Source organism: Lagenorhynchus albirostris, chromosome 10, assembly GCF_949774975.1.
Source record: "Lagenorhynchus albirostris chromosome 10, mLagAlb1.1, whole genome shotgun sequence".
NCBI lineage: Eukaryota > Metazoa > Chordata > Mammalia > Artiodactyla > Delphinidae > Lagenorhynchus > Lagenorhynchus albirostris.
In genome coordinates, this window is record NC_083104.1 from 15,854,764 (window position 1) to 15,926,852 (window position 72,089).

Genomic DNA, 72,089 nt, shown 5'->3' on the forward strand with positions numbered 1-72,089 from the left:
TTCACTTGCTCCTATTTGTTAAAGCTGGGTCGCCAGAGGGTTTGCACAATTGGAATTCACTTTCTCCTTACTTGCCCTCAGCGAATTCCTTATATTTGCAAGAAAATATTTCATAATTTCAATGCACTCTTACCCCATAATAGTCTCATCTCTGCCCAGGAAATGAGAAGTATTTTGAGACCCAGAAGCTGCCAACCTGAGTTGTGTTGGAAACATTAAATGCCTCTTCTTTCTACTCTTACCAACCTCTAGCTTTTCTCTAACTATTGATTGGGGAAGCAACAGTTTGCAAAGCTTTTTAATCTTTTCTTTCTGTGTGATGGCTTTACCAATGTCTTCAAAACAGTTTTCAACAAATATTTTACTTCAATAAAATGTCTTAAAAATGTGACAATTTTTCTGAATTTATGGCACTACTCTGGCTTTGATTATTTTGTTTGTTGTTGTTTTTTGTGGTGTTCTAACCTAAAAAGAAGAAACTAAAAATGACTGCTTTAATTTTATGTACTCTAAAAATTTCATCAAACATAAACGTTTATTAACCTAGAATATAAAAATTCTTAAATGGAAGACTTTTAAAAGAAATTTTCTAAAGACATTTGCTAGGTATTTCAAAATCATGGAATCATGTAAATAATAATAACCATAACAAAACTAACAATGCCTGAGGCATTACTACATGCCAGATATTGTGTTAATTTTTTTATTTTAAAATTTTTTTTCGGGGCTTCCCTGGTGGCGCAGTGGTTGAGAGTCCGCCTGCCAATGCAGGGGACACGGGTTCGTGCCCTGGTCCGGGAGGATCCCCCATGCCGCGGAGCAGCTGGGCCTGTGAGCCATGGCCGCTGGGCCTGCGCGTCCGGAGCCTGTGCTCCGCAACGGGAGAGGCCACAGCAGTGAGAGGCCCACGTACCGAAAAAAAAAAAAATTTCAAACATCTTTACTGGAGTATAATTGCTTTACAATGGTGTGTTAGTTGCTGCTGTATAACAAAGTGAATCAGCTATACATATACATATATCCCCATATCCCCTCCCTCTTGCCTCTCCCTCCCACCCTCCCTATCCCACCCCTCTAGGTGGTCACAAAGCACCCAGCTGATCTCCCTGTGCTATATGGCTGCTTCCCGCTAGCTATCTATTTTACATTTGGTAGCATATATATTAGTCCATGCCACTCTCTCACTGTGTTAATTTTTTTTAATGAAAATATTACTTATTTCACTTAACCCTCCAAACAAGTTTTGAGTTAGGTGTTATTACTGACTGTTATACCTGTGAGCAGGCTATAATAGGCTATGTAACTTGTGTAGGGACACACAACCAGTAAATAGCAAAACTAGGATTTAAGCCCAGATCATTCTCACTTGAAGGCATATCTTTCAATAACCATAATATCCTGCATGGTTAAATTATATCTGCCCAATGAAGTGGTATTTATGTTCATTCATTTTTAAATAAAACCACAGCTTGGAAAGCCAGGAAAGTTTTATTAACATCCATGTAATTCAGTTCAGTTTATGTTGAGTGTCCGTGTGTTAAAGGAAAGCTGCTTCCGAACTATTGATCAAAGCCTATAAAACTAACAATGGAAGAAAAGAAACAGCAGATCTAATTTATTGACCACCGGTCCCTAAACACAAATTGACATTATCAAATCAATCGCCTAATTTTAATAAACCTTGTCTCCACATCCCTAATCAATAGTATAAATTTAGATTAGCTATCGCATATTTTTACAAGAACAATCTGCAACATGTAAACCTTCGTCAGCATTATATGTGGTCCCATGGGAAACATGCCTATATTGTAATAAATGCCAAATTGAAATGTTTTAAATTAACCATCCCTTGAAAACATGCAATTTAAAGATCTCCATGCAGAACTTTAAGTATTAATAAAAATGACTACTCTTAATTCAGAGACCACCACTTGTCATGCTCCATCAGCACTGCACACACTTATTCTACTTAATCATCACCACAGTCGTATGAGATAGGTATTATCTCCAATTCAAGGCTGAAGAAACTGAGCCACATAGGGGCTAATCACTTGTTCAAAAACCCACAGATGTTAAAGGGTGCGCAGCCATTTAAATTAAGGTATGGGGACTGTAAGTGCTTATGTTCTTTCAACTAAACAAGATTGCCTACCTTTGCAAGCACTTGGCCTCTGTTTCATAAGGCTTCCAAATCTTAGCATTCATAGGCTGAGCTATCAAAAGGCAAGGTGGCCTTATTTAGAGTAAAGTGAAAGCTACAACTTAAGGTCTGTTTTTTCTATTTAAATTGCTTTGATATTTTTACTAAGGCTTTACATTAGCCTTCATGTATTTGCTGTTTATGCAATCACTATAAAGTCCTAATGGATGTGCGGTTACCAGAAATCCAATTATAAGTTTTCTTTCAAACATTTAAATAGCAATAACTCATGGGCCTTTAAAAACTTCCTCCCTGATTAAGGAGTAGTTAAGTTCTCTGCACTGGGTAAGAGGAACATTGTTAGAATCTACCTGAAAATAGGTCATGGAAAGAAATATGAATGCTTCATCAATCCTCTGTCCCCTTCTGCTTAGGGTGTGATGTCGGGAATTTTTGTTTTGGCCGTCAGTTGTTACTAGTCTGATCAGAGACAAGTTGGTTAAATTTGCTGAACTTCAGTTTCTCCATTTGAATAAAAGATAATGATAATAATGAGATTAATATATCACTTCTTTATATATTTTATTAATAATGAACGAGGTTATGTTACTGAAAAGAGGTTTGTAAACACAAATGTGAATTAATGCTCCTAGAGATTATCACAAAATTCACCTGATCCAGTCTCTCAATTTTACATACACAGAGGCCCAGATAATTAAAAGAATTATGCAAGGACACAAAGTGACACTTCTAAACAACACGCCAGCTCTCTCATGCCAACTTTTATGGGACATTGCTCCCAAAGCAGCATATTTACAGGAGGCCTTATTGCACAACTCTAGAGGGCACCATTCATATTGTGAAATACAAGCGAGGCATGCCCTGAAGCACAGCTTGAAACTCAAAATAAATGGGGCCCTCAGAGTTGTGTTGCCAAGTGACATTGTTTAATAGCTTCATCTCAACTGGCTTTTTCTTTCCTCTTTCACACACTTATCAATAAGCTCATTGTCTGAGTATTTAGAAATTTCTGTTCATGTTAGTGATTACCCTTGCAACATCTTATTATTTTAAACTGAATAAAGGGGTCTGTGCTACATACCCTTTCCTCAAAACACATTGCCTTTGCATAGCTCTGCATTGTGGGGGGAAGCAAGGGGCTTCAAAACCATAATGAAATCTACTGTTCTTCATATTAGCCTTGGCAAAAATAATGGATTTTTGACCATATATTGTCCTTAATCTTTCCCTGTTATTTGATATTGCCTATTTATGTTCTTTGGCTCTCAGAAATATTATACGAACTTGTATCATCTTTCTTGCATTTTCTTGACATTCTGAAAAGCTGTTTGTTCCCCAACAGCTTTTCTTTACTCTTCCAACGCATCAGTGTTGGTATCTCCCAAAGTTCAGTTCTAGGCTCTCAGTTCTTTCCCATCTTAACCAATGAATATCTTCCACTGCCAAGGGGAAGTCCTTGGGAATCAGAAAGACCTATGTTTTGAATCCCAGCTCTGCTATTGATTATGTATATCTTCTCTGAACAGAACTTGGACTCTCTGAGCTCTGTTCTGTCATTATCAGACAAGACTGATTATACTATCTCATAGAACTACTCTGAGGAATAAATATTATCATGTGTAAAAAGCACCATATGTCCTCACAAATTATAGTCCTATTGCAATAATTTCTATGTCATTGCCTTTTCACTGGAGTGTAAGTTCTTCGGGGCCTGGAGATTATTCCAGTCTTGATCACTATTGTATCCTCAGTGTCTAGAGTCTGCTGTCGCCATGTAGAAAGTGTAAAGTAAATGTCGACTGAATGCAAGCTGGCACCCGCCTGGTACAGCTTCTGGGTAGTATTCTAATCAAACTTACCACGCTGGGAGCCAGAAGCAGTGCAAGCTATAGCATATCCATTAATTTCCATTTCTCAGAGAAGAAAAACTGTTAATTCAAATCAACACTTTATAAAATTATCTTCCTCCTAATCTGCCATCTTCTCATGGCTCCCATTTCTTTCTCAACAATGTACCTTAAACTTCTCTGTAAACACTCATTCTTTTTCACTGCCCCACCCCTCCTGCCTCTTTTTCTCTCATTACTCATATTGTGCAGAAGTAGAGGAACTAGCAGCGAGCAGAAGAAGAGGAGCTCCAGAAGGCCAAGGACAGGATTCTTTTTAGCTGGCAAGGGGAGTAGGGGAAGAATGGCTGTGCATGTGTTAATGGATTTTGCCTCTATGTCACCTATGTTTTGAATGAATAAATGAATGAATGCCATTGGCCAGGTCCCACCACCTCTTGTAGGCCTCTTTGCCTGTTAGTCTTCCTCACTCCCTATATCCAGCAAGTCCTGGACCATGTTCATTTTGAAATGCATTCTTTCAACTTTCCTTAATTGTAAATAACTGATTTATGATATTCACTCACATTCTGCAAGTGCTAATGAAAGAGATGGTGCTACTGCAGCAGCTAAAGAGAAATGAGCTGGTGCAACGCTAGGGGACGGATATTAGATGAGAAAATGTTCATGTTTATTCTCCAGATAGAGACAATGAACACGTTACAAAGCAATAGAAAGCGAGATCAGAATGAGGGACATCTCTGTCCCAAACTGAGCTTTGTGTGTACTCCCTAATCATTTCATGAAGTGCTACTCTTTGCCTTTTGATTTATAAGCTACTTGAGAACAGAGCTTTTATTAATTCCTTTGTTCCTTTTGCAACCATCAAGGTATACGAGCAAAGAACTAAGCATATTGCAGGTTCTCAATAAATTGAAAAAGTGCCTTCAATTCATAAAACGTCACTTTCTTCAGACCTGTGCAAAACAGAATAATCCTTAAAAAGCTGAAGGAGTAACTAGATATAATATGTGCTGAGAGGATTGCTCTTAAAATATTGCATTGTCTTGCTTAGTTAAATTGCTCTATTATTTTAGCCCACCTACATCTGAAAAGCATGCTGCTAGGAAGTCTCATGATGACACCTGTAACATTAAAGAGGGAGTGTTAGTTTTTGGTGAGGAGTAGAATTTAGAGAATTTGACTAAAGAGCCACTAGCAAATCTAATGGAAAGATGGTAGACCCGAAATCAACCTTAGCTTCAACAATTATGAGCTGTGTGATTTGAAGCAAATCTTTTAATATTTATTTTTCAATATCTACATCTGACTTCATTTTGTAGGATATTAGAAATGAATATAAAACATTAAGGCAGTACCTGGCGTGGAGTACTTGCTAAAAATTTGGTTGTGCATCCTCCATAATAATATATAATTATCCAAGTCAAGTTGCCTGTCACTGCCATTCAATCTCCTTTAAAATATGTTCTTAATATTTTGACTATTCACTTCGCATTCTGTCTATTCCTTGTCAGTTTTACCATTTACACCCTCCTAATTCATGCCGATGCTTTTCAAGTCTCGGCTTAGTCACCATTTGGATGCAACCTTTAGGTTACCTAACTGGGGCTCATAAATCAACTCCTGGATTTCAATTTCTCAGCTTGGTTTTGGGTTACCCATTAAGGCTCATTCGGGTCTTGGCACAAAGTCAGTCGAAGGCAACATGCCTGAGGTGGAGCAGCTCCCCAGACACAGTGTTTCACCAGGTGTAGGAAGAAGGCTCAGCTCCCCTGGTTATCTTGCAAAACTGCGTTTGCTTCTGGCTGAGAGCAGACTGCCCTCCCCCGCCCCTTCACTTCATAACAGTGAGAACAAAGAAGCCTGCTCCTGTGAGAGATAAACTATTCAGCAGTGTTTGAGATGATTAAAAACGAGAAAAAGATTCCTTGTGGGTTTTGGCGGGGCTTTCTCCTCCCCCTCCTGATGGAAGGCAGAGAGCTTCAGTCAACATTCTGCTACTAGGCACGGGGTTTACAGCAATTCTGAACCAGGTCTAACCGAGCAAAACAAAGAATATTTTTCATGCCTTGAATAACCTGAGGTGTGTTTTGGGGGTTGGGTAATCTCTTTCCCCGAAATGGAATGTGAAACTGGTGTTCGCCTTAACAAGTTCACAGAATGACTTCAGGGAAATCTCATGTCTAATTTGTGTACTGATTTGTGTACATGTAAATATGTGGTTTTGAAAGTGGTTTTTTGCTGCTGCTGAGCCATCGATCAAGTTGCATTTTTAAGCTCGCTTTTGGAGTATTGTTTACTTGAGTGTTTCAAAAAGAGTATTCGGGAAGAGTGTAACCTTTGGAAATGTGGCCTTTGAGACTATTTTGGAAAGGTCCATGAAACCTGTTTGCACATTTTAGGGATATTCATTTCAGTCAAAAAGTGCTTACTGAGCATATACAATATCATCCGAAATGAATTATAAGGACATTATCAATAAGACTTTATGCTTATCTTGGGCTAATACCTTTTCTATTCTCTTTTGATTGCAAAGGAGTAAAAGAGTTGTATTTGTTTTCTAGGCTGATGTAACAAATCACCACAAACTTCATGGCTCAAAACAACACAAATGTATTCTCTCACAATTCTGGAGGCCAGAAGTCCGAATTCAAGGTGTTGACAGGGCTAAACTCCCTCCAGAGGCTCTTGGGGAGAATCTATTGCAAGCTATCTCCTAGCTTCTGGGAGCTGCCATCAATCGACCCTCCACATTCCTTGGCTCGTAGTTGTATTTCTCCAGTTTCTGACTCCTTATTTACATGGCCTTCTTTTCTGGGTATATCTTCTTTTTGGTGTGTCTATCTCCAACTCCCTCTTCCTTTCTTTTATGAGTATGTGTGATTGCATTTAAATTCCACTCAGATAATCCAGGATAAGCTCCTCTTCTCGATATTTCTAACTTAATCACATAAATTACCCCATGAGGTAAGATTCACTGTTTTGCCATAGAAAGTGATAACCTTAGGTTCTGTGGATTAGGATGTGGGCATGTCACATCTTTTGCGGGGGGGTCATTTTTCAGCCTAGCAGAGTTATTATCTCTCTGGCCTCTGAAGATTAGTGTCCATCCACGTGCAAAATATCCTCTCCCCATTCCCAAAAGTCTCAACTCATTACAGCACCAGCTGAAGTCCAAAATGTCATCTAAATGTCTAAACATATCACCGCAAAGTTCCAAATCTCATCATTTAAATCATCTGAATTAGGTATGAATGCAACTCTGGGTATGATTCATCCTGGGGCAAAATTCCTTTCCCTCTGTGGACCTGTGAAACCTAGGAAAAAAGTTATCTGCCTCCAAAATACAATGGTGGGACAGGAATACGATAACAATCATAGATGTTCCCATTCTAGAAGGGAGAAAATGAAAGGAACAAAGGGATCATTGATCCCAAGAAAGTACAAAATCCAGCAGGCAAATTTCTTTGGGTTTCAAGGCCTGATAATAATTCTCTGTTGCTTGAAGCTACACCCTCTGGGCCTGCAGCTCTGCATTCTGCACCCAACCTGCTCCCAACACTCTGTCCTTAGAATCATTACTCCTTTTTCTTGATGGGTTGTAGGTGTTTGCTCCTGTAAAGTCCCAGTCTGATAATTCTTCCTTCATTTTGCCTCATCTCTATCCGTTTCTTTCCAGTCAGGCTGTGTTTCTGCTTCTGCCAATATAATATTTTCAAAAACCCTGTGCGTCTTCCATGTATGTCATGGACTGTCAAACCATTAGGCAGAATGTCTTCCACAGATCTTTCTTGGATAACACTATCTCTATTCCCAGCTTCTACTGAGATGGTTGAGGGCAGCCAGGAATCACACACCTATAATGGCTTTATCAAATTGTTGTTCAATCACATCCTTGGCTTTCTTTCAAAAACATGATTTCCTAACAGTGAATCTCCCAATGTTGGCCTTTTTTTTTTCTCAATTTGGATAGGCTATGAATTTCTGACATTATTAAATTCTGGTTCATTTCTACTTAACAGTTCCTTTCTCAACTTATTTCCTTCCTTTTGGATTTTTACCATCAGAGGCAAGAAGAAATCAGGCTGCACCTTCAACATTTTGCTCAGAAATCTCCTCAGCTAACTATCCAAGCTTGTTGCTTGGAAGTCCTGCTTTTGACACAGCTATTGGACACAATTCAGCCAAATTTTCTGTCACTATATAACAAGGCTACCCTTTCTTTCATTTTCCAATAACAAGTTCTTCATTTCCTCCTGAACCCATACCAGCAGTGCCTTTAGTATTCATGTTTCTGACAACATTCTATTTATGACAAGATATATGTAGTCTCTAAAACTATAGAAGATTTCTCTACCATACTCCTCACTTCCTTCTGAGCTCTCACAGGAATCTCCTTTAGTGTCCACAGTTCTGCCAACAGTTTGTTCAAGGAAAACTAGGCATTTGCTATCAAGCTTCTCCAAATTCTTCTAGCCTCTTATCCATTGTCCAATTTCAAAGTCATTTCCTCATTTTTAGGAATTTATTACAGCAGGTTATGAAAAAAATCTGTTTTAGTTTCTTATTGCCACTGTAACAAATTACCACACATTTAGTGGCGTAAAACAATAGAAATGTATTCTCTCCAAAATCAGTTTCACTGAGCTGAAATCAAGGTGTCAGCAGGGCTGAGCTCCTTCTGGTGGCTTTAGGGGATAATCTGTTTCTTGCCTCTTCAGCTCTGGTGGCTGCAGGGATTCCTCGGCTTGTGGACAAATCACACCAATCTCCGTCTCCATCTTCAAATCACCTTCTTTTCTTCTGTCCCTTTTTTTTTTTTTTCTATGTGTCTATGTCCAAACTCCCTCTGCCTCTCTCTTATAAGGATACATGTGATTACATTTAGACTTACCTGGATAATCTAGGGTAAATGCCTCCTTTCAAGATCCTTAATCATATCGTTTGCCCTATAAAATAATATTTACTCCTTTGCCATACGAGGTAATATTCAAAAGTTCTAGGGATTAGGGCATGGACATATCTTTTTTCGGGGGAGCATATTTGGCATATACAACAGTTAACAATCCAATGATATCTTACTATGTGTCAGACACTGTGATAAACATTTTAAACTCTTATTTCATTTAGTCCTTGAAAATATGCTTTAAAGAATGTATTATTATCTCTATTTTAAAGATGAATACATTAAAATAAGAGACAGTAAAATATTTCCAGTCTCACAGTGGATTTGTACCACTGAAGGTACAAAGACCTTATTCATACTGCTCTACCACCTCTATGTGGCTACTGTGCTTCAGTTTACATGTTAATGAAAAAAATTTTTTAAAAAGAGACATATACATAAATAGTTACAGATTTCATCATACTCCAAGCCTGCTCCCCTTTACTGTGAATCCAGTACACTTTAAGAATAACCAGTAAATGGAATGACTCAACTGCAGGTGGACATATTATGGGGTCGCAGTGATTCTTGGATTACAAATGTCCATTCATTCTCATTCTCTGCCCCACGTGAAACATTCATTGTTGCCTGATGGCTGTATTAAATTCAAGCAATGAGGAGGGTGCATACTGTGTGACTCAAAGCACTGCTTTGCTACCTGTTTCCAATCTGGTGAAAGATTTAGAGCTAGGAATCTAGACACATGAAGAAACGAGTGTGGTCAACTGTCAGCATCCACGTCCATTAAACAAAAACAACTTGGTCTCAGTCTCTCTATGAGGAACTATGGGGAGAGACAAAGGGAAGATGAGGCAGTCCTGTCCTAAAAGAAAACAGTGGAAGCTCATGTTCATTAAATGTACATGCTAGAAAAATTATGGTGCTGGAAAAGACACACTGGAAAGTAGAAGGTCAAGTATCAGCAATGACCTGAGATGGAAGAAGCTACTTTGAAAAGTCAACAAAGACAGAACCTTGCATAGAAGCATGCAGCTAGGCAGACAGAAAAGAAGAAACAGACGTAGGTGATGGCAATGCTGACAATGCTGTACATATTTTTGTGATTGGAGCAGAATCCAAGGACTGGACTGGAGAGGAAGGTAATTAGGAGATTTTCCCCAAAACTCTGAGTCATTTTTTACTTTATAAAATAACACTGATCATTTTTAGTATTATTAAGACAAACAATCTATGTTTGTGTAAATATTGCATAAATCACACATTAGTGAACACACAGACAATAACGATCACAGGTAATGACACCTTGCATAAATAACCACTGTTAATATTTTATTCTGAGTCCCTCCTGTTGTATACATTTTTCCATATCTGTATACTTTTTTTCTATATTGAGATTTTGATGCACAGTCTGCCCTGGTGACTGATTTCTTCACTTAGAAACCTGATGTAAAGATTTTTCAGGTAATTAAATATTCCTCCAAAACATGATTTTAAGAGCTGTACATCGATCACATTGGTATATTGTTATTCATTTAATAATTCCCTAATTCTGAGTATTTAACTCATATCTTATTTTACCCTTTTATAACTACTGATCTGACCAACATATATGTACCTATAACCTTTATGCACATCAGTAGGATTCATCAGTTTCAAATGAGAAGCAAGGGAGTCCTAGCAGTGATTCAACGTTAATATTCTCTCTCTCTTTTTTTTCCTCTCTCTTATGTATCTATCTGTGTGTGTTGTACACACTCTCCCAAACATATGTATATATCTACTATGTAGACATATACACATATACAAATATATATGTTTTATAGGATTATTTTATATAGAGAATGTTATATTAATATGATACAAAGGGTTATTACATATAGCATTTTGTAAGATTATTACATATATAATAACATATATATTATATATTATATACAATGGCTTATATTATATATAGGGTTTTATATTGGTTTTGAAGGATTATTATACGTATAATACTCCATATATACATATGAAATAACCCTACAAAACAGATAACAATATACCAGCAAGGCTAGAGAGGTAGTTAAAATACATACATGGCAAATCCAGGATTCAATCTCATTCCTGTCTAGCATCAAGATTTAAATTCTTTCCTCTAAGACCATACTTCTACTGCTGCTGCTACTACTAATTTACCTTAATTGAGCATTAACTATATGTTAGATAAAGTACTAAGTATTTTATATGACTCGTACAACTCTTACAACGACAACTCTGTGAGGTAAACAACTGTTATAACTATTTTAGAGTTGAAGAAACAGAAATAGAGAGAATTGAATAATTAGTGCAAGGTCACATAGCTAGTTACTATATTTGTCAAGAAGTCCCAGTGTGTGGAAGCATGATATGGAAAGACGACTTTTACTTGGAGATCTTGAGTTAGAACTCCCTGCCATTTCTCATAGTCCCACTGGCAAATATTTCAATGATGGCACTGCAGTATACTGGGTAACAATATAAGCTCTACAACCAGATGGTTCCAATTCAAATCTCAGCTGTGGCACATACTAGCTCTGTGATATTTGACAAGTTATTTAACATATCTCTGCAAATTTTCTCATCTGTAAATTTGAGATAATAATATGTTAGTTACAAAAATTATATAAGTAAATAACAAAATTTAAATGTTCTCTTATAATAAGGCTTCAGTAACTGTTAACTAATATCCATAGAGATAATAAAACTAATGACAAAAATATCAAATAAAAAATAACAGATAAATGGAGGCATTTTTCTCTTGGATTGAGCTGTAAGAAAGGAGGAGATTTTTGTTGGAAAATTCCAGTTAGGCCTTCTTCCATTAACATTTAGAAAATAGTGAAATACTATAGAAACATAATAACCATCTAACATTTGACTCTATCTAACTTTTTTTGCCGTACGCGGGCGCCTCACGGTTGCGGCCTCTCCTGTTGCGGAGCACAGGCTCCGGACGCGCAGGCTCAGCGGCCATGGCTCACGGGCCCAGCCGCTCCGCGGCACGTGGGATCTTCCCGGACAGGGGCACGAACCCGTGTGCCCTGCATCGGCAGGCGGACTCTCAACCACTGCGCCACCAGGGAAGCCCTCTATCTAACATTTGACTCTTTTATACTTCATAAAATAATTAACTTACTTTAGTCTTCTACTCTGTCTGAAATCAAGTGAGCTCTCAGCTCTGTGCTGGGTGGGCCTTAAAACAAGCTCAGGGCATGCAAAAGAACTGGAATCACTTTTCCAGCTTTTAGGAGAACAACACTAATGAGATGTAAAAAAGGCCACAGGCGTGGCCCATAGAAGGTCTGAAATGTGAATAGGGACTAGTGAGTTGAGGGGAGCACCCTTCTCACTCCTCCAAATCAACACATACAAGTCTGCAAGCTTAATGACTGTGGCTCGTCCTAAATACAATAAGACATCTGTACCACATCTGGTAAGACAGGACCTGGGGGATACAGATGAAACAATTTTATAATTAAAAGGGCCATTGACCAAATACTAAGGTAATGGAGGCCCTAAAAGCAGAAGTGAATGACTCACACAAAGTGATTCCAATCCAGGTATTCAGACTCAAAGTTCAGTGCTCTTTCACTTACCTCGTTTATGTATGTATGTGTGTGCAAGAATATATGCGTGTGTCTATGCATGAACATGCATATATATTCACATATATGTATATATACATGAAAATGTATATGGACGTTTATGCAGAAATATGTATATATATGCATGGATATCTGTATATATACATCCATATACATATTTCATTCTGTATACTCTATCAAATACTGTCAGGCTCTGTTGCATAATTTAGGTCATGAATTATTGATAATATCAGTAGAGAAAGTTTAGGTTAATTTACATCAAGATGCTTCTTGAACACATTTAGCAATTTTTCACAGCTACACATAGAGCTGCATAGATACAGATTTAGTTTTTGTATTCTATGGATTTCCTTTTATGGATGTGGTGTCAAACCACAGGGACATTTTCAAAACAGGATATGACTAGAGCAAAATCAAATGACATTGCAACTGAAGCCCGCATTTTTGGTGAGAGCTTTCCTCTGCTTCTTTGTCACCGTGTATAAGACAAGCTGTACTGTGCTGTTTCAGACAAAGGAGCTGGCAAGGGAAAGGCTATGAGACTCTGCTCTTTCTTGTCTATCTAGTCACAACCAGTGTGCAAAACCATGCTTACTTTTGTAGTGATAGGCAGTCATAACTCACTTATTTAATGAAAAATATGCTATGATCTACCTTGCCCTGAAGCAAAAAGCCATTATAACTACCCCGTGTTTTGTTTTCCTTAGTAAAACTCACTCATTTCATCTACTATTTGGATAGCATTTCATTTATCTTAACTCGTTCTTTTCCTCTAGATAGTAAACCAAGCTCAGTGGTGATAAAGATGATGAGGGTCCCCCTGCTCAAATGCCGTAATCTCCTAAAGCTTCCCTTGTGAGGAAGTGAGGTCTGCAGTTCTGGTACATTGACTGGATTTGATTTCTTTGTGTTGAAATAACTCTGTATTTCCCTGTCACACCAGGATGCAGAAAAGTGAGGAATAATTGGCATGTTCTCTCGTTTTGATCTTTATTAGTATGTGATGTTGGGAATCTACTTACTGGCAATTTCAGCCTCATTACTAGGGTGTGTGTTGTGGCATAAAGTAAGCAGCTCAGCTTGAAGATCCAGGCAATCTCACGCCATTATGTTAAATCTGCTACATGCAGTTGTGAGGTGCTAAGTATTATCGTCAGGCAGGCAAGCCCTTGTTTCACAGCAATGGTTCAGTGCTTAGCACATCACTGGCACTTAGGGCAATGGATGAGAGAATGAAAAAATTTTACCATTCCCCTGTACCACTGGAACCATTATTTCCTTAATATTTTTGTCCAGCATGACTCACCTCTTTCAATTAATGTGTTACAAAAGAAAATTTGATAACACAGGTATCTTTTGAGAGTCATTATTCATAATATGTATGTACACAAATATGGCACTATGAATATTTAGATTCACTGGCTTTTTCTTTCCATATAAAAATGACAGCACGTAGAGTAAATTTGGGAGATGCTGAAGTTTGAATATCCTCAATTAATAGTCATAATAATAATATAAAGCAGCTATCATTTAAGTACTTTGTATATACAGAGTTACCTCATTTAATTTGGTCCTCATAATAACCTTAGGAAAACATCATTGTTTTTCTCACATTAGAGACAAGGAAATTGATACTAAGCAAAATCGAGATTAATGATATGATAAAACTTATAATAAAAATAAACCAGAAGTTATCTGTTCAGCTGTTCTTTTATGCTGAGCTTTATCAATAATATTTTACTTGATTCACACAACAATCCTATAAGATGAGAATTGCTATCTTCATTAACAGATGAGGGAACTGAAGTTGCCCAGCCACACAGCTACTAAGTGGAAAAGTCAGGATTTGAGCTCCATTATCTTGCCTCCTAGTTGTGCAGCACATACCTCTATGTAGCACAATTTGCTACATAATCACACCATATAAGTCAAAAGCATACCTTATTAAAGGAAGAGCTAGGAGGGCTTTAGAAATATTCTAGTTCTGCTGGCTTACATTTCACAAGTGAGGAAACTGAACCTGAAGTTGCAATGCTCATCAGTTGGACTGTGATTTCAAATCAGTCCAAAGAACTGAGCTGTATTTCTCAAAAATTCTGTTCATTGGTGAAGGCGGCAGAGAATCAATCTGCATTAGTGAAATAACCAGGAACTTTTGTACTCATAACCACACCTTCAGAGCTGTGTGTATATAGCATGAGAGAGGTTGTATAAACAGAAGAAAATCATTCAACCAATAGCAGTAGAAGGTTAGCAGTTGACCTTTGCCTTCTTTCAGGAAGCACAGAAGAGCAAGGAACTGCTCAAGCTTGGGAGAAGAGGATCCACAAAGTACTATTTGTTTTCTTCCATTTGATTTCTATATTAAGCTAAGCACTTCCTTGAAACTGATGCCCAGAGCTGTGGTTTAGCTACTTGCCATTATCACATCTAAATCCCGCAGGCCCACTTCAAATGCAGGGGATACACCTGCGGGTTGTGAATGGGTTTCCTCAACAATGCTGCCCAATTGACTCACATTTAAAAATACTTTGATCGACCCATCCCTGTCACATGAGCTAGAAGCACAAGAGGAGGATGCCGGAATAAAAAATCTGCTGCCACAGGCAAATATGTTGGCTTTACCAAAAAGAGATATCTCCTGTCTCTATAGAAGAAGGATTACGTGCAATGGGAAGATTGATGTTCCTCTGTCAGAAAGCTACCTTGGAACAGGTGCTCCCAATTAATTTCCATGAGCCACATTCACCCTGTGGTTAGATAATTAAAAAAATAACCTGGGTGAAACCTCTCATGTCAGTATAGCTAGCACATTTGATGTAATGAAATGCACTTAGGAATATTCCACTAAAAATGATTCATCTTTATTCTGGAATACATTTTAATGAATAATATTACTGATATTCTAGATATTAAAATTAAATCAGAGCTATCCTATAAAACAAGAAGAATATAAGGTTATTCTGGAAAATGTACAAAATATAGAAAAGAATAAAGACAAATTTCAATACACAGAGACATGAGTATGATTTATTTCCATTCTGTTTTTGCATATATCTTGATGTAAATGTAGTCAAACATTATATGGGAGACTTATTAATCGATAGCACATTCATTAAAAAAGTAATTAACCAAGTAATATACATAGTCATTGTAAACTAATTGGAAAACCACAATTAAGTAAAATACAAGTCTCACTTTTTTTTACAGTAGCACAATATTTTATCTGATATGTTTTATTTGTTTGTTTTCTTAACAATTCAAAGAATCATATTACTGTGGTAATTGATTTTGGTGGTTGTTAGGGAGCCCATGTGCCTTGGGGAGGATTTTAAATATCATGAAACTGAGTTCCTTCCAGTTTTCTTTCTCATTAGGAGGACTGGAGAGACCAGCCCCTTAGAAAAGATTGAACAGAGATATAAAAGAGACAATTATGTGGTCTATTACCAATTCTGATGGACCTTATGGTATTTAAATGAACAAAGCTCTCTTTGTCATTTCATTAACATGATTCCTTTTCAGAGAAAGAGCAGTTCTCATCTACTTCCTCCATTTTGGGAAAACAACCCAACTTTTCTCAAGCTCATTTGAAAGCGAAGAGTAATTGATTGAGAATGTGTATGGCCTCTGCATGTACCTAACTCTGTGGCTTCTCTCAACCTACACTAGTGCAAGAAGTGGTATGTTATAGTCCAGTGGAATAAATAAAGGTTTAAAAGCACAGAACATAATAATGCTTATTTGATTTATAATTCCATGGCATTTGTTAGTGTGTTGTTTTCATTCCTTCTCTTTTTCCCTCTTAGGAAAATGAGATGCATAACATCTGGCCAGAACATACTGTTCTGAAAGGGTTCAAACTTAATATGCTGGATTTCTTCATTTGAAGTTTACCCCATTACAAGGATTTTAGTATTTGCATATCATTTTTCCTTGTTCCCTTTAAAAAAGTAATTTTATACATTAGGTAGTCTACTGATTAAACTGTATGCATCCAAATTTCCCGTATTTAAAAAGCCATGATGAGCGTAAATGAAAATAATGATCCATGTGAACAATGGGCTTTTCTAATATTTCACTCTGGCCTATTTTAAGAACTACTGAGGCATAGAAATATTACTGTACATACACTATTCTATATATTGTATATTATTATATATACATAAATAGATCCTTTTATTAGTTATCGTGGTGTTCAATGTTAAAAGCTGGGGAAGATTTTTGATTCAACTGATATCTGAGGAGACAACCACCTTATGATCTCTTTCTTTAAATTTCTGTGCTGCTTATACAAGATACCGCTTTATGTAAAACACAGAACCACATACCTTGAGCCTGCTATTTCTGTTTGACTCTTCCAAAAATGAAAGGAAAAAGATAAGGTGAATCAAGCATTAAATAAAGCAAGGATACAAATCTCTGTACAATTAAGTTCTTGAGTAGGGATGGGAGCAACATTTAGATGTGCTATTGCAGACACATCTGCAGATTTCTTTAGGATTATTCAAGGTTCTGAGCTATTTCACCTTGGAGCTTTTGCCCAAGATGGTATCTCTCCCTGTAATGCTTGTTTACTAATGTTAACCCCTGGGACTCTCACCTAAACTAAACCCTATTTGTTTTTTGGGTAGAAGTAGATAGAGATTTTGTGGGACCTGAAGCTTATATAGATTGGAGGGGCTTATTTTAAGAAAAAAATATATATATAAAATTATAAATACAGGGACTTCCCTGGTGGCACAGTGGTTAATAATCTGTCTGCCAATGAAGGGGACACAGGTTTGATCACTGGTCTGGAAAGATCTCACATGCCGTGGAGCAACTAAGCCTGCGCACCGCAACTACTGAGCCTGCGCACCACAACTACTGAAGCCCGCACACCTAGAGCCCGTGCTCCGCAACAAGAGAAGCCACCGCAATGAGAAGCCCATTCCCCGCAACTAGAGAAAGCCCGCACACAGCAACAAAGACCCAACACAGCCAAAAATAAATAAATAAATTTATAAAAAAATTATAAATACAAAAGATACTGGAAGTGACTATTGATTGAGAATAAGAAAATTCAGGAATTACTGCAGACTCGAGATTCAGGCCACTCTCCTCCAGGACCTCTTTAGACAAGTTACTAGAAATGCTTAAGCAGAAATGATACCTGATTGTCTCTTGGATTTTCCTCCCCAGCTGGTACACCCCCAGACCTCCTTGGGACCTTCCCAAGGGAGGGGCCAAAAGCTGGTGTTTCCTTAGCATCATGGCAAATCTACCTTTAAGTCACACTCAGTCCTTTCCTGTAAGTCTTCCCTAAAAGCCTGCTTTCAGCATCCCTATCCTGGGCTTCCATAGCATCCTGTATCCACCATCATCATAGCATTTACCACTTCGTACTGTAAATGCTTCATTACAGTAGGAATCTTTAGGACAGGATATCTGAATCCCTCCCCATTTTATCCCCTGTTTCTAGCACAGTTCCTGAAACATACTATGCAGTGAGTTAATCTTTTACAATAACAGCAAATAATTGTGTACTGCTTCCTACGTGCCAGGCCCTGTTCTAAGCATTTTACGTATATTCACTATGACATAGCTACGATTATTATCAACATGAAACAGAAGAGGAAACTAAGAAGTAGAGTTTAAAGAACTTGTCCCAAGTCAAACAACTAGTTCAAGTTGGAGCTAAGATTCAAACGCACACCGTGTGCTAATGAAGTCCAGTACTGCCTCTCAAAAGGCATGAGTATAGGGAGGATGCTTTCTTCATTCCTATTCTGAGTGGCATTTGAACTCTACGCCTCAAGGCATTGTTTGTACAATGACCAGCTCCTGATCATTTAAGAATTGATAATCCAATTTGTGGATTTTTGAAGACTTTTCACCCGCCTACAGCTTCTTGCCTGCAGGGAGCATTTACATGCTTGTTAGAACCTCCCCAGAGATGAAGGCCAGAACAGGGAGGTTATTACTGCCATTATCCTGCACACTCTCCAGGTATCTATGCTACTGGCGATTGGGAAAGCTAAGGTTGCAGTAGCTTGTCAGTATGTGTGGATTCCAAATAGGACACAGCTCCTAATTAACCATACCTACCCTATTCACCCCTTAAGGGTTGACCATCCAGACCAATACTCTCGTTGGAGAGATGTGTTAAGTACACAAGTGGAAGCTCAGAATATGCACCTTAAGTAGAGTTGAGAGATTTTTAGTAGGAGAGTGACAGGATAAAAACGATATTTGAAGACGGTTAGGAGAGGGATCGCAGAAGAGGAAGAAATGGAAGACAAGGAGATCAGTAACAGGCTAGCTGGGATTCCACTGCAGCCAGCTTCCTATGTGGACACTTACACTGCAAACATGTCAACCATTTTCAGCATTTTACTTGAAATAATTATTTGCTAAATTTGATTTTATTTTAATTTTTCAACTCCAATGAATCTCTTAACAATTTATTTTGAAAACCATATGAAAAATTGTACTTTAGTTTTGAAGATAAAATGTGCATATGCAATTGGGTTCATCCAAATAGTAATTTATACTTATATTTCCTAGCCAGCAAACAAAGTTGACTAAAACTTCCCTATACCAAGGTTTACTTCTACTATGCAGAATTTTCTTTTTGTGAGAGTAAGAGATATCAGGCCCCAGGGAAATTTTTCTTGCGATTACAGGCATTGAAAGAGGGATGACTTTTCTAACCAAGAGACAGCTTTTGTGATTTTATAATCCAGACTGTATATGCTTTATGCAACATTAATCTGCCTCGTTTTGCTCAGATGAGAGGTTTTATATGTCATTCCCAGGAAAAATTGATGACCATAACTGCATAATGAGGTTGAGTTCTTAGCAGCTTATTAGGATTGGGTTTCTGAAATTTTTTAAAGCATTCGTGGAGCCTGGCAGAAATGAGCAGAATTATTCTGCAGTAAACTCTCATTCATTTAGAAGGCACTCATTGGGAGTTTACAACCATGTGGCAATAGCTGCAGTGACCTTTAACAGGGCACTGCCTACTCAATGGAGTTACATGAAACCAATTGAGGAAAGCAAACTCTTTTAAAGCATTTGTTATCGGGCTTCCCTGGTGGCGCAGTGGTTGGGAGTCCGCCTGCCAATGCGGGGCACACGGGTTCGTGCCCCGGTCTGGGAGGATCCCACATGCTGCGGAGCGACTGGGCCCGTGAGCCATGGCCGCTGAGCTTGCGCGTCCGGAGCCTGTGCTCCGCAACAGAAGAGGCTACAGCAGTGAGGGGCCCACGTACCGGAAAAAAAAAAAAAAAAGCATCTGTTATCACTTTAGAGGCACCATTTTAAACGCTGATAAATTAAAATACTTACTAGCTACCATTTAAGCAGGTCTTCTACAAAGTGTTATCAGTATTACTAGTTTAGTTTGAGTTAATTTATGCCTTAAAATACCATTGTGTTTTAATTCTTGTAATTCCAATCACCACCATGCCTCTGTCTGATGCAATTTATTCCATATTGACTTAATAGAATAGATTTTGTCCATCTAAAAAAATAGAATGTTCTTTGGCAAATATCCACTGACATCATCAGAAATCATGCATTGGATACTTTTCAAGTATGAGACTATTTCAGAGATTTTAAGAATGGGTTTTTATATATAGTATAGGTTCTTAGTGCTCAAGCCAGGTTGTCTTTTGGAAATTTGGAAACTAACAGTTTCCTTGTCCTTTTGTCCATTTTTCCAAGTAGGAAGTGCTTTCTACTGAATGTGGGATACCCTTTGTGTAGCATGGCCTAGAACTTAATAGAGGCTCATTACTTTTCTTGAAAAATGGAGTGGTTGAATAAATGAGTGGTGCAGGCTTTTATATGTAGTGCCCTGTATTTGAAGCTGGTAACAGACAACACAGAATCCTTTAGTCAAGAAGGTCCTGGCATGGGATTCCAGCCAAGCAGAAATGAGCTAGCAAATAACAAAGGTCTAGGCAGAGGTGTAGAAGATTCCAGGAGGAGAGTAGGCAGGCACCAGAGTACTACACAGGCAGAGAGGGCCCAGAGCGCCAACAAGAAAGGCACCATCAACAAAAGGTCCAACTATGGGCGCATAAATGTCAGCTACACACAGGAATCAGTGGAAGGTAAATAGGAGAGTACCTCCATGTCTGAAAAACTCTGCATTCCTTCATTCAGCTTTTCATTGAGTGGTTGATCTTAACTATTTATTGTGTATTACTATTCACCAGATTGTATAGCATCTGCCTAGAACTCATAGTTTTCAGCATTGGATAGTTATTCAATAGCTGTTGATTAAATAGAATTGGTTGAAGATCAATGGCCATAAAGTGAATAAGACTGAAGTAGGTCTGGAAAAAGTACCCAGGCAAGGTGCTCATGTATGTAAAAATCAGCCATGCTTTACTCCACACATTTCTCTGCATCTTATCAGTGACACTGAATGTGACTGTCATCACCCAGACATATCTGCAATCAGGAATGATATCCAACTGTATTGTTACATCTTTTAGTATAATTTCCCATTGTCCCTTCTGTTCCTAAAGTAGAAGAGTGAGTTTGAGTTAGGGAAGATTGCATGGCTCTTAAAGAAATGGACTCAATGTGACACAAGGTCACGGTCCCATGTGGACTCAGTAATGCTTATAGTAGAATTAGCTATGACTGGAAGAACACAAAAACACACATTTTCTAATTTACTATCACTCTTCTTTTCATCAGCTAATCTGTGTAAACATGTAGATGAAATCATAAGAGCAGGCTACCTCAAGAGCAGTGAAGTAAAAGGAGACTTTTTTCTTTTATTAAAAATATTTTGTTTTTTATTTTTGCATTTGACCACTCCACTGAGCAGCTGAGTCTTATGGTGAGACAATTAACTGGAAGCCATACATCTTCTAGCTTTTTTGGTTATACCTAAGGGGCTATAGCTAAATTATGTATAGGGAAGAAAATTGTCATTGTGTATCTTCAGAGTCTAAAACTATGTTTTGCATACTGGAAATTGATCAAACATCAGTTGACTTGAACCGAGTTTGGAAAATGCATATAGATCTGAAAGATGTCCTTTAAACCATGTAGGTAGTAGACATCACCCTATCAGATTAGCTATAGGCACAAATGGGGTAAGAAGAATATGGGATCAAGGATGAACTAATCTGAAGTGGAAGAAACGTGAACTGATAAATCAAGAATCGGGATCAGAAGAATAGAGAGAGTAGCCATGGATCAAGAAGAACCAATCAAGTTCATAACGGAAGTGTCCTGTTGATCTATTGTTTTTCACGTTATTCACATTTCTGACTTTTGGTTTTTTGTTGTTGTTGTGTTTTGTGTTTTTTTTTTTTGCGGTACGCGGGCCTCTCACTGTTGTGGCCTCTCCCGTTGCAGAGCACAGGCTCTGGACGTGCAGGCTCAGCAGCCATGGCTCACGGGCCCAGCCGCTCTGTGGCACGTGGAATCCTCCTGGACCGGGGTACGAACCCGTGTCCCCTGCATCGGCAGGTGGGCTCTCAACCACTGCGCCACCAGGGAAGCCCTGACTTTTGGTTTTGATACTGTCAGCTAACAATCTGCCTGCATTTCCTTCAAAGAGATAGTTCATATTCCTATTGAATATGAATTAAAAGATGACCTAAACTTCTGTGCTCCTTTGGAGTATTTGTTTGAAAATCGTGTCCATTTCTAGAAACTTCTGATAGTTAAGCAATATCTCACTCAAATCCTGTCTCTCAGTAGCTTCAGTGTTCTTGTTATGAAGCAGAAAATTCACTAATTTGGACAATGTGGTGTTGAAGTGTCCTGGTTCTTTGCAGAAAATCAACTACATCAACATCTTTCAAATATAACCTGTCTGAATACTACCAGTGTTTTGAAAGTTTTCTTTGTAAAATTTCAATGACAACGAGTTTATGGCAAACCTACTACATAACTTACTGGTATGCGGGATACAGTAAAAAAGGAAGCCAAACCTATTCCTGTTAAAAAAAAAAAAAGAGAGAAACAGAGAGCGAAACACAAAACAGTATATAAGGCTCCTTATTCTACAGGATTGATCAAAATATTGTAGGTATTCATATGATGTCATAAATAGTTTCAAAGGCCAGGAGTTTAACCTGATATGTGGTTTTTCCAGGATTTGATCTTGGGCCTCTCTGACTGCAAAGTCATTGCTCTTTTTACAATATTCTAAAACTAGTGAACGTTAGTTTGGAAAGCTAGCTTAACCAGGAAAAAAAGAAAATTCTTTCTAAGAAAAAGGACTTGCAAGGTCTACTCTGGCATTTTTGCCAAAGAATACTAAGTGTATATTAAAGGGAGGCATAAACTGAGCCTTAAAAAAATTAGGTGAAAATGTTTCCTTTCAAGAATCTGCTGAGGTTAGTTAAATATCGTATTAGTGAAATGATCAATTCAAAGGCTAGCTTACACCTTTCTTTTCTCAAGAAACTCAAAGTCCTTCATGATATTACCTAAGAGCAAACCCTGTAAAATACCAAAGGAAGTAAGACTGTGGAGCAATAGAACAATTACATTGTCTTCACATACTGATGAATCACCTGTGCTCTTACTCTCACCTGCTCTTAAATTTGAGTACAAATTTCACACAGCAGAAATGACAATTAAGGGGAGTGTTGGTGGGGCTTAAAAAAGGTTCTTACACAATACAGTAAAAAGAAGTTTTATGGTGGGAAGAGAGGAAAGGCCAAATCAGTAGTAGTTCCAGCCACTAGATTTCAAAGCATTTCCTGTTGAATTCAAAGATGGGTGCAAACAGCATACTGCCTTTGCTTCGCACAGAGAAAGGTGCCTAACTATGAACAGGCTTCTAATGACAATCTCTAGTTCCTTATCCTCCTGTGCACATGTACACATACACACACACATATACACACAAAAACACAGTTTGATGTCTCCCTGCCTACCCACCAAAATGTCACAAATACACACACACATCAAGAACATACACATGTACACAAATACACATACCATCACATGCATGTCACACATATCACACATGAACTGACCGTAATGCACACCTACCTTCACACACATGAATGTAAGGAATGTGGTGCATACCACCCAATTCATGTTCATGCATGTGCACATGCAACACACATATTTCATACATCCACACACTCACATGTGCAACATACACACACATGTAGATAACATGAAACACAATGCTAACACAGAAGCACACACATGCCTTAGGCAAGAGGACACACCCACATCACAAATGCCCATAGGAATACACTCACACAGGTGCACAAACAATAAGAAAGAAGACTCTAGAGAAATTAAATATATCTCTATTAAAAAGTTTGGCAATTTTTAAGTCATAAAGAGAGAAATGGGAAAAAAAGGGAAATCAATACAAGAAGGATAGAATAAACAAGTTTTCAAGCCTCTGAGGCTTCCTTTGCAGAATGGAGATTACCATTTTAATTAAAAAGAACACAGTATCAATGCCATAGCAAGTCATGATAGGTGTGTTTTACTCCAAAATTCCAGGCGGCACTGCTTAATCCTCTAGATACACAGTTCAGTTCCCAGCTAAGCTGAGTAATTTGATCAAGGTCATTGGGAACAGTAAAACAGTACGAGCTTGACTTATGTTTGAGCATGAACCACAAGTCCACTCCCTTAAGTTCACTTCAATATTTCATTTCATAAACAGGAAGGGGAAATGGATTTAACATAGAGATTTCTCCATTTAAAATTCTATTTAATTCCTCATCATAGATGAGAAGTTTGACAGTGATGAGGTGCTCATAATTTATGTATGAATCTGTTGCATTTTAAGTGTGTCCAGGTGCACATGGAAAATGGAGATATGTGCTTTTATGTGGTGTCTCTGCATGAACGATGTCCAGCTAGCAGCTCCCAACACACTCTGAGGATGCAAACAATGCTATTTTAAATATGATTAATAAACATAAATGAGAAAGAAAATATTTTTCAACACTCCATCTTATAACACATTTTAATAATTATTTTTGTGTGTGAAGAAAAACAACGATTCTGTTGGCGTGCAGACATAAACCATGATTCCTTACCACCCTCTTGTGGTGATTTTAAAGAACAATTTTCTCATCACTGAATATCCTCTACCTCCTCCCCACCTCCTACCGCCGTTTCTAATAATGGGCCTCTAGAGGCTTTTAGGGTGAACCACAGAAAAATGCTTATATTTGACAATTTTTGTTCTACAAACATGGTAATGTCATGCATTATGGTTGTAACGAAACCCCTCCTGATTGCCAACATGTTTTCTGAACCCCAGGACAATTCATACACCACATTCTTGGATTTGTTTAAATTATCATTCCATTAGAACTCCCTGTCTAGGGTGATCAGAATTGTATCATACTCTTTCTAACCACATTTTTGTCAGTATTTACCAACATGACATTCTGGTCCATTAGAGCTGGTTCCAGTCCTGCACTGCACACATGACTTCTTCTTTGTTCCTCATTTCATGAGTGTTCCTTCCTTGCTCATCCAATATCTATCCAGTTCTTTATTGCCCAACTCAATATAACATTCTTGAATGTATCCGACTTCCATGAATCTGGGTCTTCTATTTTCATGACCAAAATTTGAACCTAATAAATTAATTGCTCTATACTGCCTTAATCTCTAATGGTGTCCCACTCTTGAACCACTGCCCCCTGCCCCTGGCAGCTATGTACTGAAGGAAGACTATCTGTCTGTCACCTCTCTATCTATCTATGGTAGGCAGAATAATGGTCCCCCAAAATGTCCATGGCCTAATCCCCAGCACAGTGAATATGTTTTGTTATATGGTAAATGAAAATTAAGGGTGCTAATCAGCTGACCTTAAAATAGAGATTATCCTTGATTATCAGATTGGTTCAGTGTAATTACAGGGGTCCTTAAAAGTATAGAAGGAGGCAGAAGAGGGAGAACAGAGAGATGGCAGCATGAGAAGTATTCAGCCCAGCCTTGCTGGCTTTGAAGGAGGAAGGAGACTAACAGCCAAGCCATGTGCACAGCCTCTAGAAGCTGGAGAAAACAACCAAAGGGATTGTCCCTTAAAGCCTTCAGAAGGAATGTAGTCTTACGGATACCTTGATTTTAACCAGAAAGACCCATTTTGGACTCTGACCTTCAGAACTGTAAGATAAAAAATTTGTATTGTATAAGCCCCTAAATTTACAGTAATTTGTTACAGTAGCACTGAGAAACTGATTGTGTAAGTACAGCTCTATATTGGCTCCACTGGAGGGGATCATACTGGTAGTGGGAGGCAATGGAGACACACAAAAAGGTGAAAGTTACCATTTTTCAAGGGTTGCTCTTATATTTGACATTAGACAGACCTGGCTTCTACTGACTCTACTACTCATTCAATTCTTGAAATGTTGTTCAATTCTGAGCCTCGCTAAGACTCACCTCGCTCCCTCACAAGGAGAGTAAGGAGGATTTATAAGGTTTCATCCTCATAGGCTTGTTTGAATATTAAATATACAAAGTTTTAAGTTCTAAGCCTTTTGTGTCTCATTTAGTAAAATGTCTCTCTCTTTATCCAAATATACCTGTTTTGTATCACACGGACGCTGCTGCTCTTGAAGAATTTATAATGGAGGACGGAATTGTCGAGACTCAGAATAGATAACCAATGGAGTACCTCTAGCTAGATTATCAGCTCAAAGAAGATATCACTGTTACACAAAACCCATTGATGCTGGGCTCATGTGAACTATGCATATGTTAATAGAAACCACACTGCAGCCTTTAGGTTCAATCGCAACTGTGTCCCTATTAACTTCAGCAAGCATCAATGGGACACAGATTTCATTCAAGGCTGTGATTGCTTGAGGAAGTCATTTTATCTCCAAGAACTTCAGTAGAATTGGAAAGACTGGAGACCGCCTTCAGTAGCTGACATCTTCTCACCCAGGGTACTCTCGGCATACGTTAGAATACTTTTACATCTTCTAGTCATAAAAAAATTCTGATTTTAAAGAAACCTTAGGCTTCTGGTTTCTGCTCCCACATGTAGAGAGCTCAGACATCAACTTGGCTTATGACAAGAGAAAGTTGAACAAGCTGAAAATTGATGACTTTTCTTGGATTCACCCGTGCATTCAGAGAGGAATACCTGAGATCTGTTCACCTGGAGCAGAAGCCGCTGGAGCCCTCTACTGGCAGGAACACTTAGATTCTAATTTTGACAAATTGCTGGAGGCTGAGTATGAACTAGTGTGAGAGTGAGGAACCCTTGGGGACTGTACTAGTGGGGGCCTCACACTATAGGGAACACTACCTGGTTCTTATGGAAGATCTGGAAAGGACCCTTCATGACTCTGGCGGGAGGAAGGGAAGAATAACCATCTAGAAAGAGCCCGGAGCCTTCTCCATAATAAAGACTGTCTGTCCAGGGGAAAAGAGTTTGCTAAAAGTTTATCTCAGTATTCCTCCTACTTATGCTCTGTTTAGCTTTCCTATCTCACCTAAGGGGGAAAACATAGTCAATAGGGATTACGACTTCAAGGAAATAGATTGGGAATGCCACAGTCAGGGAAGGGAGTACAGAGCAGTGGGGGGAAAATCTGTACCAAGAATGCCACAGTCCTAGGATACAGGGCCATTAGAACACTGAGATTTAATTGGAGGATTACATAATGCTTTCCTTCCCCTACACTTTCACTCCATATCAAGCTCCAATATGATAACAGTGCTGCAAGAAAGAGCTGCAAGAGCCTTTCTCTGAACAGAAGTTCTTAGGGAAGCCAAAGTCAAGAGGGGAGACAAAACTAAGATCGTTAGAGGAATTTGAAGCTTCTGACACATACAGCTACAGCAAATATTAAATACAGCCTCGCTCCTAGTGAGATTACCATAAATCCTCACATGAAAGGCCTATTTGCCTCAGTTCCTACTACCCAGTACAACATGTTTGGCTTTCTACAAAATACTGTAAGGCATGACAAAAGAGAGTAAGAAAACAAAATCCAAAGAGACAAAATAATCACCAGAATAAGACTCAGATATGACCCAGATACTAGAATTATCCGATGGGGAATTTAAAATAAATATGATTAATAAGTTAAGGGCTCTAATGGAAATAACATGTAAGAACAGATGGGTAATGTAAGCAGAGCAATGGAAACTCTAGGAAACAAAAGGAAATTTCAGAAATCAAAAGAACTGTTAACAGAATGAAGAATGCCTTTGATGGGCTCATCAGAAGACTGGACATAGTTGAGGAAAGAATCAGTGATCCCGAAGATACAACAATAGAAACTTCCTAAAATAAAATGCCAAGAAAAATAAAAAGAATTTTAAAAAATCAGACCATTCAAGAACTGTGGGGCAATTACAAGTTTTAACACACATGATATCAAAATAACAAAAGGAAAAGTGAGAAACAGAGCAGTAGAAATATTTGAAGCAAGAAAAAAACTAAACAAAATTTACAATTCTATATATACCACCAAGCAAAGCATCTACCAAAATTTTTCCAAAATTGACAGGTGACTATATGGGCACTGGAATAGATGGAGAAAAGCCCGTAATTCCATGAGTGATGAGTCACTTTCACTGCAGCACAAGGTAACAGAAAAGGAGCCTAGGAAGTTAATATTGGGGTGGCAAGTTGGGGTGAGAGCATGGAAGACCATGAATACTAGCCTATGTTGTTTGTACCTCAATCAAAAATCTGTGATAAACTTTTCCTTAGAAAGAAATAGTAATAACATGTTTTAGAGTAAGACAAGACTGGAAAGCCTTAAGACCCTTAGTTGTTACTGAAAAAATCCAGGAAACAGGTAATAAGAACAGTGTCTTTGACAAGGGCTTAATTTCCAAAATATACAAACAGCCCATACAACTCAATTAACAACAACAAAAAAAAACAACACAATAAAATAATGTGCAGAAGACCTAAAGAGATATTTCTCCAAAGAAGACATACAGATGTCCAACAGGCACATGAAAAGATGCTCAACATGGCTCATTATTAGAGAAATGCAAATCAAAACTGCAACGAGGTACCAGCTCACACAGGTCAGAATGGCCATCATCAAAAAGTCTACAAATAACTTGAGGATGTGGGGAGGGGTAAAGGTGAGCTGTGACAGGGCGAGAGAGAGGCATGGACATATATACACTAACAAATGTAAGGTAGATAGCTAGTGGGAAGCAGCCGCATGGCAGAGGGATATTGGCTCGGTGCTTTGTGACTGCCTGGAGGAGTGGGATAGGGAGGGTGGGAGGGAGGGAGACGCAAGAGGGAAGAGATATAGGAACATATGTATATGTATAACTGATCCACTTTGTTATAAAGCAGAAACTAGCACACCATTGTAAAGCAATTATACCCCAATAAAGATGTTAAAAAAAAAAGTCTACAAATAACAAATGCTGGAAAGGGTGTGGAGAAAAAGGAACCCTCCTAGGCTGTTGGTGGAAATGTAAATTGGTGCAGTCACTATGGGCAACAGCATGGAAGTTCCTCAAAAAACTGAAAATAGGGACTTCCCTGGTGGTCCAGTGGTAAAAAATCCACCTTCCAATGTAGGGGACACGGGTTCCATCCCTCGTCGGAGAACTAAGATCCCACATGCCGGGGGGCAACTAAGCCCACGCACCACAACTACTGAGCCAGCGAGCCATAAGCTACAGAGCCCATGAGCTCTGGAGACCATGCGCCACAACTAGAGAGAAGCCCACGCAACACAACCTGAGAGAAGCCTGCGTGCCTCAACAAAGATCCCACGTGCTGCAACTAAGACCTGACTCAGTCAAATTTTAAAAAAAGAAAATAATTAAATAAAATAAATAAATATTTAAAAACTAAAAATAGAGTTGCCATATGATCCAGCAATCCCACTCCCGGGCATATATCTGGACAAAACTATAATTTGAAAAGATACATGCACCCCTATGTTAAGAGCAGCACTATTTACAATAGACAAGATAGGGAAATGACCGAAATGTCCATCGACTGATGAATGGATAAAGAAGGTGTGGTATATATATATATATATATATACACACACACAATGTAATGCTATTCAGTGATAAAAAAATGAAATAATGCCATTTGCAGCAACATGGATGGACTAGAGATTATCATACTAAGCAAAGTAAGTCAGAAAGAGAAAGACAAATACCACATGATATCACGTATATGTGGAATCTAAAATATGACACAAATGAACTTATTTACGAAATAGGAACAGACATAGAGAACAGACTTGTGGTTGCCAAGGGCGGGGTGGACGGAGGAGGGTTGGATTGGGAGTTTGGGACTAGCAGATGTAAACTATTATATATAGAATGGATAAACAACAAGGTCATATTGTATAGCACAGGGAACTATATTTAATATTGTGTAATAAACCATAATGGAAAAGAATATGAGATATATATATATACATGTATATATATGAATCACTCTGCTGTACATCAGAAAGTAACACAACATTGTAAACCAATTACATTTCAATAAAGAAAATAAAAAATAAATTAAAAGAAAGAACAGCATCTATGGTAAGAGGTAAATGCTTTTACCAAAGATGGTTTATGGAGCGAGTCCTGCAACCAAGCAACAAAAGTGATAAAAGTAATAGATGAGTAAAATGTAATCAAGTAATAAATTCAAGTAGGGAAATCTTACTGACCAGCAACAACATTAAACTACTTTCTAGCAAACAAGTTGGCATTTCAAGTTTAAAGTTTACAGAATTGCAAGTAGCAACAAAGTAGTTATTTAAAACTTCCTCCAGAAGGCTGCAACAATTTATAAATGCATAAGGAAATACATTCTTAACTACTCATATGACCTTGGAGATCATGGAGAATGCTATTGAAAAGGATAGTTCTGGAAAATGCTGATTTGGGTGTTTTTAAAATTTCTGCCGGACTACCATTAAGGCCTCATATCCCACAAATACAGATGCCGTGGGCAACTGATTTCAGCCTTGCTGACTTCAACACTCTAATTACCACTTTTCTTTATGGATGAATTAGTTGAGTAGCTATGTGATTTATCCTGATTGATTATCATCATGGCACAACATTTGCAGATGGAATAGTCAATGAAATGCATTTTTAGCAATAGCTATTCTGGCTTCCTTCAATATATTATACATGTAATGTCAAGGTCTTACAATTATATCTTGCATATTTTAAGGCAGTTTTCTTGAGTATAGTATCTATGGAGCTTACCTGAGTAAAAATGCTTATATTATAGTTGCATCACTTGGATGATGTGTTGTAAAAGCAAGATGATTCTCTGGCCAAATGCTCTTTCCCTGTGTATACTATACAGAGTTGTTAACAGCCTGGCCAAAGAGGTGACAAACTGGTGACCACATGGGCCAGATCTAACCCCCACATGTGTTTTGCATGGACCATGAAATGCTTATGAATTTTAAAATAAATACAAATATTATTTTTAAAAAGAACAGATCTGGGACTTCCCTGGCAGTTCAGTGGTTAAGAAGCTGTGCTCCTAATTCAGGGGGACCAGGTTCGATCCCTAGTCAGGGAACTAGATCCCACATGCCGCAACGAAGTTCCCACGTGCCGCAACGAAGTTCCCACGTGCCGCAACTAGACCTGGTGCAGCCAAATAAATAAATAAATATTAAAAAAAAAAAAGAACAGATCTTACTTGAAAGCTCATTGTTTTTTTTCTTTAAGATTAGGAAGTTGGGCAACACTGCTCCTACAATTCTGTACACCAACAATGGCTCCCCCAGTCTCCATTGTTCCCCAACTGCATGCACTTACATTTAATTCCTGTCTCCCTTGCTTAAATCACTTGCCAGTTCCTCTATTAGGTCTTGGATTAGTCAGCTAGGGCTGCCATAACAAAAGATCACAGACTGGGTGGCTAAAACCACAGAAATGTACTGTCTCAGAGCACTGGAGGCTGGAAGTCCAAGATCAAGGTGTTGGCAGGTTTGGTTTCTTCTGAGCCCTCTCTCCTTGTCTTGCAAATGCCACCTTCTGACTGTGTTCTTACATGACCCTTCCGCTGCAAACACACCTCTTCCTCTTATAAGCAACCAGTCCTGTTGGATTAGGGTCCCATCATTATGACCTCATTTAACCTTAATAACCTTCTTAAAGACCCTGTCTCCAAATATAGTCAAACTCTTCCCCTGCATTTGCTAAGTGTTGGTCTTGGGCAAGTTAATTATTGTCTCAGAACCCTGGTTTCCTGATCTGTAGAATGAACATCTAATAACACTAAATGTCTCTTACTCCAGTTCTTGGTAATCGTTCATGTACTGAGGAATCACCTGGGCCTTTGTTAAAATATAGATTGATTCAGCTGATCTAGGATGAGGCCAGAGATTCTGCATTCCTCACAAGCTCCAGGTGATGCTGATGCTGTTGTTCTGCAGACCACACTTTGAGTAGCAAGGTCTCAGAAGATTAAATGAGTTAATAGGTACAATGCATTCAGGATACTGCCTGCCACATCACAAAAATCCAAAATCCTTGACTCCAACTGTCGTCATTATTCCAATGGAGCTGACTGTAGATCAGTAGAATATGTCTCTGTAGGAATATTTAATGTATCCCAATTGTGGTTTTCCTTTGGCTCCTTGCACTCTGCTTTAAATTCATTCAGTTTTGTTATATTTTCTAGGCTTAGAAACTACTCTAAATCCCTTTTGCAAAAAGGAAGATTATACAAATTAAACACATTGATTAATGGAGAAAGAGAGAATATATTCTTATAATGAATTGAAAATAATGTGACCACAAAAACTAAACCAGAAGGCCAGTTGTAATCACCCACACTCTCTGATCAGTACTTCCAGCAGACCGCACCCCAATGCACCTGGGAGATGATTTCACCCCCAAACAGCCTTATAATGCCTACTCTTTCAATAGTTCCTAGTTTGCACATCATAGCCCACCTTTTCCAAACATCTTTCAGGTCCTTAAAATGTATTACTTTTGCACATGTCCTGGCCTTTGTATTAGCTATTTCCTCTGGTACTCTCTTTATCCTCCCCTCCCTTCAGATCTTAGCTCATATGCCACCTTCTCCAGAAAGTTATCTGATCTCCCTCCCTTTTACATTTGTGTTTTTTGCCCCTACAAGTCCTCTCATAGCATCTTTTGACTACCTTTATCTCTCTGCATACAATAATGTATTTTAATTGCTTATTTACATATACCAATCTGTCTCCCGCACAAATCTGCAAGTTCCAGGAAGGCAAGAGCCCTATGCTTATGTGCTATTTTAGCCTCAGTACTTAGACCTGTGCTTGACATATGGTTGGCATAACAATGAAGACTCAATTCATGTGTGCTCTATTAATGAATGAATGTATGGATGAGTGGGTGTGTAGGTAGGTGGATGGAGAGATGTCTTGGATGTATGGATAAAAAAGCAGATGCCCCCATTTTTAAGGATTTTTGCCACAGCATTTATCAGCAACAACTTGACAATTTTATTTAGCCTGGAATACTGAGACACAACGATCATCTCAAAATCGACATACTCACTGGTAGCACCAGTCAACCCATCCTCTTTGCCCACCTCAGAAGAATGTTTATGAATAATGAAATTACTAAATGGGTTTTAGCATGTGGCAAACATCTGTCTGTGATACCCACCATGAAGGGGTTACAGGCTGAAGCTCATTTAACTTCAGTTCAAGTCTCAGATTTCAACTTCACCAGAGTCAGCAATCTAACACATGTACAGTTGTACACAAAAAGAAACGAGCAAATACTGAGGCGTGGATCTCAATGAACTCACCATCATTAGAGGAAAAACACATTCAAATGGTACTAGTGACTGATCATACCTTGGTCTTACCACCTTCACAGTTCAAAGAAGAGACAGCTCATGATTATTATTAAGATAAAAATAATGAACTTAGTTTCAGCTTGTAAAACATGATTTCATAAGTCATTGCTCAATTAAAAATAAAATGGATTCTTCTTTTTGGATTGGACAAACTGAACTCTTATCAGAAACGATGTTACATTTTCAGAGAAGAGTGATATTACCAAGCTTAATCAACCCTCTGAAAGTATGGTATCTTAAAAATATATCCAGAGGTTTTTATCTTGGTTGGAAGTATAGCACACTCGATTATGTAGGACAGAAACAATTCAGCATCTGTCTTGAGGCTTATTAAGTTCCCCAGGACTTGTGATAATGAAGATAAACAGTCTAAACTTCCCTAGACTTGGGACCCTGGTTACCACAATGTCTCATTAGGAAGAAACACACTAGGAAATACATGGATAAATGTATTATAAGGCACCATGCCTCTAAGTGGTGCCCCATGCCCTTTAATTTTTTTTTAATATCTTTATTGGAGTATAATTGCTTTACAATGGTGTGTTAGTTTCTGCTTTATAACAAAGTGAATCAGTTATACATATACATATGTTCCCATATCCCTTCCCTCTTGCGTCTCCCTCCCTCCCACCCTCCCTATCCCACCCCTCTAGGTGGTCACAAAGCACTGAGCTGATCTCAGTGCTATGCGGCTGCTTCCCACTAGCTATCTATTTTACGTTTGGTAGTGTATATATGCCCATGCCACTCTCTCACTTTGTCACAGCTTACCCTTCCCCCTCCCCATATCCTCAAGTCCATTCTCTAGTAGGTCTGTGTCTTTATTCCTGTCTTACCCCTAGGTTCTTCATGACATTTTTTTTTCTTAGATTCCATATATATGTGTTAGCATACGGTATTTGTCTTTCTCTTTCTGACTTACTTCACTCTGTATGACAGACTCTAGGTCCATCCACCTCAATACAAATAGCTCAATTTTGTTTCTTTTTATGGCTGAGTAATATTCCATTGTATATATGTGCCACATCTTCTTTATCCATTCATCCGATGATGGGCACTTAGGTTGTTTCCATCTCCTGGCTATTGTAAATAGAGCTGCAATGAACATTTTGGTACATAACTCTTTTTGAATTATGCTTTTCTCAGGGTATATGCCCAAGAGTGGGATTGCTGGGTCATATGGTAGTTCTACTTGTAGGTTTTTAAGGAACCGCCATACTGTTCTCCATAGTGGCTGTACAAATTCACATTCCCACCAGCAGTGCAAGAGTGTTCCCTTTTCTCCACACCCTCTCCAGCATTTATTGTTTCTAGATATTTTGATGATGGCCATTCTGACCAGTGTGAGATGATATCTCATTGTAGTTTTGATTCGCATTTCTCTAATGATTAATGATGTTGAGCATTCTTTCATGTGTTTGTTGGCAGTCTGTATATCTTCTTTGGAGAAATGTCTATCTAGGTCTTCTGCCCATTTTTGGATTGGGTTGTTTGTTTTTTTGTCATTGAGCTGCATGAGCTGGTTGTAAATTTTGGAGATTAATCCTTTGTCAGTTGCTTCATTGCAAATATTTTCTCCCATTCTGAGGGTTGTCTTTTGGTCTTGTTTATGGTTTCCTTTGCTGTGCAAAAGCTTTGAAGTTTCATTAGGTCCCATTTGTTTATTTTTATTTCCATTTCTCTAGGAGGTGGGTCAAAAAGGATCTTGTGGTGATTTATGTCATAGAATGTTCTGCCTATGTATTCCTCTAAGAATTTGATAGTTTCTCGCCTTACATTTAGGTCTTTAATCCATTTTGAGCTTATTTTTGTGTATGGTGTTAGGGAGTGATCTAATCTCATACTTTTACATGTACCTGTCCAGTTTTCCCAGCACCACTTATTGAAGAGGCTGTCCTTTCTCCACTGTACATTCCTGCCTCTTTTATCAAAGATAAGGTGACCATAGGTGCGTGGGTTTATCTCTGGGCTTTCCATTGATCTATCTTTCTGTTTTTGTGCCAGTACCATACTGTCTTGATTACTGTAGCTTTGTAGTATAGTCTGAAGTCAGGGAGCCTGATTCCTCCAGCTCCGTTTTTTGTTCTCAGGATTGCTTTGGCTATTCAGGGTCTTTTATGTTTCCATACAAATTGTGAAATTTTTTTGTTCTAGTTCTGTGAAAAAAAATGCCATTGGTAATTTGATAGGGACTGCACTGAATCTGTAGATTGCTTTGGGTAGTAGAGTCATTTTCACAATGTTGATTCTTCCAATCCAAGAACATGGTATATCTCTCCATCTATTTGTATCATCCTTAATTTCTTTAATCAGTGTCTTATAATTTTCTCCATACAGGTCTTTTGTCTCCTTAGGTAGGTTTATTCCTAGATATTTTATTCTTTTTTTTTTTTTTTTTTTTTTTTGCGGTACGCGGGCCTCTCACTGTTGTGGCCTCTCCCGTTGTGGAGCACAGGATCCGGATGCGCAGGCTCAGCGGCCATGGCTCACGGGCCCAGCCACTCCGTGGCATGTGGGATCTTCCCAGACCAGGGCATGAACCCACGTCCCCTGCATCGGCAGGCAGACTCTCAACCACTGCGCCACCAGGGAAGCCCTATCTGAAGTCTTTTGATAGTTCCCTATATTCCATAGAAAGAAAAAAATCGAAGCTATTTAAGTATAATGTATTAAAGGCTCTCCATGGTCCAATACCAGATAATATCTAGCTTTGCTCCCAAATAGGCTGCATATTTCTTTGATAGAACTGAGAAACTGCTATGCTTCCTGGTCTCCAAGTCTGTCCACATGTTGTTCTTTTGCATGAGTTGCTTTTTATCTAGCCTTTGTAAATCTCACCTCCCTTCACCCCACATCTTTCATGACTAATTCCTATCTATGTACTATCACTGACCTTCTCTTTCCTTTAGGAGTCCTAGGCATTTTCCTGCATCACTTACAACTTCCCTCTAAAATGGCACTCATCTGACTTTATTGTGATTGTGTGTTTACACAACTGTTTCTCCCCCTAGATTGTACATTCCTTCAGAGAACAGGGCCATTGTGCAACATTCTAACCCTAGAAACTGGTATAATCTCTGGAACTTAGAAAGCATTCAATAAACAGAAGTAGAGGAATGAATGAATGAATGAGACTTTCTTACATTTAAGGGAAAATTGAGGTATTTCAGGATTCAGATTAAGGTTATGTCTGCCATTTCATTTGTTCATTTATTAACAATATTTCAAAATAATAGAAAATATTTTCTAATCCTAATAGGAACTAATAAGAACAATGCACGTTAAAACCATAGCATTGATATATCATTTTTAGAAGTCTATCTACATTCATTATTGGGAAGGATGTGGAGAAATGGATATTCTCATACACTACTCTTTTATTTTAAGATTTATTCATTTTATTTTATTATTTTTATTTTCTTTATTTTTTTTGTCTGAGTTGGGTCTTAGTTGCAGCACAAGGGCTCTCTTGTTGAGGGGCGCAAGCTCAGTAGTTGTGGTGCACGGGTATAGTTGCCCCTTGGCATGTGGGATCTTAGTTCCCCGACCAGGGATTGAACCCGCGTCCCCTGCATTGGAAGGCGGATACTTTACCACTGGACCACCAGGGAAGTCCCCTCATACGCTACTCTTGAGAGTTAAAATTTACTTGTCCTATTTGGAAAGATATGTGGTAAGTAAGTAAATGGAAATTCACACATTCATTTCTCTCTCTCTCTCTCTCTCTCTCTCTATATATATATATATACACACACACACACACAAACACATATGAATTACTTAAGTGACATACTTAAGTGTGCTCAACTACAGCCTTTGGTGTAATAGTAAAAATTAGAAACAGCATTAATGCATATCAAGATGAAAATGACTAAATAAAAATTGGGTATAATCATACAACAGAATGATATATATAACAGTTAACATCTTGAAGTAGATAGATCTTAAAAAACATAATGATGATTGGAAAAACACAAATCGCAAGATGATAATTACCCCACACTACAATTTGTGTAAATAGACACCTCACAAACCAATACAATATATATGGTTTATACAAATGCATTTATGTTTGAAAATACAGAAATGGGATGGAATGATATTAAATGACCCCTTGATAGAGGATGCCTCTGGGAAGGAGTATAAGTGATGAGATTTGGGAAGTAGTCAAAGAGACCTTCATTTTCTTTACGGCATTTTAACATCTTTACTTAAAACATAAATTGAAGTATAGCACTGGTGATGGAAATGTATGCACTGCTTGTTCAGATTATATATTTACCTATGTCTTTTATATCTCCCCTCTAAAAATAGGATAAAAAAACCATGGGTACCAAAAAGTGCTCTCAGAGTTTTGGAGATGCAGCCAGGGAATGAAAAGAGAAAGGCCACAGGATCACACAAAGGACAGCATCAAACCCTACCTGTGCGAGTAAAAGGACGTCAAGTCAGAGACGTCTATACATAGGAGTTATGCATGCCCCTCATGTTACCTTTAGGGAAAGTCATGACAATCTTGAGGTATTTAGAGAGGCTTATGAGTACTGTAAAATGAACGGCTTGGAAAATAAAAGGAAAGCAATTACTATGGAAAGAAAGGAATAAAATTGGCAAAATGATGTTTGCTGTTGCTGAGACTAGAGAGTGGAGAGGCAAACAAGCTGCCTCCCTGGTCTGGTTATTACAGATAACAGCTGTCTGAATGTAAGAGTCAGTGCACTGAATATGCAAGCCATCAATCAGTAGTCTTAAACTATAAAACAACAAAAAAAGCATCTATAGCACATAGCCCACAGGACATTTACTATGCTACCCTTACTGACAAGTTTCTTAAAAGGAGATCAAAAGAAACTGTACTCCATTTTTTTATAGAAAATGAAAGTGACAAGGATGAGAAGCATACAGTTCATAGTTTAGATAAAGGAAAAGAAGTTTTTCCAACAAGTACATATTCTGCTGACAGAAAGAAACAAAGGAGAAAAGAAGTTAGGTTGTGAATTGTGAAGAACACATTAATTAAAATAGACTCTGAATCACTGTTGTGCTTGTATCAAAGTACAGTATTAACGAGATACGAGAAGGATCCAGAGTGCTGAACGCCTCAGTGATTTTAAACTGGAACCTTTGAACTCTGTTAATTTATATACTGGCTATTATAAAATTCAGAAGACTGTCAGTTGCTATCATAACACTATTGTTTTTACACTGACAGTCAATGACAAGCTTACCCTTCAAGAACAATAAACATGCAGAGAAGTAGAAGGCATTTTATGAAAGCCACCCAGCTGGGGTTCACTTCCCGCCTGCCCTTTGCCCCCACCCTATCAGCTTGAGTAAGCTGCCCAGCTAGTCTTGTTCTCAGGTCCTTACCTGGAAATACAGAAACCAAAACAAATACTCCATTAAATCTCTCTCTGTACTAATATTTTAGAATTTTATTAAACCTATCTATATACGCTGTGGAAATTAGAAGAAGTGTTTTGTGAAAGAAAAGGCACTCTTACAGTCAATGGTGGAAGATTCATGCTATTGCATTTTATAAATTATGTAAGTAATATATGCTCTTTAGATATGCAGAGGGACTCATGGGCATTGGAAAAATACTGGATTATAGATTGAATATGGAAATGTGCTGTTTGGCATCTTTCTTTTCTTTCATATATCAGAAGAAAAACTACAAATAGCTCCCCTTAGTATCTGAAATGATCTGAAGATTAAACTCTCCTGGCCCTCAATAGAAATAGAAACTAATTTTGGAGTTACTGAAAAATTTGATTCGCAGTTTAAAAGGTTATCAAAGTTCATTTTGAAAGAACAAAAAAAGAATTTTTATTTTCCTGAGAGGAAAATAGAAAAATCGTATGAATCGGACTTGAAATGTTATAACGAAAATGGTAATACTGTTGGGGAGTGGTGAGAACATAAAAGGAAAGAAGAGACTCAAGGAGAAGAAAGTAAGAAGTAGAATCTCCTTGTTATTGAAATAGAATCAAATAGTAGTAGTGTATGTGTACAGCTGATTCATTTCATTTTGTTGTGCAGTGGAGGCTAACACAACATTGTAAAGCAACCATACTCCAATAAAAATTAATTATAAAATAAATTTTTAAAAAATGGAAAAAAATTATAAAGTTAAAAATAAAATAGTAGTGGGAGGATCCAGAAGAGAACTTAGATGAAGGATACCCCCGAGTCCTGGAACCCACTCCAGTCATGCTACTTAAGGCTGTGAGATCTCAAAATACAGTGAATTAGATCACACAGCCTTTCTCATATCACTACAGGGTTGAGTTTTCCAGGCTGGTAAGGTTGATCTATTGCATCTTTTCGTTCTGTCATCCCCTAGAGGGCTGTTCTTATCTCTATGGTCAAACCTGGGTCACGGCCACATCCATGTCTCAGCCCTCAGGAAGTTGACAACTGAGAAAGACAGAGACAAACATCTTCATTTAGAAGAGGACTTTGAAGCAAGTTGCTTCATGTCTTCTGTTCACATTCCATTGGTCCAAATTTGGTCACATGGCCATATCCAACTGCAAGGAAGGCTGGGAAATGTAGTTTCAGTGGGCAGCCTTGTACCACATAAAGCTGGGATCTTTTTTTTTTTTTTTTTTTAAACTAAAAAACAGAAGGATAAAATGGATACTGTCTAGTAAGGAGTTTGCTAAAGAAGGAAGTGGGTCCACTGCCCTAAAAGAGCTGAGTGTGAAATCTGACAAAGGGACCTGTAAAAAATGTTCTGGGTGTGCAACAGTCCTGTGAGAGCTGAGTCATTGCATAACCACCCCCTCTGCTCACTGAGTGTCCACCTCCTGAGATGGGCTGAGACCTGGGACTCTTTGCTGCAGTGCTACGGTGCTTGCACCTGGACACACCTCTCCTGGAGCAACAAAATACAAAGAAACTAGATGGGACTAAAAATAACTGCATGCATATGCAGTTAGGGCAAATTCTGGACAAAGGATACAAAGACCAAGAAAATCCAACTGCTACTTTTGAAGAGCCCAGAGCAAAAGCAGGGGGTAGGGAGCAAAAGCAGGTACTGTGCATGCGCCTGGCACACACCACCAGCTAAGGGGTGGGCAAACCACCTAAGCCACCCCTCTGGCTGGACCCCTGGACACACCCCTACCCTCACCCCATATAAGGAACAAGCTCACCACCACCCCGCCTCCCCCCGGCGAGCGAACAAGCAAGGGAACCTGTTGTTTGTTCCCACTCCCCGCTGCTGCAGCAGAGGCCCCGATAAAGCCTTGCCTGAATTTCTTGTCTGGCCTCTGAACAATTTCTATTGATTAAGGAGGCCAAAACCCCTGGTCAGTAACACTCCTACCTCTTGTTTTGGGGCATAAGCCAAATTTCCCCAAGGTGTCTTGTGCAGACTATTGTATCCGCAGCTAGAGTCTCCCTCACTGACTGGTAAGAGGAATGCCTAACTGGCCACAGACTTTGCTTGGGCTCTGATTAACTCTCCCCATGTCCAAATTACTAGAAAATCCAGGAGAAAGGTGTAGGGCTCTGGGAATTCGTGTAGTGGTCTACTTGGGAAGTCATGCTAAAATCAATAAGCTAAAGACCCAACCATAAGGTGGAACAAAAATCAATAACGCCCTTGATACCAATATTTATATAGACATGAATGAATATTAAAAAAGAAATCTATGCATATAATTTAAATGCAGAGTCTATATAGGGCAGGTCAAAAACTATCATGAATAGAGCATAGCAATATTTTCACACTTCATCATTAAATGAGGAATTCTATTAGATGCTACTGTGATAGACATTATAGGAAAGAAAATTAGTTTTCTTTTAAGTGTTACTTATTAATCTCCTGCAAAATTTGTACAGTTCTAAATATATATTTTTCTCACTGCAGTATTAAAGTTACTGTTGATGTACATGTTGAATCAGAAAGGTGTTTCTTTAGGTCAACGTTCCTATTATATTACTGGGAACAAGAAATAACTTCCTCTGACAGTATACATCTAAAATAATTGTGGTGAGGAAAATCTATTGATAGCTGTAGATAGACAACCAAGTAGGTAATATTTTAGTAAACACCTCAAGTGTTCAGCTGTAATTCCTGTAGAGCTGACAAAGATTGCAGGTCATCAAGTCACCTCAGACCCTGATTGAATTTGAGGTAATCTGCTCTTACTCTGGCTGCCTGCCATAGTTTTAAAATTTTTTCATTCACCAGGTCTGGCATTAAATAAAATGATTAACTGAACCAAGAAAAAAGACCAAGAAAAAACAAAAAAATTATACAATATCAACTAAATTATATACTATCCAGATATTAGAATTACAAGTTAGGGATTTTAAAGTAATTGATTATTATGCTGAAAAAAACAAAATGACAAGACACAGACTTTCACCAATATATTCCAGACTGAAGTACAGAGTTAAAAAAAAAAAAAAGGAAAAATACAGAAAGGAGCATAAAAACACATAAAAGGTGACATACATAAGTATAACTGACATTGAAAATATCCAATCTAAGGGAAAAGAGATAATGAAACAAACTACAATGACCAAGACTTTTTCAAATCTAAAGACATCAAGAAGCACTACAAACCACAATAGAATATATAAAAGAAATCCACACCCACGCTCATCCTAATGGCTGAAAAGCCAAGAGACAAAGAAAAAAATCTTAAATGAAGCCAGAGGGGGTTAAAAAAAAAAAAAAAGGACAGTATTTTCAGAGTGGCAACAATAAGGCTGCTAATTTTTCAACAGAAAAAGAGAAGAAGAAATGGAGAAAGTTGGAAACCAGAAGACAAAGAATGACGCCATTAAAGTGCTAAAAGTAACTACAAACCTAGAATTCTATATGCAGAGAAAATACAGAAATAAGGTAAAACAGACATTTTGAGACAAAATCTGGGATATTTTGTCCTCACTGGATTCCCACTAAAAGAAATTTAAAATTTCTTTAGGTAGAAAAGAAATGATCTCAGACTGAAACACAGAAAGCCAGGAAGCTAAGAGAAATGGAAAGTGTAAATGTGCAGTTAAATCCAAAATAGTATCACTTTTCCAAAATGATAACAACAATATCTTGAGCATTTAAAATATATGCTGAATTAAAATTGAGGACCACAAACACAGAAAAGGCAGGTCATGTGTTCTTTGGTCCTATTATTGACTGGGAAGTGGTAAAAGCACTCATTTATAGTAGACTCTAATAACTCAAATGTGCATACTACAATATCTAGGACAACCCACAGAAAGAATAATAAAGAAGTGTGTAACTAACAAGCTAATAGTAGGCAGAGTGGGATAAAATAAAATCACTTGCCTAGTCTAAAAGAAGGCAGTTAAAAAGTAAAAGTACAGTAAATAAGTGAGAGGAAAAGAAATGGAAACTTGATACCCAGGATGTCAGTAATTAACTATATTAAACAAAATAAATACTCCTAATAGATGGTAAACATTGCCAGTTTGGATAATAAAGAAAACAAATTATATGCTACCTAAATATAAGAACACAGATACATTGAAACTGAGAAGACGTAAAAACGTAAATTATGCAAACATTAATCAAAAGAAAACTGATGCAGCAATATTATTACCTGACAAGGTAGACTTTAAGTCAAAAAAATTCATGGAAAAAAAAAAAGCCGCATCTCCTGTGATAAAAGCATCAACACCAGGAGACATAACTGTTGTCTGATGTCTATTTGCTTCAAATTGTCTGGTATTTCCTCTCCTACCTCTTATTTGATTTGGAGTTAACTGTGATGGATCAGAAATGAAATTATTTTTAAACTCCATTATTCTTTCAGAATAGAATCAAAGATTTCTATGTCAATCTTGAAAACAGTCTCTACTGAGTACTTACTACACTTTTAAAAAATTGTTTCTTTGATGATTTTTTTTCCTGGAAAAAAATTAAAAGACTAAAAATTAATAACTTCTTTGGAGCATTTTGTGAGCTCTAAACTATTTAGAAAAGAATAAAATGGGAAGCAAATTTAGAGATATAATTTTACAAAAACAGTAATTTCTTGTTCTGACTCAAAGTGGGATATTTGTTCATTATAGAACAAATGAAAATATAGAGAGTAAAAAGTCAAATATCGAAAGTCACCCATAAGACTATCCTAAGTAGAACCCATAAACATATGTGTTTGTTTTCTTCAAGATTGTTTGAGAAAGAGGAAATGGGAATCATACTGAATATACAATTGTTTTATTCTATTTTTCACTGCATGGAGAGGGAACATATCCACATTTACTAAGTCACTTTTTAATGTATAAATTTTAATGACTACAGTATTTCCCTGTCATTTCACCCTTCAAGTTTGTGTCTCATTTTTCCTACATGGATTTCTTTCTCTGAGGCTGATCTGTGTATCAGAGATAAAACAGCTCCCTTGACCTCTGCTTTCAGTGAGTAGGACAACAAAGAAGAAAGCCTGAGGTCAGGGAATTTTATTCCACTTGTCTCTCCTTGCTGGGTCAACTCTGATTGGCTGCTCCCCTCAGAGACCTTCTCTCCTTCCAGATTCTGATCTATTGCTTACTCACCATTCCAGTGTTGGATTCCTTATGGTTTACTTTCCCACACTTTTATTAGACCCTCCTCAAACAGCTTTGATTTGTGATAACTATCCATTTTCTTCAGGGTCCCTGGCTGAAACAATATGACGTTATTGGAATATATCTTTATTTATTTCACTAGTTTCCTAATGCTTTACATTTAGGATTTTCTTGATTAGTTTGAATCTGAACACTGCAGTAATGAAGACGCTGATGCACACAATTCTGGTGGACATCTTTGGTTATTTTAAAATTATAATATATTTTCTAATTGCTGATATGTAGAGATTCTTGCCACCAACATCCTCCAACACTGCTAAGATCTATTATTTCTGATAGTTTGTAGATTCACTTACATTTTTATGAAGATAATCATATCAGCTGTAATTTACATTTTCTTTCTTTCTCTCCAATCTATCTGCTTCTCATTTCTGTTTCATATCTTACTGCACTAAGACATATAATAAAATGTTGATTGTAAGCAGTATTAATGGGCATAAAGTTCTTCGTGATTTCAAAGGGAATACCTACATTTTATCACTAAATATAAGCTATTGCTTTAGGATAAATTTCTAAATGTTGAATTATTCAAACAGTAGAACTGTTTTAAAGCTTTCTGGTATATATTATGAAATTTCTCCCCAGAAAAATTGCAGTATTTTACATTACTGTCAGTATTTTCTGAAAATGCCTTTTTTCCATACAATCATGCCGACATTGGGTGTGAATTAGATTTGTTTTGTTTTTTGCAACCAGATTTTTTAAAGTTATGATTCATTATCATTGTCACGATAAATGTTTAAACATTACAGAAAAATAAAATCTCCCTTCCTACTTCCTGATATTTCCATTCTCATCTGTTAGAGATAACCACTACCAGACTAATTTAATAATCTATAATTATTTGTTTAAAAATAATGTGTGTATTTTATGGTAGCTGTTTTAAGAGATTAAATTAGTACATTATTATTTAGAAGGAAAGTAGAAATTATAGCTGCTAACTTCTTGATGGTTTTATAAAAAGGCTGTATTTGATTCATGCTAAAATGTATTTCTACAATGCTAAAAGGGTAGAAATTGAAAAAAAAAATTTAAGTGCACACTTGAACGTTACTCTCTCATTTTTCAAATGAAAAATGTGAGTTTCACTGACATGGGAGACATAATTCTCCATTAGACAATAAGTCATACAAATGAGAACATAGAACCAATCTCAGTAAAGACAAGTAAGCTTTCTTTGTTCCATACTCACACCTAAACCCAAATGTACTACAGGAGAAAAAAAAAAAGGACTAAGTTTCTGTTGATAGTCAAAAATATTATACTTGTAGGTAACTGACAATGTATTTCATTTACTTTAAAACAAACTTCACTATTTTCTAAACCCATGAAGCCAGATTTTCTATTTTAAAGTATTTTGGAAGCATTTTAATCATTGAGATCCATTCTTTCTTTCATGTATAAGCCCTTAAAATTACTTTAGAAATGAGCTCCAAGCTTGGGTCATTTTTCTCTAACATAAATGCTAGACACTAAAAAAAATAAAATAAAAACAAACCATTCCACTCTACCTGCTACATCTAGTTTTCCAAAGTGAGATGTTTGTTCCCTAGCTATGTAAATGTAAGTCATAAAAAATACTAAATGTTGACAGCTTTACTCCACCTGAAATTTACACTAGGTAGTCACTGGTCTATGGAAGGTACAATGTCTATGAGAGAACTCATCAAAAATATAGATTTAAAACATACACCTGCCTTTTGCCTCAGAAGGCTGCATGACTTTCATCTCATCCCATAAATAATGGAGGCATCAGCATATTTATCTGCACACAATAACAAATCCCATCCTCCTGGTAATTGTAAAAACACTGAAGCTTGTTATTGACCTTGTGTAAAATATAGGGACAGGACAAACACATGAAGAAACTTTTTGTCTGTCTATATCCACTTCTAAAGCCCCATCACACACTTTGAAAACCATTAAACCAAAAGTCAGTGATGTGAAAAGACGGAGGAAAAACATTATCGAATAAAGCAAAACAGACAAGTTAAATCAAAAGATGCATTCATCCACACCATGTCGCTCAACGTTCCTATTTTCTTTGCTTAAGTTATTTTTGAGATATTTGCATTAAGGGAAGGCTAAAACCTTCAGATCTCAAAGCTATGACTTACAATGTTACTTCTCACATTCTTTTACTTTGCTACCTCATTCTGCAAATGAATAGTTTCTACAGATATACTTTCAAAGTATAAAACTTTTCCTATATTGTTAGAGGACACATTTTCTGGTCGAGTTACATTGAGAATGATCAACAAATACTTATTGACCACCATTTGCAAGTAATTATTGTATCCTCATCCCAATCTCTGCCAGTTTTCCTGGGCAGGGCTCTAGAACTACAACACTGTCCACTGCCCTGGGGAGTATAATATGCATACATTATGGATAGATGGCGTGAAAATAAGTCATTAAGTCCTCCAATGAGCAATGCACAATAATTACCATAATAGTCTGGAGAAGGGAGAGAGAAATACAAATTATAGCAGGGAAAAGAGGCCCTTTAAAGAGAGGTCAAATTTGAGTTGGTTCTTCAAGATTGGAGTTGGATGGATGGGGAAGACAACAAAGACTATTCCACCCACAACAGACAAGTGGAAGGAACACAGTATAAGTGTGGAAATGTACATGAACTTAATATGCGCTCCAAGGACAAGATGATGGATTTACCTGGGGGACAAAAGAGGTGAAATAAATCTGAATTTGGATAAGGATTATAGTGGTCAACTATTACAGGTCTTCAAAAATAGGGTAAATAGTTTGAATTTGATCTGAAAGGTGAGGGTGCACAAATATTCAGAATGTGAGCCTCAACTTGCCCTTCCATACTAGACATCAATTTTTTAAGGAATTTGTTTAGAGCAGTTTGAGGTTCATAGCAAAACTGATGGAGTAGTACAGAGATTTCCCATATACACCCTCTACTCACATGAGCAGAACCTCCTCCATTATCAACATCACCCACCAGAGTGGTACATTTGTTATAACTGAGGAACTTACACTGCCACATCATTTCACCCAAAGTCCATCATAACCTTTGGGCTTGTTCTCGGTGTCATACATCATACGTGACAATTTGATCAAAGTGCTCCATCTCCCTGAGGCCAGGAAGAAACTTAGACTCTTTAATTCTTGGTACTAATAAATTAGCAAAATTTTCTCGTAAGGTCAAACGTCTTTTGCCATCCTGGGTACTGGCAGCAATTTGAATCATAAAGCCAACAGGTGAAAATGATTGTGAAGGATGGGCTGGGGTGTAGGAGGTAGAGTCACTCAATTAAAATATTGCTAAAATTATCCAGACAATGGATCCTGAAAATATTTAAAGGTGAAGGATTTAATGGAAGGTGTGCTGGAGGACGAGAAGAGAAAATAGTGCAAAAGAGCTGAAAAGGGAAACAGCATAAGGCAGAGACAGAAGGGTTCACTTAAAGCAGGTGGAAGAAAACTTCTTTCCTTTAACTAAAATAAATAATTCCATAAATATTTACTAGAATTCTAACATTTACGAGCACAGGGCTAGAATATTTATAAACCTTATCTGAACTAATTCTTTTAAAATTAGTATTAATTTTCTTTTCCAATGAAAGATGAGGAAAGACTCAGAGAAATTTAAAAAACTTGTTCCAGGTCCCATACTCTTTCAGCTCTATCATGCATCTTCTTTCAGATGAGATGAAGTATAACAGAAACAAGGGGGAAAAACTCCCTTGCTTAAGTTGAATTTATATTTAAAATATTGATTAGGAGTTACTACTTAGTAAACTAGTAGTAAACCTAGTAGTTTAGTACAATGAAGAATTTATCATGAAACAAATATTTTCACTACTCTCATTTTGAACATTAAAATTGCTTTTGAACTCTAAGTATTAAAAGATCTATTAATCTTGATAGCATTAAACCTGATACAATTATACTTGACTTTCAAGATTAAGGAAGGTTTGACAAAAAATAATTTCACCTTATGTGTAGTAGTAGGACATTATCAAAGGGAATGAAATACATTGTATGTGGAGTCCTCTAAACTGTGTTTATAGAGATACTTATTTGGATCATTCAGAAAATAGAAATACTGAGAATTTTTTCATTGGGTATTCTTGTTTTTCTTCGTGTTGTTTCAGAAGATTGAGCCAACAGTGTGTATTTTATCAAACAACTGTCAGTTCCCCACCTCACAGTGTCTGGAACTATGCCCAGTAAATATCTGTTGGCTGAATGACAGACTGACTGGCAGGCTGTTGGGCCAGAGATAATATTTATTGTTCTAGAAGACAGAATTAGCTAAATAGCTTAGAATAATGTCCTTCTCTTGTTCGGGATTCTGCAGGCTCACCATTTCACTGAGTAATTTCCCACATTCTTTCAATGAAAGAACTTCAAGATCTACCCCCATGACTACCCACACCCTCTTCTCTGACTTTTCTCTCTCTCAGTCTCTCCAGTCCAGTCACACTGGCCGTCTTGCCATCCTCAAAAGCTCAGACATGGGTACTATTTATGGTGGAGTTTGCTGTACCATTTTCTCTGCCTGGAATGCTCTTCCCATTTTCTTTCTTCCTTCATGTCTTTGCTCAAATCTCATCTTCTCAAAGAGGCCTATAAGGAGCAGGCTATTTAATTTTGTTACCAGCTGCCACCCCTACCCCTTAGCATTTCCATTCCTTTTCTCTGTTCTCCTCTTAGTTTTCCTATAGCACTTACCACATTTTAACAGTATATGTAGTTCATTTAAATATTAAATTTGTTTATTATTTTTCTATTATATCTATAAGCTCAACGAAAGCAGCAATCTACGTCTTTCTCATTCACTGATGTATCCTGAGCATCTAAAAGAAGCCATATGTTCAAAAATATTTTTCAAATGAATGAATGAATAAATGATGGTAAATAATAATGGTAATGCTTTCTAAGAGCATCTACTTTCTAAGAGAATTAAGTGTTAAAGTGCCTACTAAGCATGATTGCAATTTTCTTTTTCACTTAAGGAAAAAGCGAGGAAACTGAGATTTAGGTTGAATAATATGCCCAGATTTTCACAGCTAGTAACTAGATGTCTAACTCCAAGTCTGTAAACCCTCTCTACAGATTACTGAGGCTAGAACATACTAAAAAACATGTTAACTGTTTGCTCTTAGTGAAGACATATCAACGTTCAAAGGTAAGGTTGTAGAACATGGAAGTGATTTGCTACAGAAGGAAAGTCCTCTGGGGAATGATGTTGTTATATGATCAAATTTATAGATTTTTATTCAAGATTCAATGATGTACTATAATAATACTACTAGGAGAAGAAAGGAAATTTTTCTTAAATTGTGTGACTATGTACTCCATCTTTCTTTTCCTGCTAATTATGACTGGATTCATAAACTAAAAAATAAACTAAAAAATCATTCAAAACACATAAGTAATTCTTTCACACTCAGATTGAACAATGATTTCATGCAATATCTTTATTATAAGGTAAATTATCATATTAAAATATTTCAATGATTTTATATTTTCATTTTTGAGACATATATAGCTTTTCTGTCATACTTCTAATTTATTATAACCCTCTTTCTGCCTCTCTCAAACCGGGTGTCAGAGGTCAGTTAAGAAGGTTTTAAACATCTCAACAACATCCATTAAGCTCCAGTACCTTAAAAATCTTATAATTATTCAATCATCTGATAGCAATAAAATATTTTAAAATGCAATCTTATTTTCAACACAATCTTAAAATGAGGTTTTAGCAAAAAAGAAAAATCTCCAACTTATAAAAATCTCTAAACTACAAAAGTTTCTATTAAAAAGCAACAAGAGAGGGGCTTCCCTGGTGGCGCAGTGGTTGAGAGTCTGCCTGCCGATTCAGGGGACACGGGTTCGTGCCCCGGTCCGGGAGGATCCCACATGCCGCGGAGTGGCTGGGCCCGTGAGCCATGGCCGCTGAGCCTGCACGTCCGGAGCCTGTGCTCCGCAACAGGAGAAGTCACAACAGTGAGAGGCCCGAGTACCGCAAAAAAAAAAAAAAAAAAAAGCAACAAGAAAAAGTATATTTTAATTTGGTGCAACAGCAGCATATGACAAAATGGAAAATGGTTCTCCTGTGAAAGGCAATCTTCCCTTTGTCAGAGCTCTGACAAGCCAAAGATGACTTACTTATTGATCTTTCTCCTTGTAAAATAAAAGAATTGTCTCAAGGAAGAAAAAAGAAGGTAAAGAGTTAAACTTCATTGTATAAAACCAGTGAAGGCAAAGATAATTTACCAAAAAATTAAGTTATATCATGTGCATTGAAGAAAAACACTAAGTTTCCCATTTTGATAAGTGGAGACATTTATTATTGCATTTTGGAATGCTGCTTCTTTACTTCTACAGGGAGACTGCACCATCTTGAAAATACTATTTTGGAGTGACTGCTACCAAAAATTATTTTCTCTTCTCCCTCCCTCCCTCCCTCCTTCCCTCTCCCTTTCTTTCTTTCTTTCTTTTCTTCCTTCTTTCCTTTCCTTCTTTCTTTCTTTCTCTTTCTTTCTTTCTTTCTTTCTTTCCTTCCTCCCTCCCTCCCTCCCTACTTCCTTCCTTCCTTTCTTTCTTTCTTTTTCTTTCTCTCTTTCTTTCTCTTCATTTTTAAAATTGCGATAAAATATACATAAAATAAAATTGATCATTTTAACCACTTTTAAGTATACCGTTCTGTGGCATTAAGTACATTCACATTGTTGTGTAACAATCACTTTTTAAATATTTACAAATAAAATATTGTATTATCATCCCACCTGCTTATCATATCTTTTTCACCTGAGCCACACATTAGGAAACAGATTATGAACAGGGAGAAAGTTTTCAGTGAGTTCTATAACCACATGATTTCAATTTCCCAACTGAAGTATGTGATATAAGAATATTGATGGGCTTGAAATTAACACCCCATTGCTTGCCTTTACTTTTTTTTTTACCTTTTTTGGTAAATTCGTGTGAATTCCACCACCCTATTCCAAAGCATGTTCCTTGGATTATCAGTTCTGAGGATGTTTTGTTTTTGTTTTTGTTTTTTTTGCGGTACGCGGGCCTCTCACTGCTGTGGCCTCTCGCGCTGCGGAGCACAGGCTCCGGACGCGCAGGCCCAGCGGCCATGACTCACGGGCCCAGCCGCTCCGCGGCATGCGGGATCTTCCCGGACCGGGGCACGAACCCGTGTCCCCTGCATTGGCAGGCGGACTCCCAACCACTGCACCACCAGGGAAGCCCTGAGGATGTTTTAAGTGTTACCCAGAAAAGGAAAATAGGATCAGATAAATTTGAACCCACTAGGTTAAACAGGTTTCCTTTCTGTAGGAATTTCTTAGAACGTCTCATTTGCTGGTGTGCATTGTAACTCTAAGTCAGAGAGGTGACCTACAGGTTTTATAAAGATATGTAACCAATGAACTCTCATAGTACTCGAGCATATTTTACGACTATTTTGCAATGGAGTACATTTTGAAAAACATGAGAATTTAGTTCTACAGATCTGTCATTCTGATTTTTACAGTATCATTTGGTACTAAAAAGTAAATAAATAAAAAACATTTATTTTGATGTTTCTTCATCCTGAAACCTGCCATTACTTTTCACACCCACCCTCTGTCCTGAACTGCCCACCTGGTTCCCTCAAAACTCTATTATATCTTTCTGCCATTTGTTCACCCAATAGTTTTATTCTTTAAATTGTACTTCCCTTCAAAAGAGGCTATGACAGGAAATATACAGAAAAAGTGAGAGGAAGAAAAGAAATTCATTATCTAAGTCTTAAAAACACAGAAAACCCAAAGCATACTGAAGGAAAGCCTCGCAAGAGACATGGCTCAGGAGGTTTGTGTTGTGGCCAGGCAACAGAAAGTTCTCATGAGGCCATCTCAGCAAGCACTCTGCAGACTTTCCTCCCTGGGGTCAACACTGGACACGCATTAGCAGGGAGGGATCGATCACTCTTCTATTCTGTTCATTGCTGTGTTCATGTGGTCCCCCGCACCCACCCCAACCCACCACTACTTTAAAGAAAAAGTTGCCTTTCTAGACCCTAGGAGGAGGAGATCAGTGTGTTCAGTCCACGCTCTAACTAAAGAGGAGGATGAGGCCCAGACCCCACCCAGTGCCAACTGATAAGAACATCAGCTACCACGAAAAACAATATTGAGCTGCTTAAGATCGCTGGCTTTTCTCTTAAATTTTGGTCTTCTGCAAAGTCAACACAGAACCACCAACACATGATAAGAATAACAAGATTTTGTGCATTTTTACCAACCTTTATTTACAGCATACTCTGTGGTAGACAATAAGCCATTTAAACCCATTGGCATTGGGAAGGCTTCAGAGTTATAAAGAAAATTCAAAGATATTTTGACATGGGCACTGGGATCAGCAATCTCTTTAGCTAGAACTTCCAAAGCACAGTGCCTGCAAATGTCAAACTAGGCTTTCAGCAGTCTTGGACAATTTCCTTTCTTAGACCATTATGGTGGTGGATGGTCAATATCTTAATTGTCTAAGACCACTGCAAGGCTCTGTGGAAGGCAGCACACTCGTAAGGGGCTGTTTGCCAAAAATGGGAACTCCCTGAGTTTAATTTTTTCCTCAGGTCTTCCAACTTCCCTGACTACAGCTAAAGAATGATCATTCGTTCCTACAGGGCTTTCAGATCTCTACCCATTCCAGTTTGGGGATTTCTCTCTCTCCGTCAATCTCTCCATCTCTCTCTTTCCCTCAACCTTTCTCTTTCTGCCTCTCTCTCTTTGACTTAGTCCCTCTTTCCTATCCACTAACCACCCTCCCAGCATAATTTCAACAAGAAGCATTCCAGTTCAGAGGGTAGAAGAAAAGGCATCTCTGTCCATATAGCCATCTATAAAGTCTGAAAAGTACTGTGATTAAGTCTATTGCGCGCCTCCTCCATTTCTGAGCCAATCACTATGGCTATGTAAGGCGGAGAGAGTGGTTAATGGCCCCCATCAAACTACTCCCAGCGGAAGTAGAGGCACCATAAAAGAAGATCGATATTACCAAAGGGGAGGTGGAGTGCTGGGCTGGGGGGTGGTGGGTGGAAAGCAAAGAAAGGCTTTATCAGTGCTCTGAATCCCAGCTGGAGACAAGTCTGAGAAAAGGTAGAAATTTCTCCTAGCACAGTAAAATCACAAGGAATACAGGAGAACAAACAAGGAAGCATTCCACCTGTTGTTGGGAAAATAGAGACTAGATACAATTCTTACTCCCAGCCAAAAGTATCTAACAGAGAAATTAACCTGAGTTGACCAAGTCTGTTTTTCATCCCAGCTAAAATGTGTGGTGCATGTACACACCCCCACACAGTTATCTTCAACGTACCCATTAGAGTCACAGGATAAATGGTTTCTCCAGCATTTTATGGGTGCAGGATTCTTTATCCTAAACGTTTTGTTTTATCTCTTAGGGAATACTGTCACTCTCTTACTCTAATCTACATCTAGTAAAAAAATAGACAAAAGGACACATTTATTAGTCTTTGCTTCTTCTGGCAGATCTTCCCAGTGCCAGAAAAGATATTCCTGGCCTCCAAATCTCTAGAATACTAACTCCATACCATTCATAAGATACTTAGCTTATTTTGTATTGAATTCTAGCTAATTATTACATTTTTACATATCCTGTTTACAAAATTTTTGAAGAACATCTGCTAACAAGACACAGCAGTAATAGCTAATTTTGAGCAACCACTATGAGTCAAATCATATGCTAATTCTGGGTGTGTAAACATATATTTATATATTTGTGTCCATGTGTATGTACGTATGTATATGTGTGTATATTGCTCGAAATATACCTAAGAGACAGATATGTCCCATTTTTAGATGAAAAAATTGTGGGTCCAAAGGTAGATTAACTTGTCCATGATCAACTACTGATAAGAGGCAGAGCTGAGATTTGAACCCCTATATGTGATGCCGCAAAGCTCCTAGAATAGTTTGGAGGGGACACAATTAGAGAGAGACCAGTTAATGGCTATGGCTGTAATCCAGGTGACAGAAGATAATAGCTTGGACTATGGTGATGCAGGGAACATGGAGAAAACTAAAGTGCATTTAAGGATATTATAAGTTAGCATGGACAGATCTTGATGTGAGAGTTGAGCTCTGCTCCATTCATCAGTGTTCCAACCTTTTGGAAGTGCTTAGAAAACACACCTTTGGTGAGAGGGTGAGAGTTGGGGAGGATGATGCTGTAAGGCTGCTCGGAGTATTTAAACCTCTTCTGCTGAGGACCCCCTCCCAAATCAGATAAGCTGGGAAAAGAAACTACTAGGTCAATGTCTTGGGCAGTCCCTCCCTTAAAAGCACAAGGAAACTTAAGAGAGGGAGAAAACTCTGGTAGTGCCATTCCTTCAGGGCTTACATTGAAAGGCAGGGTATTGGGGAAGGAATCTCTAAGATTAAGCAATTCGTCACTTTGGGGTAATTAACCTGAGACAGAATAGAAGTTTCCCATCTCCACTAACTGTAACCCCAAGAAGACTTATGAGTCACTGGCCCGGACCGCCATGAATTTGGTGCTCCCTCTCATATTTACCTGTTACTTTTGCATCCAGGTTGCCTATGAATATGTCAATAGTCTCAGTAAACTTCTAACCTTTCAAATGATGAATGCAAATTTAAACACGGATTTTACTTATTGGAAGGCATTAATCATTTTAAACTGTATTAATGAATAACTAATTAAGGTTGGGGAAATCTTGTTAAATTTTCAAAATCAAATTGAACTTTTATATGACAATGATACTCAGTCACCCATTAAAGTGGTAGTAATTATCTGTTAGTCTAGTGACATTCAGTACCACAGAAAGGTTGTATGTTAACTGGCTTCTATTCTGGGGACCATTTCCAGATTAGAATTGGAAAAACAAAATAAAAGAATTTGAGTCATATATGTACAGACTGGATTCAAGATTTACAGCAGCAATGTAAAATGAAATGTAGTTCCTTCCATAAATATTTTCCTTCTCCTTCGCTCTCGACCATACTTTTCTCCCTACCTTCCTCTCTCAGTAGTCCTTCATTTCTGTTTCTTCATGTTTCTTTCTCTGTCTCTCTGTCCTTCTATTCTTCCATCCTCTTTTTTTTTTCTTTTTAACATTTCCTTATGTTCTTTCCAAAATAATCCAGCAGAGGGCGAATGTTCTTTGTTTAAATTTTATAAACCTGGATGAAAGTGAGTTCCTCCTTCCTCCCTGCCTTCCTCCTTCTTTGTGTAACAAATACAGGATTTTCACACTTTCCTGGGTCCCTAAATGTCCCCTCTTCTCTTGCAGCTCTCTGCAGTTAACAAACTCACATAAACACCAAGAAATGATGACCTCTTTTTTTTTCATTAACAACCTCTATTGTTTCTAAATAAAAATATGCTCCATGAGACATATTTTAAAAATGAGTTAAAGATGAAGTAATCCCCGTGTCTAATTTTGTGTCACCATAAAACTCCTTCCTCTAAATGTGTAAGTAAGCATCAAATAGTAAAGTTGGAAAACAGGAGTCATAAATTAATAGGAAACAAGGAGAGACAAAGCAGCACTAAAAAAGTAGTTGCATTAAAGCTTATAAAAGTTATGGCTCAATTTTAATCAGGATAATGTGGTTGCTTTGTATTTATGTCTGTGAGCAGTAGTTTTACCCTATGCAGAGAATGCTTCTGGGAGATACACTGTGGAATTACATGTGAAGTTGCCAGAAGCTCTGGTTCAACAAAATTCTCTTTCACTAATCCTCACATTAGAGAAGATATAGCATACCTTTATGCTTCTTATTTAAAAAAACAATTAAAATTTTAACTAATTTTAAGAGAAATCACCTTTAATTCAGTATTTAGTCTGATAATATCTTGAAGACTTTCTTCAGTCCAACAATGCTTGTTCCTAGAGTTTTAGGAGTACTTTTTTCTGTTATTTGTTGGGTGGCTGGTTGGTTTCTCAGTTGATTTTAATTTAATGAGTGGTACACAAATACAATGTCTTAAATTTTTAACTAAAGAGAAGTAGGGAATGTAAGTTGAAAGTCATTCATTCATTGATTCATTCATTCAAACAACCACTACTGAGGTCCTACCTACTTGCCAAGGACAGCACCTGGTGATGGTCATCCTGCTAAGAAACGGAGACATGGACCCTCCCCTCATAGAGCTTTCAGTTTGGATGTTTTCCACTCTCCTCCCCAATTATCAATTTGATATAAACCCTTTCATGCCATTTGATATCCACTGTTTTGCATATATATTTTGTTCACCTTTACTGAGGTAACATCAACAAATAAAATTGCGACATGTTTAAAGTATACATTGCGATGATTTATATGTATATTCCCTTTTGACTGTGTGTTTTCACACAAATGGGATTCAATTATTTATGTTGTCCTCTCCCTTGCTTTTTCCCTCTTATCACTCTATTAATAAACTTTAGTATATAGAGCTTGACTGAATAATTATTAACCACTTCTTTGTATTATAAATTATGGATATGACACAACTTATTTTACTGTCCCCATATGGATAACCTATAAGTATTCTCATATTTTTACTATTGAGAAGAATGTGGTAAAGAACATTCTCCCTCCAGTATGTCTTCTACCTTCCAGCTCACTCCGTGTAGAGTACACCCCAACATCACCACTTCCGTAGACCCCATGGGGACTTATAATCCTTCCATTTGGTGACCTGAAATCCACTCCTTCCCCCATAGTCACCTATTAAAATCACTCTTCTGTGTAAATCCTCACCCTTACCTCTTTACTCACTCGCCAACCCTGGGTAACTCCAAATCTCTACCTACCCTCTGCCTGTGTCTGTGTAGCTGAACATGTTTGGAGGAAGATCACAACCAGCTGATCAGTCTCTCTTGAAATTCACGAAGTCAAACCTCAAGCAAGTCTTTCAGGCTCTCTGGCTGTGACACTGTGTTTCCTAGTCATTTCCCTCTCCAGGTCTCCTAGATGACTATTTCACACTTCCTTCTCTCTTTGCAAATCCCCAACATCCCTTTCCCTAACTGAGATATTAAAGCAGTCATAAAAACACTAGAAAACCTCCAGCCTCTGTATCAACCCACCTCAGAAGGTCTATACCCATATATTCTTTCTTATCTGCAGTTTCTACTGTTCTCTCTTCTTCCACCAAAATCCAGCCCCTCTTTTTGTACTCTGGATTCTAAAATGTACTTTTCTCTATTCCTCAAACACTCCACATTTGTTCCTGCCTCGTAGCCTTGGTGTCAGATATTACCTTACGGAGAAATCTCTTTTCTTCCAGATTACCATATTGTTCCCTGCTCACCTCGTTCACAGGCATAACCTCACTACCCACTTCATATTTTGCTGTCCCCACAAAAGCAAACCTAATGTCCATCAGCTTGCATGACATTTGCCATTAACACTATCCTCCTACAAAGTAGCATTTCATTCTCTTATTTTAATTATACATACTGTACATCACCCCACCCTAGAAAGTAAGCTCAGTGATGACAAGAGTTATTTGTTTTGTTTTGTCTTTTATTCTCTGATCTATATTGCCAGTTTCTAACACAGATCATGGACACTCTAGATGCTCTATAATATTGGATGAATGAATAAATTAATATCTACAGGTACTCGTGTTTAAAAATTTGTCTAAAAGGGATCCCTACCAGTGGAATTGCTGGATCTGCTGGCATAGCCACATAATATCTGATAGTTTCTATGAAATTCTCCTCTAAAATGGTTAGGCCAATTTACAGTCCTATAAATAGTATGAAACTCTGTGTTTCTCCACAATTTAATAAACAGTTTACATAACTAAATTTGAATAATTTTTGCCAATCTAATAACCCAAACAAATCTTAATTCGTTTTGAGTTGCATTTCCTATATTACGTGTTGGGTTGAGCATATTTTCCTACCTTTGCTGGTGACTTGTATTTCTTAATGAGTAGCCTGATTTTCTAGGCAGTCTTTAAGAATTCCAGATTTACCCTTCTGTCTGTTATATATGCTATAAATGTAATGAGTATTTAAATAAACAGGACTCTAAGAGTTAATTCTGAAGCAACCATTTTCACTCCTGTTTTCTCTTTACATTTATTTAAATGAAACTTGTTCTTCCCCAGCCGCTGGGTGAAAAATTGGGTAATTTCATTTCTAGTCACTTTTGGGTAATACAAAGAGCATAGGCTTCGAGAGTAAAGTATACAAATAGTATGCAAATAGTACCGATTTAGAAAATACAAACAGTATATACATAATATGGAAATAGTACAGATTTAGAAAGTGCACTTTTTCATCTGATAATCAAAACTCCAAAATTCGTTTAAAATTGGAGCCTATCTGCTCTCAGTTTGAGCTCTAGAGGGAAGCCTCCAGCTAGGAAAGGGGATGTGCCTGGATTTTTCATTCTTTCTTATATTCTCCCAGCCTTACTAACTTTAGTTTCTGGCCCTTGTGGGTTGGGATATTGGAGAGAGGAGGAAGGGAGTTAAGGGGGGGCAAGGATTTGCAAAAAGCCCTTAATTGATAGATACTACCGTAAGATGAGATGGAGTTTTCTCAGCTTGGCAGATAATTGAAACAGACTCTCACATGGGGCTTGCATGCGTTCTGTTGAGCTCTCTCATCATTTGACCTGTGTGAATGCCTGGGAATCCTGCAGTAACTCAGCTCCAGTTACTCTCCACTAAGGTTTGATTGACCTTTGTGGACAGGTCGTAAAACGACATCACTCAGTCTACTTCCAGAATATGACCCACATCCTGATCACTCATGGGTCAGACACATTCTGGGAGAACAGCGACTTCTGAGACAGCTCACAAGCCCACCTCTCAACCTTGACATTTCTCAGGTGAGAATCAGGCACAATTGTCACTTCTAAATGCAGTGGACACTTTGCAGGTTCTCCTCGTGAGCTACTAGTCTTCTCAGTGGTCTTGAAATGTGCATTTTCTTACCGAGGAGAACAGAGTAGGATCTCTCAGCACTGCAACAGTTCACTTCAGACATCATCTGTTCACATACTTCTGTCCCATCCCCATGGCCACCCCCAGATCCTTATATGAAACAGGTGAGGAGATCAAGAGTTGTGTAACTGGCATTTAGATATAGCCATTAAAAATGTTCATCCTGGGCTTCCTTGGTGGAACAGTGGTTAAGAATTAGCCTGCCAAAGCAGGGGAAATGGGTTTGAGCCCTGGTCCGGGAAGATCCCACATGCCGCGGAGCAACTAAGCCAGTGCACCACAACTACTGAGCCTGTGCTCTAGAACCTGTGACCCACAACTACTGAGCCCACATGCCACAACTACTGGAGCCCATGTGCCACAACTACTGAAGCCCGCACGCCTAGAGCTCGTGCACCACAACAAAGAATAGCCCCTACTCGCAGCAACTAGAGAAAGCCAGCGTGCAGCAACAAAGACCCAACGCAGCAAAAAATAAAATAAATAAAATTAAAAAAAAAAAAAGTTCATCCTGGCCTGATACCTCAGTTTTGAATGTCTGTTGTATCTTGGTGTTGTGGTTGAACCTCCAACTTAATAGTGTGCTACACAAATATTATCTTGCTAACATGTGACTTGTCTTTTTGATGTATTTCTGGCCCAAGACATCTTAAAATTTTTACACAATTAAACTTTCCAATATTTTCCCTGGGTGTGAATCTTGTTCAAGAACACATGCCTAACTCAAGATAATAAAATATCCCTCTCTATTTCCTTCTAATTATTGATTAGTCTATTTATAGATAAATATTGACTCCATCTGTGATTTATTTTGATATATTTTGTAATATAGGTCATCTAATTTTATTTTTTCCTAAATGAAAGCCAACTGGTGTCAAAATGGCTGTGCTTTTCCCACTAATGTGAAATGCCATCTTTATCATATATGTAATTCCTGAGTAGGATTCAAATCTGACCAAGCAGGTATTTTTTTTTTTTTTTTTTTTTTAGTAAGTGGTGGGCATTCTATATTTAAAAAGGCCAGATAATTTAATTACTGATCTGAGCAACATGTCTATTTTACATGTTTCCATAAATTCTACCAAACAGTCAGTAGTCATTACTGCAAGTACCTTAACCATTTTCTGGCTTTGTTACAAGCTTAAAAATAAAAATTAGATAATATAGACTGAGGCCTTTGGCAAACTATAAAGCCATATAAAAATTTATACACTATTCCGTTTGATCTTCTTTTATTTTAAGAATAGACTTTTAAAAATGTTTAGAAAACCTACAAATGGGAGAAAATATTTGCAAACAATAGACTGACAAGGGATTAATTTCCAAAAAATACAAACAGCTTATACAGCTCAATATCAAAAAAATCAAACAACCCATTCAAAAAATGGGCAGAAGACCTAAAGAGATATTTCTCCAAAGAAGAAATACGATGGCTAACAGGCACATGAAAAGATGCTTAATATTGCTAATTATCAGAGAAAAGCAAATCAAAACTATAGTGAGGTATCATCTCACACCAGTCAGAATGGCCATCATCAAAAAGTCTACAAACATGGGCTTCCCTGGTGGCACAGTGGTTGAGAGTCTGCCTGCCGATGCAGGGGACACGGGTTCATGCCCCAGTCCAGGAAGATCCCACATGCCGTGGAGCGGCTGGGCCCGTGAGCCATGGCCACTGAGCCTGCACGTCTGGAGCCTGTGCTCCGCAACAGGAAAGGCCACAACACTGAGAGGGCTGCATACCGCTAAAAAAAACAACAAAAAAAAAAACAAAAAAAAACTCTACAAATAATGAATACTAGAGACAGTATGGAGAAAAGAGAACCCTCCTACACTATTGGTGGGAATGTAAATTGGTGCACCCACTATGGAAAACAGTAGGGACGTTCCTTAAGAAACTAATAAGGAATTACCATATGATCCAGAGATCCCAATCCTGGGCGTATATCTGGGAAAGATAAAATCTCTAATTCAAAACGATGCATGCACTCCAATGTTAATAGCCACACCATTTACAATAGCCAAGACATGGAAGCATCCTAAGTGTCCGCTGACAGATGAATGGATAAAGAAGATGTGATTTTCATGATAAAATATATGAATTGTTGTAATTTCATAAAATAATTAGGTCAAAAAATATGCACAGCACTCAAAATTGATTTACAAGAAAATTTCTACTCTTTGTATCTTCAAGTTACACAAAAAAGAAATATCTTAGCACTGGAATTCAATTTGGAAACAAAATGGAAAAGCAAAATAAAATTGAAAAATAACAGTCAATAGACTTTTTCCCCCCAGTATGCATATTTCCCAAAAGTACCACTTGGGAAACTATGTAATTTCAAAGCTGTTTTCCAGAGGGAGAGACAGATATTTTTGCCTTCCAGGTTGGTGAAACTACTATTAATTTTATGGGTTACTGTAAAGTGGCGGGCACTCAAATTAACAAATGGATATGGGCTTCTAGTGTGGACATTACCTCCTGAAACTTAACCTAATTTGTACCAAATAAATGCCTTAATTAGAGAAAAAAGATGTGACTACACACACACACACACACACACACACACACACACACACACAGTGGAATATTACTCAGCCATAAAAAAGAACAAAATAATGCCATTTGCAGCAACATGGATGGACTAGAGATTATCATACTAAGTGATATAAGTCAGAAAGAGAAAGACAAATATCGTATGATATCATCTATATGTGGGATCGTAAAAAATAATGATACAAATGAACTTATTTACAAAACAGAAATAGACTTACAGACATAGAAAACAAACTTACGGTTACCAAAGGGGAAAGCGGGGGGAGGGATAAATTAGTAATTTGGGATTAACAGATATACACTACTATATATATAACAGATAAACAACAAGGACCTACTGTATAGCACAGGAAACTATATTCAATATCTTGTAATAACCTATAACGTAAAAGAATCTGAAAAGGTTATCTATCTATCTATCTAACTGAATCACTTTGCTGTATACCTGAAACATTGTAAATCAACTATACTTCAATAAAAAAAATTATGAGTGAGCTGTCATTGTAAAACATAGCCCCAACAAGTCTCACATCCATTTCCAAACATTATACTCAATAAGATAAAAATTATCCATTACAAACGGCTTATTTTAAAATTAGTTTTATGCAAGAGGATTATGTATGACTTACTATTTCATTCCAAAATATTACATAGTTTAATGATGTCAGTTCTGTACTTCTTTGACATTATATCTACATTTGGTTTGAAAGAGCAAAAGAGAATAAAAACTGATTTCAACAAATTTGTCTCAAATTCATCTGAGTCTGCTGAGTTGTGATAATGGAATGACATGATGAAATGACACAAATATTGTTGTAGCTGCAATAAATAGGATCGTGTTTTCTCTTGAGGAGGAAAAAACAGAGGCTAGCAATATAAGAAAATTTTATTTTTATCAGTTCCATTCTGCAGGTAGCTTTTCTATGTTTTGATGTTTTAAAATATGATGGACAGAAAAGAATTTAGAAGAGACTAGGAAGATGGCGGAAGAGTAAGACGCGGAGATCACCTTCCTCTCCACAGATACACCAGAAGTACATCTACGCGTGGAACAACTCCTACGGAGCACCTACTGAACGCTGGCAGAAGACCTCAGACCTCCCAAAAGGCAAGGAACCCCCCACGTACCTGGTTAGGGCAAAAGAAAAAACTAAACAGAGACAAAAGGATAGGGACGGGTCCTGCACCAGCGGGAGAGAGCTGTGAAGGAGGAAAAGTGTCCACACACTAGGAAGCCCCTTCGCGGGTGGAGACTTCGGGAGGCGGAGTGGGGGAGCTTGGGAGCCGCGGAGGAGAGCACAGCAACAGGGGTGCGGAGGGCAAAGCGGGCAGATTCCAGCGCAGAGGATCGGGCCGACCGGCACTCACCAGTCGAGAGGCTTGTCTGCTCGCCCGCCGGGGCGGGCGGGACTGGGAGCTGAGGCTCCGGCTTTTGTCGGAGCGCCGGGAGAGGACTGAGGTTGGCGGCGTGAACACAGCCTGCAGGGCGTTGGTGCGCCGCGGCTGGCCGGGAGAGAGTCCGGGAAGGGGTCTGGACCTGCCGAAGAGGCAAGAGACTTTTACGTCCCTCTTTGTTTCCTGGTGCACGAGGAGAGGGGATTAAGAGCACTGCTTGAGAGGGCTCCAGGGACGGGCGCGAGCCGCGGCTAAGATTGCGGAGCCCAGAGACGGACATGGGACGCTGAGGCCGCTGCTGCTGCCGCCAGGAGGCCTGTGTGCGAGCACAGGTCACTAGCCACACGCCCTTCCGGGGAGCCTGTGCAGCCCGCCACTGCCAGGGTCCCGGGATCCAGGGACGGCTCCCCCGGGAGAGCGCACGGCGCCCTCAGGCTGCAGCGTCACGCCGGCCTCTGCCGCTGCAGGCCCGCCCCGCACTCCGTGACCCTCCCTACCCCCCGGCCTGGGTGAGCCAGAGCCTCCGAATCAGCGGCTCCTTTAACCCCGTCCTGTCTGAGCAAAGAACAGACGCCCTCCGGCGACCTACACGCACAGGCGGGGCCAAATCCAAAGCTGAGCCCCTGGGAACTGTCAGAACAAAGAAGAGAAAGGGAAATCTCTCCCAGCAGCCTCAGAAGCAGCGGATTAAAGCTCCACAATCAACTTGATATACCCTGCATCTGTGGAATACCTGAATAGACAACGAATCATCCCAAATTAAGGAGCCCTGTGGATGAAAGGCTCTTGGTGCTGCAGCCAGGAGTCAGTGCTGTGCCTCTGAGGTGGGAGAGCCAACTTCAGGACACTGGTCCACAAGAGGCCTCCCAGCTGCACATAATATCGAACAGCAAAAATCTCCGAGAGATCTCCATCTCAACGCCAGCACCCAGCTTCACTCAACGACCAGCAAGCTACAGTGCTGGACATCCTATGCCAAACAACTAGCAAGACAGGAACACAACCCCACCCATTAGCAGAGAGGCTGCCCAAAATCATAGTAAGTCTACAGACACCCCAAAACACACCACCAGACGTGGACCTGCCCACCAGAAAGACAAGATCCAACCTCATACACCAGAACACAGGCACTAGTACCCTCCACCAGGAAGCCTACACAACCCACTGAACCAACCTTAGCCACTGGGGACAGACACAAAAAACAACAGGAACTACGAACCTTCAGCCTGCAAAAAAGGAGACCCCAAACACAGTAAGATAAGCAAAATGAAAAGACAGAAAAATACACAGCAGATGAAGGAGCAAGATAAAAACCCACCAGACCTAACAAATGAAGAGGAAATAGGCAGTCTACCTGAAAAAGAATTCAGAATAATGATAGTAAGGTTGATCCGAAATCTTGGAGATAGAATGGACAATAGAATGGACAAATTGCAAGAATCAGTTAACAAGGACCTAGAAGAACTAAAGATGAAACAAGCAACGATGAACAACACAATAAATGAAATTAAAAGTACTCTAGATGGGATCAATAGCAGAATAACTGAGACAGAAGAACGGATAAGTGACCTGGAAGATAAAATAGTGGAAATAACTACTGCAGAGCAGAAAAAAGAAAAAAGAATGAAAAGAACTGAGGACAGTCTCAGAGACCTCTGGGACAACATTAAACACACCAACATTCGAATTATAGGGGTTCCAGAAGAAGAGGAGAAAAAGAAAGGGACTGAGAAAATATTTGAAGAGATTATAGTTGAAAACTTCCCTAATATGGGAAAAGAAATAGTTAATCAAGTCCAGGAATTACAGAGAGTCCCATACAGGATAAATCCAAGGAGAAATACGCCAAGACACATATTAATCAAACTGTCAAAAATTAAATACAAAGAAAACATATTAAAAGCAGCAAGGGAAAAACAACAAATAACACACAAGGGAATCCCCATAAGGTTAACAGCTGATCTTTCAGCAGAAACTCTGCAAGCCAGAAGGGAGTGGCAGGACATATTGAAAGTGTTGAAGGAGAAAAACCTGCAACCAAGATTACTTTACCCAGCAAGGATCTCATTCAGATTTGATGGAGAAATTAAAACCTTTACAGACAAGCAAAAGCTGAGAGAGTTCAGCACCACCAAACCAGCTCTACAACAACTGCTAAAGGAACTTCTCTAGGCAAGAAACACAAAAGAAGGAAAGGACCTACAATAATGAACCCAAAACAATTAAGAAAATGGGAATAGGAACACACATATCGATAATTACCTTAAATGTAAATGGACTAAATGCTCCCACCAAAAGATACAGATTGGCTGAATGGATACAAAAACAAGACCCATATATTTGCTGTCTACAAGAGACCCACTTCAGACCTAGAGACACATACAGACTGAAAGTAAGGGGATGGAAAAAGGTATTTCATGCAAATGGAAACCAAAAGAAAGCTGGAGTAGCAATTCTCATATCAGACAAAATAGACTTTAAAACAAAGACTATTAGAAGAGACAAAGAAGGACACTACATAATGATCAAGGGATCGATCCAAGAGGAAGATATAACAATTGTAAATATTTATGCACCCAACTTAGGTGCACCTCAATACATAAGGCAAATACTGACAACCATAAAAGGGGAAATCGACAGTAACACATTCATAGTAGGGGACTTTAACACCCCACTTTCACCAATGGACAGATCATCCAAAATGAAAATAAATAAGGAAACACAAGCTTTAAATGATACATTAAACGAGATGGAGTTAATTGATATTTATAGGACATTCCATCCAAAAACAACAGAATACACATTTTTCTCAAGTGCTCATGGAACATTCTCCAGGATAGATCATATCTTGGGTCACAAATCAAGCCTTGGTAAATTTAAGAAAATTGAAATTGTATCAAGTATCTTTTCTGACCACAACGCCATGAGACTAGATATCAATTACAGGAAAAGATCTGTAAAAAATACAAACACATGGAGGCTAAACAATACACTACTTAATAATGAAGTGACCACTGAAGAAATCAAAGAGGAAATCAAAAAATACCTAGAAACAAACGACAATGGAGACACAACGACCCAAAACCTGTGGGATGCAGCAAAAGCAGTTCTAAGGGGGAAGTTTATAGCAATACAAGCCCACCTTAAGAAGCAGGAAACATCTCGAATAAACAACCTAACCTTGCACCTCAAGCAATTAGAGAAAGAAGAACAAAAAAACCCCAAAGCTAGCAGAAGGAAAGAAATCATAAAAATCAGATCAGAAATAAATGAAAAAGAAATGAAGGAAACAATAGCAAAGATCAATAAAACTAAAAGCTGGTTCTTTGAGAAGATTAACAAAATAGATAAACCACTAGCCAGACTCATCAAGAAAAAAAGGGAGAAGACTCAAATCAATAGAATTAGAAATGAAAAAGGAGAGGTAACAACTGACACTGCAGAAATAAAAGAGATCATGAGAGATTACTACAAGCAACTCTATGCCAATGAAATGGACAATCTGGAAGAAATGGAAAAATTCTTGGAAATGCACAACCTGCCAAGACTGAATCAGGAAGAAATAGAAAATATGAACAGACCAATCACAAGCACTGAAATGGAAACTGTGATTAAAAATCTTCCAACAAAGAAAAGCCCAGGACCAGATGGCTTCACAGGCAAATTCTATCAAACATTTAGAGAAGAGCTAACACCTATCCTTCTCAAACTCTTCCAAAATATAGCAGAGGGAGGAACACTCCCAAACTCCTTCTACGAGGCCACCATCACCTTGATACCAAAACCAGACAAGGATGTCACAAAGAAAGAAAACTACAGGCCAATATCACTGATGAACATAGATGCAAAAATCCTCAACAAAATACTAGCAAACAGAATCCAACAGCACATTAAAAGGATCATACACCATGATCAAGTGGGGTTTATTCCAGGAATGCAAGGATTCTTCAATATACGCAAATCTATCAATGTGATAAACCATATTAACAAACTGAAGGAGAAAAACCATATGATCATCTCAATAGATGCAGAGAAAGCTTTTGACAAAATTCAACACCCATTTATGATAAAAACCCTCCAGAAAGTAGGCATAGAGGGAACTTTCCTCAACATAATAAAGGCCATATATGACAAGCCCACAGCAAACATCATCCTCAATGGTGAAAAACTGAAAGCATTTCCACTAAGATCAGGAACAAGACAAGGTTGCCCACTCTCACCACTCTTATTCAACATAGTTTTTGGAAGTTTTAGCCACAGCAATCAGAGAAGAAAAGGAAATAAAAGGAATCCAAATCAGAAAAGAAGAAGTAAAGCTGTCACTGTTTGCAGATGACATGATCCTATACATAGAGAACCCTAAAGATGCTACCAGAAAACTACTAGAGCTAATCAATGAATTTGGTAAAGTGGCAGGATACAAAATTAATGCACAGAAATCTCTGGCATTCCTATATACTAATGATGAAAAATCTGAAAGTGAAATCAAGAAAACACTCCCATTTACCATTGCAACAAAAAGAATAAAATATCTAGGAATAAACCTACCTAAGGAGACAAAAGATCTGTATGCAGAAAATTATAAGACACTGATGAAAGAAATTAAAGACGATACAAATAGATGGAGAGATATACCATGTTCTTGGATTGGCAGAATCAACATTGTGAAAATGACTCTACTACCGAAAGCAATCTATAGATTCAATGCAATCCCTATCAAACTACCACTGGCATTTTTCACAGAACTAGAACAAAAAATTTTGCAATTTGTATGGAAACACAAAAGACCCCGAATAGCCAAAGCAATTTTGAGAACGAAAGAAGGAACTGGAGGAATCAGGCTCCCAGACTTCAGACTATACTACAAAGCTACAGTTATCAAGATGGCATGGTACTGGCACAAAAACAGAAAGATAGATCAATGGAACAGGATAGAAAGCCCAGAGATAAACCCACGCACATATGGTCACCTTATCTTTGACAAAGGAGGCAGAAATGTACAGTGGAGAAAGGACAGCCTATTCAATAAGTGGTGCTGGGAAAACTGGACAGCTACATGTAAAGGTATGAAATTAGATCACTCTCTAACACCATACACAAAAATAAGCTCAAAATGGATTAAAGACCTAAATGTAAGGCCAGAAACTATCAAACTCTTAGAGGAAAACATAGGCAGAACACTCTATGACATAAATCACAGCAAGGTCCTTTTTGACCCACCTCCTAGAGAAATGGAAATAAAAACAAGAGTAAACAAATGGGACCTAATGAAACTTAAAAGCTTTTGCGCAGCAAAGGAAACCATAAAGAAGACCAAAAGACAACCCTCAGAATGGGAGAAAATATTTGCAAATGAAGCAACTGACAAAGGATTGATCTCCAAAATTTATAAGCAGCTCATGCAGCTTAATAACAAAAAAACAAACAACCCAATCCAAAAATGGGCAGAAGACCTAAATAGACATTTCTCCAAAGAAGACATACAGAGTGCCAACAAACACATGAAAGAATGCTCAACATCACTAATCATGAGAGAAATGCAAATCAAAACTACAATGAGATATCATCTCACACCAGTCAGAATGGCCATCATCAAAAAATCTAGAAACAATAAATGCTGGAGAGGGTGTGGAGAAAAGGGAACCCTCTTACACTGTTGGTGGGAATGTAAATTGATACAGCCACTGTGGAGAACAGTATGGAAGTTCCTTAAAAAGCTACAAATAGAACTACCATATGACCCAGCAATCCCACTACTGGGCATATACCCTGAGAAAACCATAATTCAAAAAGAGTCATGTACCAAAATGTTCATTGCAGCTCTATTTACAATAGCCCGGAGATGGAAACAACCTAAGTGTCCGTCATCGGATGAATGGATAAAGAAGATGTGGCACATATATACAATGGAATATTACTCAGCCATACAAAGAGACGAAATTGAGCTATTTGTAATGAGGTGGATAGACCTAGAGTCTGTCATACAGAGTGAAGTAAGTCAGAAAGAGAGAGACAAATACCGTATGCTAACACATATATATGGAATTTAAAAAAAAATGTCATGAAAAACCTAGGGGTGAAACAGGAATAAAGACACAGACTTACTAGAGAATGGACTTGAGGTTATGGGGAGGGGGAAGGGTAAACGGTGACAAAGCGATAAAGAGGCATGGACATATATACACTACCAAACGTAAGGTAAATAGCTAGTGGGAAGCAGCCGCATAGCACAGGGAGATCAGCTCGGTGCTTTGTGACCGCCTGGAGGGGTGGGATAGGGAGGGTGGGAGGGAGGGAGACGCAAGCGGGAAGAGATATGGGAATATATGTATGTATATAACTGATTCATTTTGTTGTGAAGCTGAAGCTAACATACCATTGTAAAGCAATTATACTCCAATAAAGATGTTAAAAAAAATAAAAAATAAAATAAAATATGATGGACAATTAATGCACTGAGCAGCTCTTATCGAGCCTAATAGTTAAAAAATAAAATAGCACCAACTTCCTTTTGGGAAACTACTATAAAGAGAGCTATGATTAGATTAAAAAATAATGAGAATAATGCACAGTATGCTGTCAACTGCACATTTGTCTAATAACAAATCCTTCTAAGGATGAAGAGTTAACTAAAAATTACCTAGCAATCTGTTACCTAGAAGTGTGAGGTCAGGCTTGGAGTATAAAAACTGGAAAGTTCCTTTACCATACACTTGAATTATCATATGGTTTCAGGAGGAATATATTTGACCATTGACTGCACATCTTTCAAAGGAAACACAGGATAGATTTAGGAAAGCCTTATGGTCAGACAGGAGACAAATCTAGTTCTTCAACGATCTCATTTAAATGAAGGTGAAAATGCAGTGTTCAAGAGACACTGGTTTGATGATTAGAGGAAGGAGGGGAAGAGAGGGGTAACAATAGTATGCAGACAAATAAATTCCAAATTTGATATATCCTTAAATCTGATATGTTTTAATAAACAAAGAAAATTCCTTATTACTTCTTTTTTTCTAAAATGAAATAAAAGCCCATCAAGTTATATCCAGCCTCTTCTTAGACAGAATCAGAGGAGAAACTGGTGCCTGAAAGAACCTTTGGATTCACTCTTGAAGGTGTTCCGTGGGTTATCAGACCTCTACACCCACACAGCAGCTATCTGCTCTCTCTGCCCTTCTGACTACTATGCTCCAGCCAACCAGATAGCTGCCTCTGGCCTTCCTATCAAGTCAAACTCATGGATTTGATTTGTGTTGGTCCTGCTGCCTCAAATGTCCTGCAATAACTTATAGGAAGCATGCAGGCCAGAGGCTTGAGTAAAAGCTGTAATCGTGGGACTTCCCTGGTGGTATAGTGGTAAAGAATCCACCTTCCAATGCAGGGGACGCAGGTTTGATCCCTGGCCAGGGAACTAAGATCCCACATACTGTGGGGCAACTAAGCCCATGTGCCACAAGTACTCAGCCCACACGCCCTGGAGCCTGCACATGCATCACAACTAGAGAGAGAAAACCTGCAAGCCACAGCTAGAGAGAAGTGCGCACACCACAACTAGAAAGAAGCCCACGCACCGCAACAAAAGATCCCACATGCTGCAACTAAGACCCGATGCAGCCAAAATAATAATAATAATAATAATGATAGATAAATAAATAAGGAAAAATTTTTTATAAAAGCTGTAATCATAAGAGAGGTGTACCAATAATATTTATTGTGCATTTAATAAATGCCAATGATTGTGCTAAGCACTCTGTGTGAGTCATTTCACATAACCTTACAACACCTTATGAAGTAAGCATTATTATTACTGCCACTTTTTGAAAGTGGGATACAGCCCAATGTGTCACAACTTGTAAGGGACAGAATAAGTAAGACAGCCTGGGCTCCTTGCTCTGAAACACTGAGTTCTCCTGCTTCTCCCATGTCCTTGGGAACTAGAATGCAACAGGGATGCTACATCCCACCTCTGTATTGTTTGTGTCAAAGGGAAAAGAGGCCCAGGACAAAAACTAGGTGGTTAAATGCTACTCTCTGAAGGTTAGGACGAAGGTAAGAGTAATTATGATCCCCAGCTTGTTGAATGAAGATAGAGGTAGGTGAGTAGGGTAGAAACTACTTGAGCAGTCCAGTGAAGTTAACCAAATAACTTCATCCCTCATGCCCTCAGCCATATTACAGGACAGGTATACTTCATAAAATTCACAGACTATAAGTTATCTTTTCGGAGTCCAAAAAATTTCAGAGGCACATCCATTTTCACAACCAAGGCTCAGAATCTGAGTTGAAGAATGATGGAGACTGAATTGGCACCAAACTCAAGACAGATTTGTAACTTTTCAGTATCCACCTAAATTGAGAAAATATTTGGAGTAATGTTTTACAGCATTCTGGCAAGAAAACAAAACAAGAGAAACAGAATAAAAAGATCCGAAAACCGACTTTTCTTAAAATTTTACTTTGGAAATTTTGACTAGTGATTCAGCTAGAAAGGCAGAATTTGCCTGAACCTGTAAGTTCTACTGAGGTAAGACAGAACTTCACCATTGGGACTCATTCATTCATTCAACATACATTTCTTGAGGGCCCCAGCACCAGGCCCTTTTCTAGGTGCTAGGAATAAAATTGTGAACAGGACATAAATTTTCTGGTTTTGCGAGGTTGTATTATAGTAGGAGAGACAGGTAATAAACAAGTAAAGGGTGAAAAAAAGTCATATGGTGGTATATTATAAGATAGATAACAATAAATGCAAAGCATTGGTAGATAATAGTTGGGAAATTATTTAAGTGATGAAAAGCAAGTCTATCTGAGTAGGTGGCATTAAAACTGAGCCTTGAATAAGAAGATGGAATTAGTCCTGGGGAGCTCTGGAAGAAGGGTGTTCCAGGAAAAGAAAAGCTCTTGCGCAAAAGATCCGAGGTGAAGAATCAGACAGCAAGTGTGATGGGAGTTAAATGAGGGAGGGGTGTGGTGCAAGAGATGAAGCTGAGGAACAGGCAGGGTCAGACTACACTTAAGCACATTAAAAGTTCAGAGTCAGTATCTGCGTTTGATTTTAAGTACAATTCAAAACGAATGGAAGATTGTAAATAGTGATCATATATTTTTCTACATCAGCATATTTTTAGGAAAGAAAGGTACTTTTCCTAATTAATATATCAGGAAAACAGATATAAATTGGAACCATCCTAAGCAAACTGGGACATATGTAAAGAGGTGAGCTATGATCTGATT